Here is a 72,089-nt window from a genome sequence, read left to right on the forward strand (position 1 = left end):
CTAAAACAGCTCTAGTTTCTGATTGGTTGATGCGATTTTGAAATCGATTGTGGATTTGAAAAGCAGAGTAGTAGGGGAAGATTTCATTATATGATACAATTTTTCTCAAACTTGTTGCGTTAGTGGTCAAATCGGCAGTTGTTTGGAATGTAGTGAATCTGCTAATTTTTGACAAGATTTACAGCAGATAGTCACCCACCAACAGTGCCTTTCTAAAACAGATCTAGTTTCTGATTGGTTGATGCGATTTTGAAATCGATTGTGGATTTGAAAAGCAGAGTAGTAGGGGAAGATTTTATTATATCATACAATTTTTCTCAAATTGGTTGCGTTAGTGGTCAAATCGGCAGTTGTTTGGGATGTAGTGAATCTGCTATTTTCTGACAAGATTTACAGCAGATAGTAACCCACCAACAGTGCCTTTCTAAAACAGATCTAGTTTCTGATTGGTTGATGCGATTTTGAAATCGATTGTGGATTTGAAAAGCAGAGTAGTAGGGGAAGATTTTATTATATCATACAATTTTTCTCAAATTGGTTGCGTTAGTGGTCAAATCGGCAGTTGTTTGGGATGTAGTGAATCTGCTATTTTCTGACAAGATTTACAGCAGATAGTAACCCACCAACAGTGCCTTTCTAAAACAGCTCTAGTTTCTGATTGGTTGATGCGATTTTGAAATCGATTGTGGATTTGAAAAGCAGAGTAGTAGGGGAAGATTTCATTATATGATACCATTTTTCTCAAACTTGTTGCGTTAGTGGTCAAATCGGCAGTTGTTTGGAATGTAGTGAATCTGCTAATTTTTGACAAGATTTACAGCAGATAGTAACCCACCAACAGTGCCTTTCTAAAACAGCTCTAGTTTCTGATTGGTAGATGCGATTTTGAAATCGAATGTGGATTTGAAAAGCAGAGTAGTAGGGGAAGATTTCATTATATGATACCATTTTTCTCAAACTTGTTGCGTTAGTGGTCAAATCGGCAGTTGTTTGGAATGTAGTGAATCTGCTATTTTCTGACAAGATTTACAGCAGATAGTAACCCACCAACAGTGCCTTTCTAAAACAGATCTAGTTTCTGATTGGTTGATGCGATTTTGAAAACAAATGTGGATTTGAAAAGCAGAGTAGTAGGGGAAGATTTCATTATATGATACCGTTTTTCTCAAACTTGTTGCGTTAGTGGTCAAATCGGCAGTTGTTTGGAATGTAGTGAATCTGCTATTTTTTGACAAGATTTACAGCAGATAGTAACCCACCAACAGTGCCTTTCTAAAACAGCTCTAGTTTCTGATTGGTTGATGCGATTTTGAAATCGATTGTGGATTTGAAAAGCAGAGTAGTAGGGGAAGATTTTATTATATCATACCATTTTTCTCAAATTGGTTGCGTTAGTGGTCAAATCGGCAGTTGTTTGGGATGTAGTGAATCTGCTATTTTCTGACAAGATTTACAGCAGATAGTAACCCACCAACAGTGCCTTTCTAAAACAGCTCTAGTTTCTGATTGGTTGATGCGATTTTGAAATCGATTGTGGATTTGAAAAGCAGAGTAGTAGGGGAAGATTTCATTATATGATACCATTTTTCTCAAACTTGTTGCGTTAGTGGTCAAATCGGCAGTTGTTTGGAATGTAGTGAATCTGCTATTTTCTGACAAGATTTACAGCAGATAGTAACCCACCAATAGTGCCTTTCTAAAACAGCTCTAGTTTCTGATTGGTTGATGCGATTTTGAAATCGATTGTGGATTTGAAAAGCAGAGTAGTAGGGGAAGATTTCATTATATGATACCATTTTTCTCAAAGTTGTTGCGTTAGTGGTCAAATCGGCAGTTGTTTGGAATGTAGTGAATCTGCTATTTTCTGACAAGATTTACAGCAGATAGTAACCCACCAACAGTGCCTTTCTAAAACAGCTCTAGTTTCTGATTGGATGATGCGATTTTGAAATCGATTGTGGATTTGAAAAGCAGAGTAGTAGGGGAAGATTTCATTAAATGATACCATTTTTCTCAAACTTGTTGCGTTAGTGGTCAAATCGGCAGTTGTTTGGAATGTAGTGAATCTGCTAATTTTTGACAAGATTTACAGCAGATAGTAACCCACCAACAGTGCCTTTCTAAAACAGCTCTAATTTCTGATTGGTTGATGCGATTTTGAAATCGATTGTGGATTTGAAAAGCAGAGTAGTAGGGGAAGATTTCATTATATGATACAATTTTTCTCAAACTTGTTGCGTTAGTGGTCAAATCGGCAGTTGTTTGGAATGTAGTGAATCTGCTATTTTCTGACAAGATTTACAGCAGATAGTAACCCACCAACAGTGCCTTTCTAAAACAGCTCTAGTTTCTGATTGGATGATGCGATTTTGAAATCGATTGTGGATTTGAAAAGCAGAGTAGTAGGGGAAGATTTCATTAAATGATACCATTTTTCTCAAACTTGTTGCGTTAGTGGTCAAATCGGCAGTTGTTTGGAATGTAGTGAATCTGCTAATTTTTGACAAGATTTACAGCAGATAGTAACCCACCAACAGTGCCTTTCTAAAACAGCTCTAGTTTCTGATTGGTAGATGCGATTTTGAAATCGATTGTGGATTTGAAAAGCAGAGTAGTAGGGGAAGATTTCATTATATGATACCATTTTTCTCAAACTTGTTGCGTTAGTGGTCAAATCGGCAGTTGTTTGGAATGTAGTGAATCTGCTAATTTTTGACAAGATTTACAGCAGATAGTAACCCACCAACAGTGCCTTTCTAAAACAGATCTAGTTTCTGATTGGTTGATGCGATTTTGAAAACGAATGTGGATTTGAAAAGCAGAGTAGTAGGGGAAGATTTCATTATATGATACCGTTTTTCTCAAACTTGTTGCGTTAGTGGTCAAATCGGCAGTTGTTTGGAATGTAGTGAATCTGCTATTTTTTGACAAGATTTACAGCAGATAGTAACCCACCAACAGTGCCTTTCTAAAACAGCTCTAGTTTCTGATTGGTTAATGCGATTTTGAAATCGATTGTGGATTTGAAAAGCAGAGTAGTAGGGGAAGATTTCATTATATGATACCATTTTTCTCAAACTTGTTGCGTTAGTGGTCAAATCGGCAGTTGTTTGGAATGTAGTGAATCTGCTAATTTTTGACAAGATTTACAGCAGATAGTAACCCACCAACAGTGCCTTTCTAAAACAGCTTTAGTTTCTGATTGGTTGATGTGATTTTGAAATCGAATGTGGATTTGAAAAGCAGAGTAGTAGGGGAAGATTTCATTATATGATACCATTTTTCTCAAACTTGTTGCGTTAGTGGTCAAATCGGCAGTTGTTTGGAATGTAGTGAATCTGCTAATTTTTGACAAGATTTACAGCAGATAGTAACCCACCAACAGTGCCTTTCTAAAATAGCTCTAGTTTCTGATTGGTTAATGCGATTTTGAAATCGATTGTGGATTTGAAAAGCAGAGTAGTAGGGGAAGATTTTATTATATCATACCATTTTTCTCAAATTGGTTGCGTTAGTGGTCAAATCGGCAGTTGTTTGGGATGTAGTGAATCTGCTATTTTCTGACAAGATTTACAGCAGATAGTAACCCACCAACAGTGCCTTTCTAAAACAGCTCTAGTTTCTGATTGGTTGATGCGATTTTGAAATCGATTGTGGATTTGAAAAGCAGAGTAGTAGGGGAAGATTTCATTATATGATACCATTTTTCTCAAACTTGTTGCGTTAGTGGTCAAATCGGCAGTTGTTTGGAATGTAGTGAATCTGCTATTTTCTGACAAGATTTACAGCAGATAGTAACCCACCAACAGTGCCTTTCTAAAACAGCTCTAGTTTCTGATTGGATGATGCGATTTTGAAATCGATTGTGGATTTGAAAAGCAGAGTAGTAGGGGAAGATTTCATTAAATGATACCATTTTTCTCAAACTTGTTGCGTTAGTGGTCAAATCGGCAGTTGTTTGGAATGTAGTGAATCTGCTATTTTCTGACAAGATTTACAGCAGATAGTAACCCACCAACAGTGCCTTTCTAAAACAGCTCTAGTTTCTGATTGGTTGATGCGATTTTGAAATCGATTGTGGATTTGAAAAGCAGAGTAGTAGGGGAAGATTTTATTATATCATACCATTTTTCTCAAATTGGTTGCGTTAGTGGTCAAATCGGCAGTTGTTTGGGATGTAGTGAATCTGCTATTTTCTGACAAGATTTACAGCAGATAGTAACCCACCAACAGTGCCTTTCTAAAACAGCTCTAGTTTCTGATTGGTTGATGCGATTTTGAAATCGATTGTGGATTTGAAAAGCAGAGTAGTAGGGGAAGATTTCATTATATGATACCATTTTTCTCAAACTTGTTGCGTTAGTGGTCAAATCGGCAGTTGTTTGGAATGTAGTGAATCTGCTATTTTCTGACAAGATTTACAGCAGATAGTAACCCACCAACAGTGCCTTTCTAAAACAGCTCTAGTTTCTGATTGGATGATGCGATTTTGAAATCGATTGTGGATTTGAAAAGCAGAGTAGTAGGGGAAGATTTCATTAAATGATACCATTTTTCTCAAACTTGTTGCGTTAGTGGTCAAATCGGCAGTTGTTTGGAATGTAGTGAATCTGCTATTTTCTGACAAGATTTACAGCAGATAGTAACCCACCAACAGTGCCTTTCTAAAACAGCTCTAGTTTCTGATTGGATGATGCGATTTTGAAATCGATTGTGGATTTGAAAAGCAGAGTAGTAGGGGAAGATTTCATTATATGATACCATTTTTCTCAAACTTGTTGCGTTAGTGGTCAAATCGGCAGTTGTTTGGAATGTAGTGAATCTGCTATTTTCTGACAAGATTTACAGCAGATAGTAACCCACCAACAGTGCCTTTCTAAAACAGCTCTAGTTTCTGATTGGATGATGCGATTTTGAAATCGATTGTGGATTTGAAAAGCAGAGTAGTAGGGGAAGATTTCATTAAATGATACCATTTTTCTCAAACTTGTTGCGTTAGTGGTCAAATCGGCAGTTGTTTGGAATGTAGTGAATCTGCTAATTTTTGACAAGATTTACAGCAGATAGTAACCCACCAACAGTGCCTTTCTAAAACAGCTCTATTTTCTGATTGGTAGATGCGATTTTGAAATCGATTGTGGATTTGAAAAGCAGAGTAGTAGGGGAAGATTTCATTATATGATACCATTTTTCTCAAACTTGTTGCGTTAGTGGTCAAATCGGCAGTTGTTTGGAATGTAGTGAATCTCCTAATTTTTGACAAGATTTACAGCAGATAGTAACCCACCAACAGTGCCTTTCTAAAACAGATCTAGTTTCTAATTGGTTGATGCGATTTTGAAAACGAATGTGGATTTGAAAAGCAGAGTAGTAGGGGAAGATTTCATTATATGATACCGTTTTTCTCAAACTTGTTGCGTTAGTGGTCAAATCGGCAGTTGTTTGGAATGTAGTGAATCTGCTATTTTTTGACAAGATTTACAGCAGATAGTAACCCACCAACAGTGCCTTTCTAAAACAGCTCTAGTTTCTGATTGGTTGATGCGATTTTGAAATCGATTGTGGATTTGAAAAGCAGAGTAGTAGGGGAAGATTTCATTATATGATACAATTTTTCTCAAACTTGTTGCGTTAGTGGTCAAATCGGCAGTTGTTTGGAATGTAGTGAATCTGCTAATTTTTGACAAGATTTACAGCAGATAGTAACCCACCAACAGTGCCTTTCTAAAACAGATCTAGTTTCTGATTGGTTGATGCGATTTTGAAATTGATTGTGGATTTGAAAAGCAGAGTAGTAGGGGAAGATTTTATTATATCATACAATTTTTCTCAAATTGGTTGCGTTAGTGGTCAAATCGGCAGTTGTTTGGGATGTAGTGAATCTGCTATTTTCTGACAAGATTTACAGCAGATAGTAACCCACCAACAGTGCCTTTCTAAAACAGCTCTAGTTTCTGATTGGTTGATGCGATTTTGAAATCGATTGTGGATTTGAAAAGCAGAGTAGTAGGGGAAGATTTCATTATATGATACCATTTTTCTCAAACTTGTTGCGTTAGTGGTCAAATCGGCAGTTGTTTGGAATGTAGTGAATCTGCTATTTTCTGACAAGATTTACAGCAGATAGTAACCCACCAACAGTGCCTTTCTAAAACAGCTCTAGTTTCTGATTGGATGATGCGATTTTGAAATCGATTGTGAATTTGAAAAGCAGAGTAGTAGGGGAAGATTTCATTAAATGATACCATTTTTCTCAAACTTGTTGCGTTAGTGGTCAAATCGGCAGTTGTTTGGAATGTAGTGAATCTGCTAATTTTTGACAAGATTTACAGCAGATAGTAACCCACCAACAGTGCCTTTCTAAAACAGCTCTAGTTTCTGATTGGTAGATGCGATTTTGAAATCGAATGTGGATTTGAAAAGCAGAGTAGTAGGGGAAGATTTCATTATATGATACCATTTTTCTCAAACTTGTTGCGTTAGTGGTCAAATCGGCAGTTGTTTGGAATGTAGTGAATCTGCTATTTTCTGACAAGATTTACAGCAGATAGTAACCCACCAACAGTGCCTTTCTAAAACAGATCTAGTTTCTGATTGGTTGATGCGATTTTGAAAACGAATGTGGATTTGAAAAGCAGAGTAGTAGGGGAAGATTTCATTATATGATACCGTTTTTCTCAAACTTGTTGCGTTAGTGGTCAAATCGGCAGTTGTTTGGAATGTAGTGAATCTGCTATTTTTTGACAAGATTTACAGCAGATAGTAACCCACCAACAGTGCCTTTCTAAAACAGCTCTAGTTTCTGATTGGTTGATGCGATTTTGAAATCGATTGTGGATTTGAAAAGCAGAGTAGTAGGGGAAGATTTCATTATATGATACAATTTTTCTCAAACTTGTTGCGTTAGTGGTCAAATCGGCAGTTGTTTGGAATGTAGTGAATCTGCTAATTTTTGACAAGATTTACAGCAGATAGTAACCCACCAACAGTGCCTTTCTAAAACAGATCTAGTTTCTGATTGGTTGATGCGATTTTGAAATCGATTGTGGATTTGAAAAGCAGAGTAGTAGGGGAAGATTTTATTATATCATACCATTTTTCTCAAATTGGTTGCGTTAGTGGTCAAATCGGCAGTTGTTTGGGATGTAGTGAATCTGCTATTTTCTGACAAGATTTACAGCAGATAGTAACCCACCAACAGTGCCTTTCTAAAACAGCTCTAGTTTCTGATTGGTTGATGCGATTTTGAAATCGATTGTGGATTTGAAAAGCAGAGTAGTAGGGGAAGATTTCATTATATGATACCATTTTTCTCAAACTTGTTGCGTTAGTGGTCAAATCGGCAGTTGTTTGGAATGTAGTGAATCTGCTATTTTCTGACAAGATTTACAGCAGATAGTAACCCACCAATAGTGCCTTTCTAAAACAGCTCTAGTTTCTGATTGGTTGATGCGATTTTGAAATCGATTGTGGATTTGAAAAGCAGAGTAGTAGGGGAAGATTTTATTATATCATACCATTTTTCTCAAATTGGTTGCGTTAGTGGTCAAATCGGCAGTTGTTTGGGATGTAGTGAATCTGCTATTTTCTGACAAGATTTACAGCAGATAGTAACCCACCAACAGTGCCTTTCTAAAACAGCTCTAGTTTCTGATTGGTTGATGCGATTTTGAAATCGATTGTGGATTTGAAAAGCAGAGTAGTAGGGGAAGATTTCATTATATGATACCATTTTTCTCAAAGTTGTTGCGTTAGTGGTCAAATCGGCAGTTGTTTGGAATGTAGTGAATCTGCTATTTTCTGACAAGATTTACAGCAGATAGTAACCCACCAACAGTGCCTTTCTAAAACAGCTCTAGTTTCTGATTGGATGATGCGATTTTGAAATCGATTGTGGATTTGAAAAGCAGAGTAGTAGGGGAAGATTTCATTAAATGATACCATTTTTCTCAAACTTGTTGCGTTAGTGGTCAAATCGGCAGTTGTTTGGAATGTAGTGAATCTGCTAATTTTTGACAAGATTTACAGCAGATAGTAACCCACCAACAGTGCCTTTCTAAAACAGCTCTAATTTCTGATTGGTTGATGCGATTTTGAAATCGATTGTGGATTTGAAAAGAAGAGTAGTAGGGGAAGATTTCATTATATGATACCATTTTTCTCAAAGTTGTTGCGTTAGTGGTCAAATCGGCAGTTGTTTGGAATGTAGTGAATCTGCTATTTTCTGACAAGATTTACAGCAGATAGTAACCCACCAACAGTGCCTTTCTAAAACAGCTCTAGTTTCTGATTGGATGATGCGATTTTGAAATCGATTGTGGATTTGAAAAGCAGAGTAGTAGGGGAAGATTTCATTAAATGATACCATTTTTCTCAAACTTGTTGCGTTAGTGGTCAAATCGGCAGTTGTTTGGAATGTAGTGAATCTGCTAATTTTTGACAAGATTTACAGCAGATAGTAACCCACCAACAGTGCCTTTCTAAAACAGCTCTAATTTCTGATTGGTTGATGCGATTTTGAAATCGATTGTGGATTTGAAAAGCAGAGTAGTAGGGGAAGATTTCATTATATGATACCATTTTTCTCAAACTTGTTGCGTTAGTGGTCAAATCGGCAGTTGTTTGGAATGTAGTGAATCTGCTATTTTCTGACAAGATTTACAGCAGATAGTAACCCACCAACAGTGCCTTTCTAAAACAGCTCTAGTTTCTGATTGGATGATGCGATTTTGAAATCGATTGTGGATTTGAAAAGCAGAGTAGTAGGGGAAGATTTCATTAAATGATACCATTTTTCTCAAACTTGTTGCGTTAGTGGTCAAATCGGCAGTTGTTTGGAATGTAGTGAATCTGCTAATTTTTGACAAGATTTACAGCAGATAGTAACCCACCAACAGTGCCTTTCTAAAACAGCTCTAGTTTCTGATTGGTAGATGCGATTTTGAAATCGATTGTGGATTTGAAAAGCAGAGTAGTAGGGGAAGATTTCATTATATGATACCATTTTTCTCAAACTTGTTGCGTTAGTGGTCAAATCGGCAGTTGTTTGGAATGTAGTGAATCTGCTAATTTTTGACAAGATTTACAGCAGATAGTAACCCACCAACAGTGCCTTTCTAAAACAGCTTTAGTTTCTGATTGGTTGATGTGATTTTGAAATCGAATGTGGATTTGAAAAGCAGAGTAGTAGGGGAAGATTTCATTATATGATACCATTTTTCTCAAACTTGTTGCGTTAGTGGTCAAATCGGCAGTTGTTTGGAATGTAGTGAATCTGCTAATTTTTGACAAGATTTACAGCAGATAGTAACCCACCAACAGTGCCTTTCTAAAACAGCTCTAGTTTCTGATTGGTTAATGCGATTTTGAAATCGATTGTGGATTTGAAAAGCAGAGTAGTAGGGGAAGATTTTATTATATCATACCATTTTTCTCAAACTTGTTGCGTTAGTGGTCAAATCGGCAGTTGTTTGGAATGTAGTGAATCTGCTATTTTCTGACAAGATTTACAGCAGATAGTAACCCACCAACAGTGCCTTTCTAAAACAGCTCTAGTTTCTGATTGGTTGATGCGATTTTGAAATCGATTGTGGATTTGAAAAGCAGAGTAGTAGGGGAAGATTTTATTATATAATACCATTTTTCTCAAATTGGTTGCGTTAGTGGTCAAATCGGCAGTTGTTTGGGATGTAGTGAATCTGCTATTTTCTGACAAGATTTACAGCAGATAGTAACCCACCAACAGTGCCTTTCTAAAACAGCTCTAGTTTCTGATTGGATGATGCGATTTTGAAATCGATTGTGGATTTGAAAAGCAGAGTAGTAGGGGAAGATTTCATTAAATGATACCATTTTTCTCAAACTTGTTGCGTTAGTGGTCAAATCGGCAGTTGTTTGGAATGTAGTGAATCTGCTAATTTTTGACAAGATTTACAGCAGATAGTAACCCACCAACAGTGCCTTTCTAAAACAGCTCTAGTTTCTGATTGGTTGATGCGATTTTGAAATCGATTGTGGATTTGAAAAGCAGAGTAGTAGGGGAAGATTTCATTATATGATACCATTTTTCTCAAACTTGTTGCGTTAGTGGTCAAATCGGCAGTTGTTTGGAATGTAGTGAATCTGCTATTTTCTGACAAGATTTACAGCAGATAGTAACCCACCAACAGTGCCTTTCTAAAACAGCTCTAGTTTCTGATTGGATGATGCGATTTTGAAATCGATTGTGGATTTGAAAAGCAGAGTAGTAGGGGAAGATTTCATTAAATGATACCATTTTTCTCAAACTTGTTGCGTTAGTGGTCAAATCGGCAGTTGTTTGGAATGTAGTGAATCTGCTAATTTTTGACAAGATTTACAGCAGATAGTAACCCACCAACAGTGCCTTTCTAAAACAGATCTAGTTTCTGATTGGTTGATGCGATTTTGAAAACGAATGTGGATTTGAAAAGCAGAGTAGTAGGGGAAGATTTCATTATATGATACCGTTTTTCTCAAACTTGTTGCGTTAGTGGTCAAATCGGCAGTTGTTTGGAATGTAGTGAATCTGCTATTTTTTGACAAGATTTACAGCAGATAGTAACCCACCAACAGTGCCTTTCTAAAACAGCTCTAGTTTCTGATTGGTTAATGCGATTTTGAAATCGATTGTGGATTTGAAAAGCAGAGTAGTAGGGGAAGATTTCATTATATGATACCATTTTTCTCAAACTTGTTGCGTTAGTGGTCAAATCGGCAGTTGTTTGGAATGTAGTGAATCTGCAAATTTTTGACAAGATTTACAGCAGATAGTAACCCACCAACAGTGCCTTTCTAAAACAGCTTTAGTTTCTGATTGGTTGATGTGATTTTGAAATCGAATGTGGATTTGAAAAGCAGAGTAGTAGGGGAAGATTTCATTATATGATACCATTTTTCTCAAACTTGTTGCGTTAGTGGTCAAATCGGCAGTTGTTTGGAATGTAGTGAATCTGCTAATTTTTGACAAGATTTACAGCAGATAGTAACCCACCAACAGTGCCTTTCTAAAACAGCTCTAGTTTCTGATTGGTTAATGCGATTTTGAAATCGATTGTGTATTTGAAAAGCAGAGTAGTAGGGGAAGATTTCATTATATGATACCGTTTTTCTCAAACTTGTTGCGTTAGTGGTCAAATCGGCAGTTGTTTGGAATGTAGTGAATCTGCTATTTTTTGACAAGATTTACAGCAGATAGTAACCCACCAACAGTGCCTTTCTAAAACAGCTCTAATTTCTGATTGGTTGATGCGATTTTGAAATCGATTGTGGATTTGAAAAGCAGAGTAGTAGGGGAAGATTTCATTAAATGATACCATTTTTCTCAAACTTGTTGCGTTAGTGGTCAAATCGGCAGTTGTTTGGAATGTAGTGAATCTGCTAATTTTTGACAAGATTTACAGCAGATAGTAACCCACCAACAGTGCCTTTCTAAAACAGCTCTAATTTCTGATTGGTTGATGCGATTTTGAAATCGATTGTGGATTTGAAAAGCAGAGTAGTAGGGGAAGATTTCATTATATGATACCATTTTTCTCAAACTTGTTGCGTTAGTGGTCAAATCGGCAGTTGTTTGGAATGTAGTGAATCTGCTATTTTCTGACAAGATTTACAGCAGATAGTAACCCACCAACAGTGCCTTTCTAAAACAGCTCTAGTTTCTGATTGGATGATGCGATTTTGAAATCGATTGTGGATTTGAAAAGCAGAGTAGTAGGGGAAGATTTCATTAAATGATACCATTTTTCTCAAACTTGTTGCGTTAGTGGTCAAATCGGCAGTTGTTTGGAATGTAGTGAATCTGCTAATTTTTGACAAGATTTACAGCAGATAGTAACCCACCAACAGTGCCTTTCTAAAACAGCTCTAGTTTCTGATTGGTAGATGCGATTTTGAAATCGATTGTGGATTTGAAAAGCAGAGTAGTAGGGGAAGATTTCATTATATGATACCATTTTTCTCAAACTTGTTGCGTTAGTGGTCAAATCGGCAGTTGTTTGGAATGTAGTGAATCTGCTAATTTTTGACAAGATTTACAGCAGATAGTAACCCACCAACAGTGCCTTTCTAAAACAGCTTTAGTTTCTGATTGGTTGATGTGATTTTGAAATCGAATGTGGATTTGAAAAGCAGAGTAGTAGGGGAAGATTTCATTATATGATACCATTTTTCTCAAACTTGTTGCGTTAGTGGTCAAATCGGCAGTTGTTTGGAATGTAGTGAATCTGCTAATTTTTGACAAGATTTACAGCAGATAGTAACCCACCAACAGTGCCTTTCTAAAACAGCTCTAGTTTCTGATTGGTTAATGCGATTTTGAAATCGATTGTGGATTTGAAAAGCAGAGTAGTAGGGGAAGATTTTATTATATCATACCATTTTTCTCAAACTTGTTGCGTTAGTGGTCAAATCGGCAGTTGTTTGGAATGTAGTGAATCTGCTATTTTCTGACAAGATTTACAGCAGATAGTAACCCACCAACAGTGCCTTTCTAAAACAGCTCTAGTTTCTGATTGGTTGATGCGATTTTGAAATCGATTGTGGATTTGAAAAGCAGAGTAGTAGGGGAAGATTTTATTATATCATACCATTTTTCTCAAATTGGTTGCGTTAGTGGTCAAATCGGCAGTTGTTTGGGATGTAGTGAATCTGCTATTTTCTGACAAGATTTACAGCAGATAGTAACCCACCAACAGTGCCTTTCTAAAACAGCTCTAGTTTCTGATTGGTTGATGCGATTTTGAAATCGATTGTGGATTTGAAAAGCAGAGTAGTAGGGGAAGATTTCATTATATGATACCATTTTTCTCAAACTTGTTGCGTTAGTGGTCAAATCGGCAGTTGTTTGGAATGTAGTGAATCTGCTATTTTCTGACAAGATTTACAGCAGATAGTAACCCACCAACAGTGCCTTTCTAAAACAGCTCTAGTTTCTGATTGGATGATGCGATTTTGAAATCGATTGTGGATTTGAAAAGCAGAGTAGTAGGGGAAGATTTCATTAAATGATACCATTTTTCTCAAACTTGTTGCGTTAGTGGTCAAATCGGCAGTTGTTTGGAATGTAGTGAATCTGCTAATTTTTGACAAGATTTACAGCAGATAGTAACCCACCAACAGTGCCTTTCTAAAACAGCTCTAGTTTCTGATTGGTAGATGCGATTTTGAAATCGATTGTGGATTTGAAAAGCAGAGTAGTAGGGGAAGATTTCATTATATGATACCATTTTTCTCAAACTTGTTGCGTTAGTGGTCAAATCGGCAGTTGTTTGGAATGTAGTGAATCTGCTAATTTTTGACAAGATTTACAGCAGATAGTAACCCACCAACAGTGCCTTTCTAAAACAGCTTTAGTTTCTGATTGGTTGATGTGATTTTGAAATCGAATGTGGATTTGAAAAGCAGAGTAGTAGGGGAAGATTTCATTATATGATACCATTTTTCTCAAACTTGTTGCGTTAGTGGTCAAATCGGCAGTTGTTTGGAATGTAGTGAATCTGCTAATTTTTGACAAGATTTACAGCAGATAGTAACCCACCAACAGTGCCTTTCTAAAACAGCTCTAGTTTCTGATTGGTTAATGCGATTTTGAAATCGATTGTGGATTTGAAAAGCAGAGTAGTAGGGGAAGATTTTATTATATCATACCATTTTTCTCAAACTTGTTGCGTTAGTGGTCAAATCGGCAGTTGTTTGGAATGTAGTGAATCTGCTATTTTCTGACAAGATTTACAGCAGATAGTAACCCACCAACAGTGCCTTTCTAAAACAGCTCTAGTTTCTGATTGGTTGATGCGATTTTGAAATCGATTGTGGATTTGAAAAGCAGAGTAGTAGGGGAAGATTTTATTATATCATACCATTTTTCTCAAATTGGTTGCGTTAGTGGTCAAATCGGCAGTTGTTTGGGATGTAGTGAATCTGCTATTTTCTGACAAGATTTACAGCAGATAGTAACCCACCAACAGTGCCTTTCTAAAACAGCTCTAGTTTCTGATTGGTTGATGCGATTTTGAAATCGATTGTGGATTTGAAAAGCAGAGTAGTAGGGGAAGATTTCATTATATGATACCATTTTTCTCAAACTTGTTGCGTTAGTGGTCAAATCGGCAGTTGTTTGGAATGTAGTGAATCTGCTATTTTCTGACAAGATTTACAGCAGATAGTAACCCACCAACAGTGCCTTTCTAAAACAGCTCTAGTTTCTGATTGGATGATGCGATTTTGAAATCGATTGTGGATTTGAAAAGCAGAGTAGTAGGGGAAGATTTCATTAAATGATACCATTTTTCTCAAACTTGTTGCGTTAGTGGTCAAATCGGCAGTTGTTTGGAATGTAGTGAATCTGCTAATTTTTGACAAGATTTACAGCAGATAGTAACCCACCAACAGTGCCTTTCTAAAACAGCTCTAGTTTCTGATTGGTTGATGCGATTTTGAAATCGATTGTGGATTTGAAAAGCAGAGTAGTAGGGGAAGATTTCATTATATGATACCATTTTTCTCAAACTTGTTGCGTTAGTGGTCAAATCGGCAGTTGTTTGGAATGTAGTGAATCTGCTATTTTCTGACAAGATTTACAGCAGATAGTAACCCACCAACAGTGCCTTTCTAAAACAGCTCTAGTTTCTGATTGGATGATGCGATTTTGAAATCGATTGTGGATTTGAAAAGCAGAGTAGTAGGGGAAGATTTCATTAAATGATACCATTTTTCTCAAACTTGTTGCGTTAGTGGTCAAATCGGCAGTTGTTTGGAATGTAGTGAATCTGCTAATTTTTGACAAGATTTACAGCAGATAGTAACCCACCAACAGTGCCTTTCTAAAACAGATCTAGTTTCTGATTGGTTGATGCGATTTTGAAAACGAATGTGGATTTGAAAAGCAGAGTAGTAGGGGAAGATTTCATTATATGATACCGTTTTTCTCAAACTTGTTGCGTTAGTGGTCAAATCGGCAGTTGTTTGGAATGTAGTGAATCTGCTATTTTTTGACAAGATTTACAGCAGATAGTAACCCACCAACAGTGCCTTTCTAAAACAGCTCTAGTTTCTGATTGGTTAATGCGATTTTGAAATCGATTGTGGATTTGAAAAGCAGAGTAGTAGGGGAAGATTTCATTATATGATACCATTTTTCTCAAACTTGTTGCGTTAGTGGTCAAATCGGCAGTTGTTTGGAATGTAGTGAATCTGCTAATTTTTGACAAGATTTACAGCAGATAGTAACCCACCAACAGTGCCTTTCTAAAACAGCTCTAGTTTCTGATTGGTTAATGCGATTTTGAAATCGATTGTGTATTTGAAAAGCAGAGTAGTAGGGGAAGATTTCATTATATGATACCGTTTTTCTCAAACTTGTTGCGTTAGTGGTCAAATCGGCAGTTGTTTGGAATGTAGTGAATCTGCTATTTTTTGACAAGATTTACAGCAGATAGTAACCCACCAACAGTGCCTTTCTAAAACAGCTCTAGTTTCTGATTGGTTGATGCGATTTTGAAATCGATTGTGGATTTGAAAAGCAGAGTAGTAGGGGAAGATTTCATTATATGATACAATTTTTCTCAAACTTGTTGCGTTAGTGGTCAAATCGGCAGTTGTTTGGAATGTAGTGAATCTGCTAATTTTTGACAAGATTTACAGCAGATAGTAACCCACCAACAGTGCCTTTCTAAAACAGATCTAGTTTCTGATTGGTTGATGCGATTTTGAAATCGATTGTGGATTTGAAAAGCAGAGTAGTAGGGGAAGATTTTATTATATCATACAATTTTTCTCAAATTGGTTGCGTTAGTGGTCAAATCGGCAGTTGTTTGGGATGTAGTGAATCTGCTATTTTCTGACAAGATTTACAGCAGATAGTAACCCACCAACAGTGCCTTTCTAAAACAGCTCTAGTTTCTGATTGGTTGATGCGATTTTGAAATCGATTGTGGATTTGAAAAGCAGAGTAGTAGGGGAAGATTTCATTATATGATACCATTTTTCTCAAACTTGTTGCGTTAGTGGTCAAATCGGCAGTTGTTTGGAATGTAGTGAATCTGCTATTTTCTGACAAGATTTACAGCAGATAGTAACCCACCAACAGTGCCTTTCTAAAACAGCTCTAGTTTCTGATTGGATGATGCGATTTTGAAATCGATTGTGGATTTGAAAAGCAGAGTAGTAGGGGAAGATTTCATTAAATGATACCATTTTTCTCAAACTTGTTGCGTTAGTGGTAAAATCGGCAGTTGTTTGGAATGTAGTGAATCTGCTCATTTTTGACAAGATTTACAGCAGATAGTAACCCACCAACAGTGCCTTTCTAAAACAGCTCTAGTTTCTGATTGGTTGATGCGATTTTGAAATCGATTGTGGATTTGAAAAGCAGAGTAGTAGGGGAAGATTTCATTATATGATACCATTTTTCTCAAACTTGTTGCGTTAGTGGTCAAATCGGCAGTTGTTTGGAATGTAGTGAATCTGCTATTTTTTGACAAGATTTACAGCAGATAGTAACCCACCAACAGTGCCTTTCTAAAACAGCTCTAGTTTCTGATTGGTTGATGCGATTTTGAAATCGATTGTGGATTTGAAAAGCAGAGTAGTAGGTGAAGATTTCATTATATGATACAATTTTTCTCAAACTTGTTGCGTTAGTGGTCAAATCGGCAGTTGTTTGGAATGTAGTGAATCTGCTAATTTTTGACAAGATTTACAGCAGATAGTCACCCACCAACAGTGCCTTTCTAAAACAGATCTAGTTTCTGATTGGTTGATGCGATTTTGAAATCGATTGTGGATTTGAAAAGCAGAGTAGTAGGGGAAGATTTTATTATATCATACCATTTTTCTCAAATTGGTTGCGTTAGTGGTCAAATCGGCAGTTGTTTGGGATGTAGTGAATCTGCTATTTTCTGACAAGATTTACAGCAGATAGTAACCCACCAACAGTGCCTTTCTAAAACAGCTCTAGTTTCTGATTGGTTGATGCGATTTTGAAATCGATTGTGGATTTGAAAAGCAGAGTAGTAGGGGAAGATTTCATTATATGATACCATTTTTCTCAAACTTGTTGCGTTAGTGGTCAAATCGGCAGTTGTTTGGAATGTAGTGAATCTGCTATTTTCTGACAAGATTTACAGCAGATAGTAACCCACCAATAGTGCCTTTCTAAAACAGCTCTAGTTTCTGATTGGTTGATGCGATTTTGAAATCGATTGTGGATTTGAAAAGCAGAGTAGTAGGGGAAGATTTTATTATATCATACCATTTTTCTCAAATTGGTTGCGTTAGTGGTCAAATCGGCAGTTGTTTGGGATGTAGTGAATCTGCTATTTTCTGACAAGATTTACAGCAGATAGTAACCCACCAACAGTGCCTTTCTAAAACAGCTCTAGTTTCTGATTGGTTGATGCGGTTTTGAAATCGATTGTGGATTTGAAAAGCAGAGTAGTAGGGGAAGATTTCATTATATGATACCATTTTTCTCAAACTTGTTGCGTTAGTGGTCAAATCGGCAGTTGTTTGGAATGTAGTGAATCTGCTATTTTCGGACAAGATTTACAGCAGATAGTAACCCACCAACAGTGCCTTTCTAAAACAGCTCTAGTTTCTGATTGGATGATGCGATTTTGAAATCGATTGTGGATTTGAAAAGCAGAGTAGTAGGGGAAGATTTCATTAAATGATACCATTTTTCTCAAACTTGTTGCGTTAGTGGTCAAATCGGCAGTTGTTTGGAATGTAGTGAATCTGCTAATTTTTGACAAGATTTACAGCAGATAGTAACCCACCAACAGTGCCTTTCTAAAACAGCTCTAGTTTCTGATTGGTTGATGCGATTTTGAAATCGATTGTGGATTTGAAAAGCAGAGTAGTAGGGGAAGATTTCATTATATGATACCATTTTTCTCAAACTTGTTGTGTTAGTGGTCAAATCGGCAGTTGTTTGGAATGTAGTGAATCTGCTATTTTCTGACAAGATTTACAGCAGATAGTAACCCACCAACAGTGCCTTTCTAAAACAGCTCTAGTTTCTGATTGGATGATGCGATTTTGAAATCGATTGTGGATTTGAAAAGCAGAGTAGTAGGGGAAGATTTCATTAAATGATACAATTTTTCTCAAACTTGTTGCGTTAGTGGTCAAATCGGCAGTTGTTTGGAATGTAGTGAATCTGCTAATTTTTTACAAGATTTACAGCAGATAGTAACCCACCAACAGTGCCTTTCTAAAACAGCTCTAGTTTCTGATTGGTAGATGCGATTTTGAAATCGATTGTGGATTTGAAAAGCAGAGTAGTAGGGGAAGATTTCATTATATGATACCATTTTTCTCAAACTTGTTGCGTTAGTGGTCGAATCGGCAGTTGTTTGGAATGTAGTGAATCTGCTAATTTTTGACAAGATTTACAGCAGATAGTAACTCACCAACAGTGCCTTTCTAAAACAGATCTAGTTTCTGATTGGTTGATGCGATTTTGAAAACGAATGTGGATTTGAAAAGCAGAGTAGTAGGGGAAGATTTCATTATATGATACCGTTTTTCTCAAACTTGTTGCGTTAGTGGTCAAATCGGCAGTTGTTTGGAATGTAGTGAATCTGCTATTTTTTGACAAGATTTACAGCAGATAGTAACCCACCAACAGTGCCTTTCTAAAACAGCTCTAGTTTCTGATTGGTTAATGCGATTTTGAAATCGATTGTGGATTTGAAAAGCAGAGTAGTAGGGGAAGATTTCATTATATGATACCATTTTTCTCAAACTTGTTGCGTTAGTGGTCAAATCGGCAGTTGTTTGGAATGTAGTGAATCTGCTAATTTTTGACAAGATTTACAGCAGATAGTAACCCACCAACAGTGTTTTTCTAAAACAGCTTTAGTTTCTGATTGGTTGATGTGATTTTGAAATCGAATGTGGATTTGAAAAGCAGAGTAGTAGGGGAAGATTTCATTATATGATACCATTTTTCTCAAACTTGTTGCGTTAGTGGTCAAATCGGCAGTTGTTTGGAATGTAGTGAATCTGCTAATTTTTGACAAGATTTACAGCAGATAGTAACCCACCAACAGTGCCTTTCTAAAACAGCTCTAGTTTCTGATTGGTTAATGCGATTTTGAAATCGATTGTGGATTTGAAAAGCAGAGTAGTAGGGGAAGATTTTATTATATCATACCATTTTTCTCAAACTTGTTGCGTTAGTGGTCAAATCGGCAGTTGTTTGGAATGTAGTGAATCTGCTATTTTCTGACAAGATTTACAGCAGATAGTAACCCACCAACAGTGCCTTTCTAAAACAGCTCTAGTTTCTGATTGGTTGATGCGATTTTGAAATCGATTGTGGATTTGAAAAGCAGAGTAGTAGGGGAAGATTTTATTATATCATACCATTTTTCTCAAATTGGTTGCGTTAGTGGTCAAATCGGCAGTTGTTTGGGATGTAGTGAATCTGCTATTTTCTGACAAGATTTACAGCAGATAGTAACCCACCAACAGTGCCTTTCTAAAACAGCTCTAGTTTCTGATTGGTTGATGCGATTTTGAAATCGATTGTGGATTTGAAAAGCAGAGTAGTAGGGGAAGATTTCATTATATGATACCATTTTTCTCAAACTTGTTGCGTTAGTGGTCAAATCGGCAGTTGTTTGGAATGTAGTGAATCTGCTATTTTCTGACAAGATTTACAGCAGATAGTAACCCACCAACAGTGCCTTTCTAAAACAGCTCTAGTTTCTGATTGGATGATGCGATTTTGAAATCGATTGTGGATTTGAAAAGCAGAGTAGTAGGGGAAGATTTCATTAAATGATACCATTTTTCTCAAACTTGTTGCGTTAGTGGTCAAATCGGCAGTTGTTTGGAATGTAGTGAATCTGCTAATTTTTGACAAGATTTACAGCAGATAGTAACCCACCAACAGTGCCTTTCTAAAACAGTGCCTTTCTAAAACAGCTCTAGTTTCTGATTGGTTGATGCGATTTTGAAATCGATTGTGGATTTGAAAAGCAGAGTAGTAGGGGAAGATTTCATTATATGATACCATTTTTCTCAAACTTGTTGCGTTAGTGGTCAAATCGGCAGTTGTTTGGAATGTAGTGAATCTGCTAATTTTTGACAAGATTTACAGCAGATAGTAACCCACCAACAGTGCCTTTCTAAAACAGCTCTAGTTTCTGATTGGATGATGCGATTTTGAAATCGATTGTGGATTTGAAAAGCAGAGTAGTATGGGAAGATTTCATTAAATGATACCATTTTTCTCAAACTTGTTGCGTTAGTGGTCAAATCGGCAGTTGTTTGGAATGTAGTGAATCTGCTAATTTTTGACAAGATTTACAGCAGATAGTAACCCACCAACAGTGCCTTTCTAAAACAGCTCTAGTTTCTGATTGGTAGATGCGATTTTGAAATCGATTGTGGATTTGAAAAGCAGAGTAGTAGGGGAAGATTTCATTATATGATACCATTTTTCTCAAACTTGTTGCGTTAGTGGTCAAATCGGTAGTTGTTTGGAATGTAGTGAATCTGCTAATTTTTGACAAGATTTACAGCAGATAGTAACCCACCAACAGTGCCTTTCTAAAACAGCTTTAGTTTCTGATTGGTTGATGTGATTTTGAAATCGAATGTGGATTTGAAAAGCAGAGTAGTAGGGGAAGATTTCATTATATGATACCATTTTTCTCAAACTTGTTGCGTTAGTGGTCAAATCGGCAGTTGTTTGGAATGTAGTGAATCTGCAAATTTTTGACAAGATTTACAGCAGATAGTAACCCACCAACAGTGCCTTTCTAAAACAGCTCTAGTTTCTGATTGGTAGATGCGATTTTGAAATCGATTGTGGATTTGAAAAGCAGAGTAGTAGGGGAAGATTTCATTATATGATACCATTTTTCTCAAACTTGTTGCGTTAGTGGTCAAATCGGTAGTTGTTTGGAATGTAGTGAATCTGCTAATTTTTGACAAGATTTACAGCAGATAGTAACCCACCAACAGTGCCTTTCTAAAACAGCTTTAGTTTCTGATTGGTTGATGTGATTTTGAAATCGAATGTGGATTTGAAAAGCAGAGTAGTAGGGGAAGATTTCATTATATGATACCATTTTTCTCAAACTTGTTGCGTTAGTGGTCAAATCGGCAGTTGTTTGGAATGTAGTGAATCTGCTAATTTTTGACAAGATTTACAGCAGATAGTAACCCACCAACAGTGCCTTTCTAAAACAGCTCTAGTTTCTGATTGGTTAATGCGATTTTGAAATCGATTGTGGATTTGAAAAGCAGAGTAGTAGGGGAAGATTTCATTATATGATACCGTTTTTCTCAAACTTGTTGCGTTAGTGGTCAAATCGGCAGTTGTTTGGAATGTAGTGAATCTGCTATTTTTTGACAAGATTTACAGCAGATAGTAACCCACCAACAGTGCCTTTCTAAAACAGCTCTAGTTTCTGATTGGTTGATGCGATTTTGAAATCGATTGTGGATTTGAAAAGCAGAGTAGTAGGGGAAGATTTCATTATATGATACAATTTTTCTCAAACTTGTTGCGTTAGTGGTCAAATCGGCAGTTGTTTGGAATGTAGTGAATCTGCTAATTTTTGACAAGATTTACAGCAGATAGTAACCCACCAACAGTGCCTTTCTAAAACAGATCTAGTTTCTGATTGGTTGATGCGATTTTGAAATCGATTGTGGATTTGAAAAGCAGAGTAGTAGGGGAAGATTTTATTATATCATACAATTTTTCTCAAATTGGTTGCGTTAGTGGTCAAATCGGCAGTTGTTTGGGATGTAGTGAATCTGCTATTTTCTGACAAGATTTACAGCAGATAGTAACCCACCAACAGTGCCTTTCTAAAACAGCTCTAGTTTCTGATTGGTTGATGCGATTTTGAAATCGATTGTGGATTTGAAAAGCAGAGTAGTAGGGGAAGATTTCATTATATGATACCATTTTTCTCAAACTTGTTGCGTTAGTGGTCAAATCGGCAGTTGTTTGGAATGTAGTGAATCTGCTATTTTCTGACAAGATTTACAGCAGATAGTAACCCACCAACAGTGCCTTTCTAAAACAGCTCTAGTTTCTGATTGGATGATGCGATTTTGAAATCGATTGTGGATTTGAAAAGCAGAGTAGTAGGGGAAGATTTCATTAAATGATACCATTTTTCTCAAACTTGTTGCGTTAGTGGTCAAATCGGCAGTTGTTTGGAATGTAGTGAATCTGCTAATTTTTGACAAGATTTACAGCAGATAGTAACCCACCAACAGTGCCTTTCTAAAACAGCTCTAGTTTCTGATTGGTTGATGCGATTTTGAAATCGATTGTGGATTTGAAAAGCAGAATAGTAGGGGAAGATTTCATTATATGATACCATTTTTCTCAAACTTGTTGCGTTAGTGGTCAAATCGGCAGTTGTTTGGAATGTAGTGAATCTGCTATTTTCTGACAAGATTTACAGCAGATAGTAACCCACCAACAGTGCCTTTCTAAAACAGATCTAGTTTCTGATTGGTTGATGCGATTTTGAAAACGAATGTGGATTTGAAAAGCAGAGTAGTAGGGGAAGATTTCATTATATGATACCGTTTTTCTCAAACTTGTTGCGTTAGTGGTCAAATCGGCAGTTGTTTGGAATGTAGTGAATCTGCTATTTTTTGACAAGATTTACAGCAGATAGTAACCCACCAACAGTGCCTTTCTAAAACAGCTCTAGTTTCTGATTGGTTGATGCGATTTTGAAATCGATTGTGGATTTGAAAAGCAGAGTAGTAGGGGAAGATTTCATTATATGATACAATTTTTCTCAAACTTGTTGCGTTAGTGGTCAAATCGGCAGTTGTTTGGAATGTAGTGAATCTGCTAATTTTTGACAAGATTTACAGCAGATAGTAACCCACCAACAGTGCCTTTCTAAAACAGATCTAGTTTCTGATTGGTTGATGCGATTTTGAAATCGATTGTGGATTTGAAAAGCAGAGTAGTAGGCGAAGATTTTATTATATCATACCATTTTTCTCAAATTGGTTGCGTTAGTGGTCAAATCGGCAGTTGTTTGGGATGTAGTGAATCTGCTATTTTCTGACAAGATTTACAGCAGATAGTAACCCACCAACAGTGCCTTTCTAAAACAGCTCTAGTTTCTGATTGGTTGATGCGATTTTGAAATCGATTGTGGATTTGAAAAGCAGAGTAGTAGGGGAATATTTCATTATATGATACCATTTTTCTCAAACTTGTTGCGTTAGTGGTCAAATCGGCAGTTGTTTGGAATGTAGTGAATCTGCTATTTTCTGACAAGATTTACAGCAGATAGTAACCCACCAATAGTGCCTTTCTAAAACAGCTCTAGTTTCTGATTGGTTGATGCGATTTTGAAATCGATTGTGGATTTGAAAAGCAGAGTAGTAGGGGAAGATTTTATTATATCATACCATTTTTCTCAAATTGGTTGCGTTAGTGGTCAAATCGGCAGTTGTTTGGGGTGTAGTGAATCTGCTATTTTCTGACAAGATTTACAGCAGATAGTAACCCACCAACAGTGCCTTTCTAAAACAGCTCTAGTTTCTGATTGGTTGATGCGATTTTGAAATCGATTGTGGATTTGAAAAGCAGAGTAGTAGGGGAAGATTTCATTATATGATACCATTTTTCTCAAACTTGTTGCGTTAGTGGTCAAATCGGCAGTTGTTTGGAATGTAGTGAATCTGCTATTTTCTGACAAGATTTACAGCAGATAGTAACCCACCAACAGTGCCTTTCTAAAACAGCTCTAGTTTCTGATTGGATGATGCGATTTTGAAATCGATTGTGGATTTGAAAAGCAGAGTAGTAGGGGAAGATTTCATTAAATGATACCATTTTTCTCAAACTTGTTGCGTTAGTGGTCAAATCGGCAGTTGTTTGGAATGTAGTGAATCTGCTAATTTTTGACAAGATTTACAGCAGATAGTAACCCACCAACAGTGCCTTTCTAAAACAGCTCTAGTTTCTGATTGGTTGATGCGATTTTGAAATCGATTGTGGATTTGAAAAGCAGAGTAGTAGGGGAAGATTTCATTATATGATACCATTTTTCTCAAACTTGTTGCGTAAGTGGTCAAATCGGCAGTTGTTTGGAATGTAGTGAATCTGCTATTTTCTGACAAGATTTACAGCAGATAGTAACCCACCAACAGTGCCTTTCTAAAACAGATCTAGTTTCTGATTGGTTGATGCGATTTTGAAAACGAATGTGGATTTGAAAAGCAGAGTAGTAGGGGAAGATTTCATTATATGATACCGTTTTTCTCAAACTTGTTGCGTTAGTGGTCAAATCGGCAGTTGTTTGGAATGTAGTGAATCTGCTATTTTCTGACAAGATTTACAGCAGATAGTAACCCACCAACAGTGCCTTTCTAAAACAGCTCTAGTTTCTGATTGGATGATGCGATTTTGAAATCGATTGTGGATTTGAAAAGCAGAGTAGTAGGGGAAGATTTCATTAAATGATACCATTTTTCTCAAACTTGTTGCGTTAGTGGTCAAATCGGCAGTTGTTTGGAATGTAGTGAATCTGCTAATTTTTGACAAGATTTACAGCAGATAGTAACCCACCAACAGTGCCTTTCTAAAACAGCTCTAGTTTCTGATTGGTTGATGCGATTTTGAAATTGATTGTGGATTTGAAAAGCAGAGTAGTAGGGGAAGATTTCATTATATGATACCATTTTTCTCAAACTTGTTGCGTTAGTGGTCAAATCGGCAGTTGTTTGGAATGTAGTGAATCTGCTATTTTCTGACAAGATTTACAGCAGATAGTAACCCACCAACAGTGCCTTTCTAAAACAGATCTAGTTTCTGATTGGTTGATGCGATTTTGAAAACGAATGTGGATTTGAAAAGCAGAGTAGTAGGGGAAGATTTCATTATATGATACCATTTTTCTCAAACTTGTTGCGTTAGTGGTCAAATCGGCAGTTGTTTGGAATGTAGTGAATCTGCTATTTTTTGACAAGATTTACAGCAGATAGTAACCCACCAACAGTGCCTTTCTAAAACAGCTCTAGTTTCTGATTGGTTGATGCGATTTTGAAATCGATTGTGGATTTGAAAAGCAGAGTAGTAGGGGAAGATTTCATTATATGATACAATTTTTCTCAAACTTGTTGCGTTAGTGGTCAAATCGGCAGTTGTTTGGAATGTAGTGAATCTGCTAATTTTTGACAAGATTTACAGCAGATAGTAACCCACCAACAGTGCCTTTCTAAAACAGATCTAGTTTCTGATTGGTTGATGCGATTTTGAAATCGATTGTGGATTTGAAAAGCAGAGTAGTAGGCGAAGATTTTATTATATCATACCATTTTTCTCAAATTGGTTGCGTTAGTGGTCAAATCGGCAGTTGTTTGGGATGTAGTGAATCTGCTATTTTCTGACAAGATTTACAGCAGATAGTAACCCACCAACAGTGCCTTTCTAAAACAGCTCTAGTTTCTGATTGGTTGATGCGATTTTGAAATCGATTGTGGATTTGAAAAGCAGAGTAGTAGGGGAATATTTCATTATATGATACCATTTTTCTCAAACTTGTTGCGTTAGTGGTCAAATCGGCAGTTGTTTGGAATGTAGTGAATCTGCTATTTTCTGACAAGATTTACAGCAGATAGTAACCCACCAATAGTGCCTTTCTAAAACAGCTCTAGTTTCTGATTGGTTGATGCGATTTTGAAATCGATTGTGGATTTGAAAAGCAGAGTAGTAGGGGAAGATTTTATTATATCATACCATTTTTCTCAAATTGGTTGCGTTAGTGGTCAAATCGGCAGTTGTTTGGGGTGTAGTGAATCTGCTATTTTCTGACAAGATTTACAGCAGATAGTAACCCACCAACAGTGCCTTTCTAAAACAGCTCTAGTTTCTGATTGGTTGATGCGATTTTGAAATCGATTGTGGATTTGAAAAGCAGAGTAGTAGGGGAAGATTTCATTATATGATACAATTTTTCTCAAACTTGTTGCGTTAGTGGTCAAATCGGCAGTTGTTTGGAATGTAGTGAATCTGCTAATTTTTGACAAGATTTACAGCAGATAGTAACCCACCAACAGTGCCTTTCTAAAACAGATCTAGTTTCTGATTGGTTGATGCGATTTTGAAATCGATTGTGGATTTGAAAAGCAGAGTAGTAGGCGAAGATTTTATTATATCATACCATTTTTCTCAAATTGGTTGCGTTAGTGGTCAAATCGGCAGTTGTTTGGGATGTAGTGAATCTGCTATTTTCTGACAAGATTTACAGCAGATAGTAACCCACCAACAGTGCCTTTCTAAAACAGCTCTAGTTTCTGATTGGTTGATGCGATTTTGAAATCGATTGTGGATTTGAAAAGCAGAGTAGTAGGGGAATATTTCATTATATGATACCATTTTTCTCAAACTTGTTGCGTTAGTGGTCAAATCGGCAGTTGTTTGGAATGTAGTGAATCTGCTATTTTCTGACAAGATTTACAGCAGATAGTAACCCACCAATAGTGCCTTTCTAAAACAGCTCTAGTTTCTGATTGGTTGATGCGATTTTGAAATCGATTGTGGATTTGAAAAGCAGAGTAGTAGGGGAAGATTTTATTATATCATACCATTTTTCTCAAATTGGTTGCGTTAGTGGTCAAATCGGCAGTTGTTTGGGGTGTAGTGAATCTGCTATTTTCTGACAAGATTTACAGCAGATAGTAACCCACCAACAGTGCCTTTCTAAAACAGCTCTAGTTTCTGATTGGTTGATGCGATTTTGAAATCGATTATGGATTTGAAAAGCAGAGTAGTAGGGGAAGATTTCATTATATGATACCATTTTTCTCAAACTTGTTGCGTTAGTGGTCAAATCGGCAGTTGTTTGGAATGTAGTGAATCTGCTATTTTCTGACAAGATTTACAGCAGATAGTAACCCACCAACAGTGCCTTTCTAAAACAGCTCTAGTTTCTGATTGGATGATGCGATTTTGAAATCGATTGTGGATTTGAAAAGCAGAGTAGTAGGGGAAGATTTCATTAAATGATACCATTTTTCTCAAACTTGTTGCGTTAGTGGTCAAATCGGCAGTTGTTTGGAATGTAGTGAATCTGCTAAATTTTGACAAGATTTACAGCAGATAGTAACCCACCAACAGTGCCTTTCTAAAACAGCTCTAGTTTCTGATTGGTTGATGCGATTTTGAAATCGATTGTGGATTTGAAAAGCAGAGTAGTAGGGGAAGATTTCATTATATGATACCATTTTTCTCAAACTTGTTGCGTTAGTGGTCAAATCGGCAGTTGTTTGGAATGTAGTGAATCTGCTATTTTCTGACAAGATTTACAGCAGATAGTAACCCACCAACAGTGCCTTTCTAAAACAGATCTAGTTTCTGATTGGTTGATGCGATTTTGAAAACGAATGTGGATTTGAAAAGCAGAGTAGTAGGGGAAGATTTCATTATATGATACCGTTTTTCTCAAACTTGTTGCGTTAGTGGTCAAATCGGCAGTTGTTTGGAATGTAGTGAATCTGCTATTTTCTGACAAGATTTACAGCAGATAGTAACCCACCAACAGTGCCTTTCTAAAACAGCTCTAGTTTCTGATTGGATGATGCGATTTTGAAATCGATTGTGGATTTGAAAAGCAGAGTAGTAGGGGAAGATTTCATTAAATGATACCATTTTTCTCAAACTTGTTGCGTTAGTGGTCAAATCGGCAGTTGTTTGGAATGTAGTGAATCTGCTAATTTTTGACAAGATTTACAGCAGATAGTAACCCACCAACAGTGCCTTTCTAAAACAGCTCTAGTTTCTGATTGGTTGATGCGATTTTGAAATCGATTGTGGATTTGAAAAGCAGAGTAGTAGGGGAAGATTTCATTATATGATACCATTTTTCTCAAACTTGTTGCGTTAGTGGTCAAATCGGCAGTTGTTTGGAATGTAGTGAATCTGCTATTTTCTGACAAGATTTACAGCAGATAGTAACCCACCAACAGTGCCTTTCTAAAACAGATCTAGTTTCTGATTGGTTGATGCGATTTTGAAAACGAATGTGGATTTGAAAAGCAGAGTAGTAGGGGAAGATTTCATTATATGATACCGTTTTTCTCAAACTTGTTGCGTTAGTGGTCAAATCGGCAGTTGTTTGGAATGTAGTGAATCTGCTATTTTTTGACAAGATTTACAGCAGATAGTAACCCACCAACAGTGCCTTTCTAAAACAGCTCTAGTTTCTGATTGGTTGATGCGATTTTGAAATCGATTGTGGATTTGAAAAGCAGAGTAGTAGGGGAAGATTTCATTATATGATACAATTTTTCTCAAACTTGTTGCGTTAGTGGTCAAATCGGCAGTTGTTTGGAATGTAGTGAATCTGCTAATTTTTGACAAGATTTACAGCAGATAGTAACCCACCAACAGTGCCTTTCTAAAACAGATCTAGTTTCTGATTGGTTGATGCGATTTTGAAATCGATTGTGGATTTGAAAAGCAGAGTAGTAGGCGAAGATTTTATTATATCATACCATTTTTCTCAAATTGGTTGTGTTAGTGGTCAAATCGGCAGTTGTTTGGGATGTAGTGAATCTGCTATTTTCTGACAAGATTTACAGCAGATAGTAACCCACCAACAGTGCCTTTCTAAAACAGCTCTAGTTTCTGATTGGTTGATGCGATTTTGAAATCGATTGTGGATTTGAAAAGCAGAGTAGTAGGGGAATATTTCATTATATGATACCATTTTTCTCAAACTTGTTGCGTTAGTGGTCAAATCGGCAGTTGTTTGGAATGTAGTGAATCTGCTATTTTCTGACAAGATTTACAGCAGATAGTAACCCACCAATAGTGCCTTTCTAAAACAGCTCTAGTTTCTGATTGGTTGATGCGATTTTGAAATCGATTGTGGATTTGAAAAGCAGAGTAGTAGGGGAAGATTTTATTATATCATACCATTTTTCTCAAATTGGTTGCGTTAGTGGTCAAATCGGCAGTTATTTGGGGTGTAGTGAATCTGCTATTTTCTGACAAGATTTACAGCAGATAGTAACCCACCAACAGTGCCTTTCTAAAACAGCTCTAGTTTCTGATTGGTTGATGCGATTTTGAAATCGATTGTGGATTTGAAAAGCAGAGTAGTAGGGGAAGATTTCATTATATGATACCATTTTTCTCAAACTTGTTGCGTTAGTGGTCAAATCGGCAGTTGTTTGGAATGTAGTGAATCTGCTATTTTCTGACAAGATTTACAGCAGATAGTAACCCACCAACAGTGCCTTTCTAAAACAGCTCTAGTTTCTGATTGGATGATGCGATTTTGAAATCGATTGTGGATTTGAAAAGCAGAGTAGTAGGGGAAGATTTCATTAAATGATACCATTTTTCTCAAACTTGTTGCGTTAGTGGTCAAATCGGCAGTTGTTTGGAATGTAGTGAATCTGCTAATTTTTGACAAGATTTACAGCAGATAGTAACCCACCAACAGTGCCTTTCTAAAACAGCTCTAGTTTCTGATTGGTTGATGCGATTTTGAAATCGATTGTGGATTTGAAAAGCAGAGTAGTAGGGGAAGATTTCATTATATGATACCATTTTTCTCAAACTTGTTGCGTTAGTGGTCAAATCGGCAGTTGTTTGGAATGTAGTGAATCTGCTATTTTCTGACAAGATTTACAGCAGATAGTAACCCACCAACAGTGCCTTTCTAAAACAGATCTAGTTTCTGATTGGTTGATGCGATTTTGAAAACGAATGTGGATTTGAAAAGCAGAGTAGTAGGGGAAGATTTCATTATATGATACCGTTTTTCTCAAACTTGTTGCGTTAGTGGTCAAATCGGCAGTTGTTTGGAATGTAGTGAATCTGCTATTTTTTGACAAGATTTACAGCAGATAGTAACCCACCAACAGTGCCTTTCTAAAACAGCTCTAGTTTCTGATTGGTTGATGCGATTTTGAAATCGATTGTGGATTTGAAAAGCAGAGTAGTAGGGGAAGATTAAATTATATGATACAATTTTTCTCAAACTTGTTGCGTTAGTGGTCAAATCGGCAGTTGTTTGGAATGTAGTGAATCTGCTAATTTTTGACAAGATTTACAGCAGATAGTAACCCACCAACAGTGCCTTTCTAAAACAGATCTAGTTTCTGATTGGTTGATGCGATTTTGAAATCGATTGTGGATTTGAAAAGCAGAGTAGTAGGCGAAGATTTTATTATATCATACCATTTTTCTCAAATTGGTTGCGTTAGTGGTCAAATCGGCAGTTGTTTGGGATGTAGTGAATCTGCTATTTTCTGACAAGATTTACAGCAGATAGTAACCCACCAACAGTGCCTTTCTAAAACAGCTCTAGTTTCTGATTGGTTGATGCGATTTTGAAATCGATTGTGGATTTGAAAAGCAGAGTAGTAGGGGAATATTTCATTATATGATACCATTTTTCTCAAACTTGTTGCGTTAGTGGTCAAATCGGCAGTTGTTTGGAATGTAGTGAATCTGCTATTTTCTGACAAGATTTACAGCAGATAGTAACCCACCAATAGTGCCTTTCTAAAACAGCTCTAGTTTCTGATTGGTTGATGCGATTTTGAAATCGATTGTGGATTTGAAAAGCAGAGTAGTAGGGGAAGATTTTATTATATCATACCATTTTTCTCAAATTGGTTGCGTTAGTGGTCAAATCGGCAGTTGTTTGGGGTGTAGTGAATCTGCTATTTTCTGACAAGATTTACAGCAGATAGTAACCCACCAACAGTGCCTTTCTAAAACAGCTCTAGTTTCTGATTGGTTGATGCGATTTTGAAATCGATTGTGGATTTGAAAAGCAGAGTAGTAGGGGAAGATTTCATTATATGATACCATTTTTCTCAAACTTGTTGCGTTAGTGGTCAAATCGGCAGTTGTTTGGAATGTAGTGAATCTGCTATTTTCTGACAAGATTTACAGCAGATAGTAACCCACCAACAGTGCCTTTCTAAAACAGCTCTAGTTTCTGATTGGATGATGCGATTTTGAAATCGATTGTGGATTTGAAAAGCAGAGTAGTAGGGGAAGATTTCATTAAATGATACCATTTTTCTCAAACTTGTTGCGTTAGTGGTCAAATCGGCAGTTGTTTGGAATGTAGTGAATCTGCTAATTTTTGACAAGATTTACAGCAGATAGTAACCCACCAACAGTGCCTTTCTAAAACAGCTCTAGTTTCTGATTGGTTGATGCGATTTTGAAATCGATTGTGGATTTGAAAAGCAGAGTAGTAGGGGAAGATTTCATTATATGATACCATTTTTCTCAAACTTGTTGCGTTAGTGGTCAAATCGGCAGTTGTTTGGAATGTAGTGAATCTGCTATTTTCTGACAAGATTTACAGCAGATAGTAACCCACCAACAGTGCCTTTCTAAAACAGATCTAGTTTCTGATTGGTTGATGCGATTTTGAAAACGAATGTGGATTTGAAAAGCAGAGTAGTAGGGGAAGATTTCATTATATGATACCGTTTTTCTCAAACTTGTTGCGTTAGTGGTCAAATCGGCAGTTGTTTGGAATGTAGTGAATCTGCTATTTTTTGACAAGATTTACAGCAGATAGTAACCCACCAACAGTGCCTTTCTAAAACAGCTCTAGTTTCTGATTGGTTGATGCGATTTTGAAATCGATTGTGGATTTGAAAAGCAGAGTAGTAGGGGAAGATTTCATTATATGATACAATTTTTCTCAAACTTGTTGCGTTAGTGGTCAAATCGGCAGTTGTTTGGAATGTAGTGAATCTGCTAATTTTTGACAAGATTTACAGCAGATAGTAACCCACCAACAGTGCCTTTCTAAAACAGATCTAGTTTCTGATTGGTTGATGCGATTTTGAAATCGATTGTGGATTTGAAAAGCAGAGTAGTAGGCGAAGATTTTATTATATCATACCATTTTTCTCAAATTGGTTGCGTTAGTGGTCAAATCGGCAGTTGTTTGGGATGTAGTGAATCTGCTATTTTCTGACAAGATTTACAGCAGATAGTAACCCACCAACAGTGCCTTTCTAAAACAGCTCTAGTTTCTGATTGGTTGATGCGATTTTGAAATCGATTGTGGATTTGAAAAGCAGAGTAGTAGGGGAAGATTTCATTATATGATACCATTTTTCTCAAACTTGTTGCGTTAGTGGTCAAATCGGCAGTTGTTTGGAATGTAGTGAATCTGCTATTTTCTGACAAGATTTACAGCAGATAGTAACCCACCAATAGTGCCTTTCTAAAACAGCTCTAGTTTCTGATTGGTTGATGCGATTTTGAAATCGATTGTGGATTTGAAAAGCAGAGTAGTAGGGGAAGATTTTATTATATCATACCATTTTTCTCAAATTGGTTGCGTTAGTGGTCAAATCGGCAGTTGTTTGGGATGTAGTGAATCTGCTATTTTCTGACAAGATTTACAGCAGATAGTAACCCACCAACAGTGCCTTTCTAAAACAGCTCTAGTTTCTGATTGGTTGATGCGATTTTGAAATCGATTGTGGATTTGAAAAGCAGAGTAGTAGGGGAAGATTTCATTAAATGATACCATTTTTCTCAAACTTGTTGCGTTAGTGGTCAAATCGGCAGTTGTTTGGAATGTAGTGAATCTGCTAATTTTTGACAAGATTTACAGCAGATAGTAACCCACCAACAGTGCCTTTCTAAAACAGCTCTAGTTTCTGATTGGTTGATGCGATTTTGAAATCGATTGTGGATTTGAAAAGCAGAGTAGTATGGGAATATTTCATTATATGATACCATTTTTCTCAAACTTGTTGCGTTAGTGGTCAAATCGGCAGTTGTTTGGAATGTAGTTAATCTGCTATTTTCTGACAAGATTTACAGCAAATAGTAACCCACCAACAGTGCCTTTCTAAAACAGCTCTAGTTTCTGATTGGATGATGCGATTTTGAAATCGATTGTGGATTTGAAAAGCAGAGTAGTAGGGGAAGATTTCATTAAATTATACCATTTTTCTCAAACTTGTTGCGTTAGTGGTCAAATCGGCAGTTGTTTGGAATGTAGTGAATCTGCTAATTTTTGACAAGATTTACAGCAGATAGTAACCCACCAACAGTGCCTTTCTAAAACAGCTCTAGTTTCTGATTGGTAGATGCGATTTTGAAATCGATTGTGGATTTGAAAAGCAGAGTAGTAGGGGAAGATTTCATTATATGATACCATTTTTCTCAAACTTGTTGCGTTAGTGGTCAAATCGGCAGTTGTTTGGAATGTATTGAATCTGCTAATTTTTGACAAGATTTACAGCAGATAGTAACCCACCAACAGTGCCTTTCTAAAACAGATCTAGTTTCTGATTGGTTGATGCGATTTTGAAAACGAATGTGGATTTGAAAAGCAGAGTAGTAGGGGAAGATTTCATTATATGATACCGTTTTTCTCAAACTTGTTGCGTTAGTGGTCAAATCGGCAGTTGTTTGGAATGTAGTGAATCTGCTATTTTTTGACAAGATTTACAGCAGATAGTAACCCACAAACAGTGCCTTTCTAAAACAGCTCTAGTTTCTGATTGGTTAATGCGATTTTGAAATCGATTGTGGATTTGAAAAGCAGAGTAGTAGGGGAAGATTTCATTATATGATACCATTTTTCTCAAACTTGTTGCGTTAGTGGTCAAATCGGCAGTTGTTTGGAATGTAGTGAATCTGCTAATTTTTGACAAGATTTACAGCAGATAGTAACCCACCAACAGTGCCTTTCTAAAACAGCTTTAGTTTCTGATTGGTTGATGTGATTTTGAAATCGAATGTGGATTTGAAAAGCAGAGTAGTAGGGGAAGATTTCATTATATGATACCATTTTTCTCAAACTTGTTGCGTTAGTGGTCAAATCGGCAGTTGTTTGGAATGTAGTGAATCTGCTAATTTTTTACAAGATTTACAGCAGATAGTAACCCACCAACAGTGCCTTTCTAAAACAGCTCTAGTTTCTGATTGGTTAATGCGATTTTGAAATCGATTGTGGATTTGAAAAGCAGAGTAGTAGGGGAAGATTTCATTATATGATACCGTTTTTCTCAAACTTGTTGCGTTAGTGGTCAAATCGGCAGTTGTTTGGAATGTAGTGAATCTGCTAATTTTTGACAAGATTTACAGCAGATAGTAAACCACCAACAGTGCCTTTCTAAAACAGATCTAGTTTCTGATTGGTTGATGCGATTTTGAAATCGATTGTGGATTTGAAAAGCAGAGTAGTAGGGGAAGATTATATTATATCATACAATTTTTCTCAAATTGGTTGCGTTAGTGGTCAAATCGGCAGTTGTTTGGGATGTAGTGAATCTGCTATTTTCTGACAAGATTTACAGCAGATAGTAACCCACCAACAGTGCCTTTCTAAAACAGCTCTAGTTTCTGATTGGTTGATGCGATTTTGAAATCGATTGTGGATTTGAAAAGCAGAGTAGTAGGGGAAGATTTCATTATATGATACCATTTTTCTCAAACTTGTTGCGTTAGTGGTCAAATCGGCAGTTGTTTGGAATGTAGTGAATCTGCTATTTTCTGACAAGATTTACAGCAGATAGTAACCCACCAACAGTGCCTTTCTAAAACAGCTCTAGTTTCTGATTGGATGATGCGATTTTGAAATCGATTGTGGATTTGAAAAGCAGAGTAGTAGGGGAAGATTTCATTAAATGATACCATTTTTCTCAAACTTGTTGCGTTAGTGGTCAAATCGGCAGTTGTTTGGAATGTAGTGAATCTGCTAATTTTTGACAAGATTTACAGCAGATAGTAACCCACCAACAGTGCCTTTCTAAAACAGCTCTAGTTTCTGATTGGTTGATGCGATTTTGAAATCGATTGTGGATTTGAAAAGCAGAGTAGTAGGGGAAGATTTCATTATATGATACCATTTTTCTCAAACTTGTTGCGTTAGTGGTCAAATCGGCAGTTGTTTGGAATGTAGTGAATCTGCTATTTTCTGACAAGATTTACAGCAGATAGTAACCCACCAACAGTGCCTTTCTAAAACAGATCTAGTTTCTGATTGGTTGATGCGATTTTGAAAACGAATGTGGATTTGAAAAGCAGAGTAGTAGGGGAAGATTTCATTATATGATACCGTTTTTCTCAAACTTGTTGCGTTAGTGGTCAAATCGGCAGTTGTTTGGAATGTAGTGAATCTGCTATTTTTTGACAAGATTTACAGCAGATAGTAACCCACCAACAGTGCCTTTCTAAAACAGCTCTAGTTTCTGATTGGTTGATGCGATTTTGAAATCGATTGTGGATTTGAAAAGCAGAGTAGTAGGGGAAGATTTCATTATATGATAAAATTTTTCTCAAACTTGTTGCGTTAGTGGTCAAATCGGCAGTTGTTTGGAATGTAGTGAATCTGCTAATTTTTGACAAGATTTACAGCAGATAGTAACCCACCAACAGTGCCTTTCTAAAACAGATCTAGTTTCTGATTGGTTGATGCGATTTTGAAATCGATTGTGGATTTGAAAAGCAGAGTAGTAGGCGAAGATTTTATTATATCATACCATTTTTCTCAAATTGGTTGCGTTAGTGGTCAAATCGGCAGTTGTTTGGGATGTAGTGAATCTGCTATTTTCTGACAAGATTTACAGCAGATAGTAACCCACCAACAGTGCCTTTCTAAAACAGCTCTAGTTTCTGATTGGTTGATGCGATTTTGAAATCGATTGTGGATTTGAAAAGCAGAGTAGTAGGGGAAGATTTCATTATATGATACCATTTTTCTCAAACTTGTTGCGTTAGTGGTCAAATCGGCAGTTGTTTGGAATGTAGTGAATCTGCTATTTTCTGACAAGATTTACAGCAGATAGTAACCCACCAATAGTGCCTTTCTAAAACAGCTCTAGTTTCTGATTGGTTGATGCGATTTTGAAATCGATTGTGGATTTGAAAAGCAGAGTAGTAGGGGAAGATTTTATTATATCATACCATTTTTCTCAAATTGGTTGCGTTAGTGGTCAAATCGGCAGTTGTTTGGGATGTAGTGAATCTGCTATTTTCTGACAAGATTTACAGCAGATAGTAACCCACCAACAGTGCCTTTCTAAAACAGCTCTAGTTTCTGATTGGTTGATGCGATTTTGAAATCGATTGTGGATTTGAAAAGCAGAGTAGTAGGGGAAGATTTCATTATATGATACCATTTTTCTCAAACTTGTTGCGTTAGTGGTCAAATCGGCAGTTGTTTGGAATGTAGTGAATCTGCTATTTTCTGACAAGATTTACAGCAGATAGTAACCCACCAACAGTGCCTTTCTAAAACAGCTCTAGTTTCTGATTGGATGATGCGATTTTGAAATCGATTGTGGATTTGAAAAGCAGAGTAGTAGGGGAAGATTTCATTAAATGATACCATTTTTCTCAAACTTGTTGCGTTAGTGGTCAAATCGGCAGTTGTTTGGAATGTAGTGAATCTGCTAATTTTTGACAAGATTTACAGCAGATAGTAACCCACCAACAGTGCCTTTCTAAAACAGCTCTAGTTTCTGATTGGTTGATGCGATTTTGAAATCGATTGTGGATTTGAAAAGCAGAGTAGTATGGGAATATTTCATTATATGATACCATTTTTCTCAAACTTGTTGCGTTAGTGGTCAAATCGGCAGTTGTTTGGAATGTAGTTAATCTGCTATTTTCTGACAAGATTTACAGCAAATAGTAACCCACCAACAGTGCCTTTCTAAAACAGCTCTAGTTTCTGATTGGATGATGCGATTTTGAAATCGATTGTGGATTTGAAAAGCAGAGTAGTAGGGGAAGATTTCATTAAATTATACCATTTTTCTCAAACTTGTTGCGTTAGTGGTCAAATCGGCAGTTGTTTGGAATGTAGTGAATCTGCTAATTTTTGACAAGATTTACAGCAGATAGTAACCCACCAACAGTGCCTTTCTAAAACAGCTCTAGTTTCTGATTGGTAGATGCGATTTTGAAATCGATTGTGGATTTGAAAAGCAGAGTAGTAGGGGAAGATTTCATTATATGATACCATTTTTCTCAAACTTGTTGCGTTAGTGGTCAAATCGGCAGTTGTTTGGAATGTAGTGAATCTGCTAATTTTTGACAAGATTTACAGCAGATAGTAACCCACCAACAGTGCCTTTCTAAAACAGATCTAGTTTCTGATTGGTTGATGCGATTTTGAAAACGAATGTGGATTTGAAAAGCAGAGTAGTAGGGGAAGATTTCATTATATGATACCGTTTTTCTCAAACTTGTTGCGTTAGTGGTCAAATCGGCAGTTGTTTGGAATGTAGTGAATCTGCTATTTTTTGACAAGATTTACAGCAGATAGTAACCCACCAACAGTGCCTTTCTAAAACAGCTCTAGTTTCTGATTGGTTAATGCGATTTTGAAATCGATTGTGGATTTGAAAAGCAGAGTAGTAGGGGAAGATTTCATTATATGATACCATTTTTCTCAAACTTGTTGCGTTAGTGGTCAAATCGGCAGTTGTTTGGAATGTAGTGAATCTGCTAATTTTTGACAAGATTTACAGCAGATAGTAACCCACCAACAGTGCCTTTCTAAAACAGCTTTAGTTTCTGATTGGTTGATGTGATTTTGAAATCGAATGTGGATTTGAAAAGCAGAGTAGTAGGGGAAGATTTCATTATATGATACCATTTTTCTCAAACTTGTTGCGTTAGTGGTCAAATCGGCAGTTGTTTGGAATGTAGTGAATCTGCTAATTTTTTACAAGATTTACAGCAGATAGTAACCCACCAACAGTGCCTTTCTAAAACAGCTCTAGTTTCTGATTGGTTAATGCGATTTTGAAATCGATTGTGGATTTGAAAAGCAGAGTAGTAGGGGAAGATTTCATTATATGATACCGTTTTTCTCAAACTTGTTGCGTTAGTGGTCAAATCGGCAGTTGTTTGGAATGTAGTGAATCTGCTAATTTTTGACAAGATTTACAGCAGATAGTAAACCACCAACAGTGCCTTTCTAAAACAGATCTTGTTTCTGATTGGTTGATGCGATTTTGAAATCGATTGTGGATTTGAAAAGCAGAGTAGTAGGGGAAGATTTTATTATATCATACAATTTTTCTCAAATTGGTTGCGTTAGTGGTCAAATCGGCAGTTGTTTGGGATGTAGTGAATCTGCTATTTTCTGACAAGATTTACAGCAGATAGTAACCCACCAACAGTGCCTTTCTAAAACAGCTCTAGTTTCTGATTGGATGATGCGATTTTGAAATCGATTGTGGATTTGAAAAGCAGAGTAGTAGGGGAAGATTTCATTAAATGATACCATTTTTCTCAAACTTGTTGCGTTAGTGGTCAAATCGGCAGTTGTTTGGAATGTAGTGAATCTGCTAATTTTTGACAAGATTTACAGCAGATAGTAACCCACCAACAGTGCCTTTCTAAAACAGCTCTAGTTTCTGATTGGTTGATGCGATTTTGAAATCGATTGTGGATTTGAAAAGCAGAGTAGTAGGGGAAGATTTCATTATATGATACCATTTTTCTCAAACTTGTTGCGTTAGTGGTCAAATCGGCAGTTGTTTGGAATGTAGTGAATCTGCTATTTTCTGACAAGATTTACAGCAGATAGTAACCCACCAACAGTGCCTTTCTAAAACAGATCTAGTTTCTAATTGGTTGATGCGATTTTAAAAACGAATGTGGATTTGAAAAGCAGAGTAGTAGGGGAAGATTTCATTATATGATACCGTTTTTCTCAAACTTGTTGCGTTAGTGGTCAAATCGGCAGTTGTTTGGAATGTAGTGAATCTGCTATTTTTTGACAAGATTTACAGCAGATACTAACCCACCAACAGTGCCTTTCTAAAACAGCTCTAGTTTCTGATTGGTTGATGCGATTTTGAAATCGATTGTGGATTTGAAAAGCAGAGTAGTAGGGGAAGATTTCATTATATGATACAATTTTTCTCAAACTTGTTGCGTTAGTGGTCAAATCGGCAGTTGTTTGGAATGTAGTGAATCTGCTAATTTTTGACAAGATTTACAGCAGATAGTAACCCACCAACAGTGCCTTTCTAAAACAGATCTAGTTTCTGATTGGTTGATGCGATTTTGAAATCGATTGTGGATTTGAAAAGCAGAGTAGTAGGGGAAGATTTTATTATATCATACCATTTTTCTCAAATTGGTTGCGTTAGTGGTCAAATCGGCAGTTGTTTGGGATGTAGTGAATCTGCTATTTTCTGACAAGATTTACAGCAGATAGTAACCCACCAACAGTGCCTTTCTAAAACAGCTCTAGTTTCTGATTGGTTGATGCGATTTTGAAATCGATTGTGGATTTGAAAAGCAGAGTAGTAGGGGAAGATTTCATTATATGATACCATTTTTCTCAAACTTGTTGCGTTAGTGGTCAAATCGGCAGTTGTTTGGAATGTAGTGAATCTGCTATTTTCTGACAAGATTTACAGCAGATAGTAACCCACCAACAGTGCCTTTCTAAAACAGCTCTAGTTTCTGATTGGTTGATGCGATTTTGAAATCGATTGTGGATTTGAAAAGCAGAGTAGTAGGGGAAGATTTCATTATATGATACCATTTTTCTCAAACTTGTTGCGTTAGTGGTCAAATCGGCAGTTGTTTGGAATGTAGTGAATCTGCTATTTTCTGACAAGATTTACAGCAAATAGTAACCCACCAACAGTGCCTTTCTAAAACAGCTCTAGTTTCTGATTGGATGATGCGATTTTGAAATCGATTGTGGATTTGAAAAGCAGAGTAGTAGGGGAAGATTTCATTAAATGATACCATTTTTCTCAAACTTGTTGCGTTAGTGGTCAAATCGGCAGTTGTTTGGAATGTAGTGAATCTGCTAATTTTTGACAAGATTTACAGCAGATAGTAACCCACCAACAGTGCCTTTCTAAAACAGCTCTAGTTTCTGATTGGTAGATGCGATTTTGAAATCGATTGTGGATTTGAAAAGCAGAGTAGTAGGGGAAGATTTCATTATATGATACCATTTTTCTCAAACTTGTTGCGTTAGTGGTCAAATCGGCAGTTGTTTGGAATGTAGTGAATCTGCTAATTTTTGACAAGATTTACAGCAGATAGTAACCCACCAACAGTGCCTTTCTAAAACAGATCTAGTTTCTGATTGGTTGATGCGATTTTGAAAACGAATGTGGATTTGAAAAGCAGAGTAGTAGGGGAAGATTTCATTATATGATACCGTTTTTCTCAAACTTGTTGCGTTAGTGGTCAAATCGGCAGTTGTTTGGAATGTAGTGAATCTGCTATTTTTTGACAAGATTTACAGCAGATAGTAACCCACCAACAGTGCCTTTCTAAAACAGCTCTAGTTTCTGATTGGTTATTGCGATTTTGAAATCGATTGTGGATTTGAAAAGCAGAGTAGTAGGGGAAGATTTCATTATATGATACCATTTTTCTCAAACTTGTTGCGTTAGTGGTCAAATCGGCAGTTGTTTGGAATGTAGTGAATCTGCTAATTTTTGACAAGATTTACAGCAGATAGTAACCCACCAACAGTGCCTTTCTAAAACAGCTTTAGTTTCTGATTGGTTGATGTGATTTTGAAATCGAATGTGGATTTGAAAAGCAGAGTAGTAGGGGAAGATTTCATTATATGATACCATTTTTCTCAAACTTGTTGCGTTAGTGGTCAAATCGGCAGTTGTTTGGAATGTAGTGAATCTGCTATTTTCTGACAAGATTTACAGCAGATAGTAACCCACCAACAGTGCCTTTCTAAAACAGCTCTAGTTTCTGATTGGTTGATGCGATTTTGAAATCGATTGTGGATTTGAAAAGCAGAGTAGTAGGGGAAGATTTCATTATATGATACCATTTTTCTCAAACTTGTTGCGTTAGTGGTCAAATCGGCAGTTGTTTGGAATGTAGTGAATCTGCTATTTTCTGACAAGATTTACAGCAAATAGTAACCCACCAACAGTGCCTTTCTAAAACAGCTCTAGTTTCTGATTGGATGATGCGATTTTGAAATCGATTGTGGATTTGAAAAGCAGAGTAGTAGGGGAAGATTTCATTAAATGATACCATTTTTCTCAAACTTGTTGCGTTAGTGGTCAAATCGGCAGTTGTTTGGAATGTAGTGAATCTGCTAATTTTTGACAAGATTTACAGCAGATAGTAACCCACCAACAGTGCCTTTCTAAAACAGCTCTAGTTTCTGATTGGTAGATGCGATTTTGAAATCGATTGTGGATTTGAAAAGCAGAGTAGTAGGGGAAGATTTCATTATATGATACCATTTTTCTCAAACTTGTTGCGTTAGTGGTCAAATCGGCAGTTGTTTGGAATGTAGTGAATCTGCTAATTTTTGACAAGATTTACAGCAGATAGTAACCCACCAACAGTGCCTTTCTAAAACAGATCTAGTTTCTGATTGGTTGATGCGATTTTGAAAACGAATGTGGATTTGAAAAGCAGAGTAGTAGGGGAAGATTTCATTATATGATACCGTTTTTCTCAAACTTGTTGCGTTAGTGGTCAAATCGGCAGTTGTTTGGAATGTAGTGAATCTGCTATTTTTTGACAAGATTTACAGCAGATAGTAACCCACCAACAGTGCCTTTCTAAAACAGCTCTAGTTTCTGATTGGTTATTGCGATTTTGAAATCGATTGTGGATTTGAAAAGCAGAGTAGTAGGGGAAGATTTCATTATATGATACCATTTTTCTCAAACTTGTTGCGTTAGTGGTCAAATCGGCAGTTGTTTGGAATGTAGTGAATCTGCTAATTTTTGACAAGATTTACAGCAGATAGTAACCCACCAACAGTGCCTTTCTAAAACAGCTTTAGTTTCTGATTGGTTGATGTGATTTTGAAATCGAATGTGGATTTGAAAAGCAGAGTAGTAGGGGAAGATTTCATTATATGATACCATTTTTCTCAAACTTGTTGCGTTAGTGGTCAAATCGGCAGTTGTTTGGAATGTAGTGAATCTGCTAATTTTTTACAAGATTTACAGCAGATAGTAACCCACCAACAGTGCCTTTCTAAAACAGCTCTAGTTTCTGATTGGTTAATGCGATTTTGAAATCGATTGTGGATTTGAAAAGCAGAGTAGTAGGGGAAGATTTCATTATATGATACCGTTTTTCTCAAACTTGTTGCGTTAGTGGTCAAATCGGCAGTTGTTTGGAATGTAGTGAATCTGCTAATTTTTGACAAGATTTACAGCAGATAGTAACCCACCAACAGTGCCTTTCTAAAACAGATCTAGTTTCTGATTGGTTGATGCGATTTTGAAATCGATTGTGGATTTGAAAAGCAGAGTAGTAGGGGAAGATTTTATTATATCATACCATTTTTCTCAAATTGGTTGCGTTAGTGGTCAAATCGGCAGTTGTTTGGAATGTAGTGAATCTGCTATTTTCTGACAAGATTTACAGCAGATAGTAACCCACCAACAGTGCCTTTCTAAAACAGCTCTAGTTTCTGATTGGTTGATGCGATTTTGAAATCGATTGTGGATTTGAAAAGCAGAGTAGTAGGGGAAGATTTCATTATATGATACCATTTTTCTCAAACTTGTTGCGTTAGTGGTCAAATCGGCAGTTGTTTGGAATGTAGTGAATCTGCTATTTTCTGACAAGATTTACAGCAGATAGTAACCCACCAACAGTGCCTTTCTAAAACAGCTCTAGTTTCTGATTGGATGATGCGATTTTGAAATCGATTGTGGATTTGAAAAGCAGAGTAGTAGGGGAAGATTTCATTATATGATACCATTTTTCTCAAACTTGTTGCGTTAGTGGTTAAATCGGCCCTTGTTTGGAATGTAGTGAATCTGATATTTTCTGACAAGATTTACAGCAGATAGTAACCCACCAACAGTGCCTTTCTAAAACAGATCTAGTTTCTGATTGGTTGATGCGATTTTGAAATCGATTGTGGATTTGAAAAGCAGAGTAGTAGGGGAAGATTTCATTGTATGATACAATTTTTCTCAAACTTGTTGCGTTAGTGGTCAAATCGGCAGTTGTTTGGAATGTAGTGAATCTGCTAATTTTTGACAAGATTTACAGCAGATAGTAACCCACCAACAGTGCCTTTCTAAAACAGATCTAGTTTCTGATTGGTTGATGCGATTTTGAAATCGATTGTGGATTTGAAAAGCAGAGTAGTAGGGGAAGATTTTATTATATCATACCATTTTTCTCAAATTGGTTGCGTTAGTGGTCAAATCGGCAGTTGTTTGGGATGTAGTGAATCTGCTATTTTCTGACAAGATTTACAGCAGATAGTAACCCACCAACAGTGCCTTTCTAAAACAGCTCTAGTTTCTGATTGGTTGATGCGATTTTGAAATCGATTGTGGATTTGAAAAGCAGAGTAGTAGGGGAAGATTTCATTATATGATACCATTTTTCTCAAACTTGTTGCGTTAGTGGTCAAATCGGCAGTTGTTTGGAATGTAGTGAATCTGCTATTTTCTGACAAGATTTACAGCAGATAGTAACCCACCAATAGTGCCTTTCTAAAACAGCTCTAGTTTCTGATTGGTTGATGCGATTTTGAAATCGATTGTGGATTTGAAAAGCAGAGTAGTAGGGGAAGATTTTATTATATCATACCATTTTTCTCAAATTGGTTGCGTTAGTGGTCAAATCGGCAGTTGTTTGGGATGTAGTGAATCTGCTATTTTCTGACAAGATTTACAGCAGATAGTAACCCACCAACAGTGCCTTTCTAAAACAGCTCTAGTTTCTGATTGGTTGATGCGATTTTGAAATCGATTGTGGATTTGAAAAGCAGAGTAGTAGGGGAAGATTTCATTATATGATACCATTTTTCTCAAACTTGTTGCGTTAGTGGTCAAATCGGCAGTTGTTTGGAATGTAGTGAATCTGCTATTTTCTGACAAGATTTACAGCAGATAGTAACCCACCAACAGTGCCTTTCTAAAACAGCTCTAGTTTCTGATTGGATGATGCGATTTTGAAATCGATTGTGGATTTGAAAAGCAGAGTAGTAGGGGAAGATTTCATTAAATGATACCATTTTTCTCAAACTTGTTGCGTTAGTGGTCAAATCGGCAGTTGTTTGGAATGTAGTGAATCTGCTAATTTTTGACAAGATTTACAGCAGATAGTAACCCACCAACAGTGCCTTTCTAAAACAGCTCTAGTTTCTGATTGGTTGATGCGATTTTGAAATCGATTGTGGATTTGAAAAGCAGAGTAGTAGGGGAAGATTTCATTATATGATACCATTTTTCTCAAACTTGTTGCGTTAGTGGTCAAATCGGCAGTTGTTTGGAATGTAGTGAATCTGCTATTTTCTGACAAGATTTACAGCAGATAGTAACCCACCCACAGTGCCTTTCTAAAACAGCTCTAGTTTCTGATTGGATGATGCGATTTTGAAATCGATTGTGGATTTGAAAAGCAGAGTAGTAGGGGAAGATTTCATTAAATGATACCATTTTTCTCAAACTTGTTGCGTTAGTGGTCAAATCGGCAGTTGTTTGGAATGTAGTGAATCTGCTAATTTTTGACAAGATTTACAGCAGATAGTAACCCACCAACAGTGCCTTTCTAAAACAGCTCTAGTTTCTGATTGGTAGATGCGATTTTGAAATCGATTGTGGATTTGAAAAGCAGAGTAGTAGGGGAAGATTTCATTATATGATACCATTTTTCTCAAACTTGTTGCGTTAGTGGTCAAATCGGCAGTTGTTTGGAATGTAGTGAATCTGCTAATTTTTGACAAGATTTACAGCAGATAGTAACCCACCAACAGTGCCTTTCTAAAACAGATCTAGTTTCTGATTGGTTGATGCGATTTTGAAAACGAATGTGGATTTGAAAAGCAGAGTAGTAGGGGAAGATTTCATTATATGATACCGTTTTTCTCAAACTTGTTGCGTTAGTGGTCAAATCGGCAGTTGTTTGGAATGTAGTGAATCTGCTATTTTTTGACAAGATTTACAGCAGATAGTAACCCACCAACAGTGCCTTTCTAAAACAGCTCTAGTTTCTGATTGGTTAATGCGATTTTGAAATCGATTGTGGATTTGAAAAGCAGAGTAGTAGGGGAAGATTTCATTATATGATACCATTTTTCTCAAACTTGTTGCGTTAGTGGTCAAATCGGCAGTTGTTTGGAATGTAGTGAATCTGCTAATTTTTGACAAGATTTACAGCAGATAGTAACCCACCAACAGTGCCTTTCTAAAACAGCTTTAGTTTCTGATTGGTTGATGTGATTTTGAAATCGAATGTGGATTTGAAAAGCAGAGTAGTAGGGGAAGATTTCATTATATGATACCATTTTTCTCAAACTTGTTGCGTTAGTGGTCAAATCGGCAGTTGTTTGGAATGTAGTGAATCTGCTAATTTTTGACAAGATTTACAGCAGATAGTAACCCACCAACAGTGCCTTTCTAAAACAGCTCTAGTTTCTGATTGGTTGATGCGATTTTGAAATCGATTGTGGATTTGAAAAGCAGAGTAGTAGGGGAAGATTTTATTATATCATACCATTTTTCTCAAATTGGTTGCGTTAGTGGTCAAATCGGCAGTTGTTTGGGATGTAGTGAATCTGCTATTTTCTGACAAGATTTACAGCAGATAGTAACCCACCAACAGTGCCTTTCTAAAACAGCTCTAGTTTCTGATTGGTTGATGCGATTTTGAAATCGATTGTGGATTTGAAAAGCAGAGTAGTAGGGGAAGATTTCATTATATGATACCATTTTTCTCAAACTTGTTGCGTTAGTGGTCAAATCGGCAGTTGTTTGGAATGTAGTGAATCTGCTATTTTCTGACAAGATTTACAGCAGATAGTAACCCACCAACAGTGCCTTTCTAAAACAGCTCTAGTTTCTGATTGGATGATGCGATTTTGAAATCGATTGTGGATTTGAAAAGCAGAGTAGTAGGGGAAGATTTCATTAAATGATACCATTTTTCTCAAACTTGTTGCGTTAGTGGTCAAATCGGCAGTTGTTTGGAATGTAGTGAATCTGCTATTTTTTGACAAGATTTACAGCAGATAGTAACCCACCAACAGTGCCTTTCTAAAACAGCTCTAGTTTCTGATTGGTTAATGCGATTTTGAAATCGATTGTGGATTTGAAAAGCAGAGTAGTAGGGGAAGATTTCATTATATGATACCATTTTTCTCAAACTTGTTGCGTTAGTGGTCAAATCGGCAGTTGTTTGGAATGTAGTGAATCTGCTAATTTTTGACAAGATTTACAGCAGATAGTAACCCACCAACAGTGCCTTTCTAAAACAGCTTTAGTTTCTGATTGGTTGATGTGATTTTGAAATCGAATGTGGATTTGAAAAGCAGAGTAGTAGGGGAAGATTTCATTATATGATACCATTTTTCTCAAACTTGTTGCGTTAGTGGTCAAATCGGCAGTTGTTTGGAATGTAGTGAATCTGCTAATTTTTGACAAGATTTACAGCAGATAGTAACCCACCAACAGTGCCTTTCTAAAACAGCTCTAGTTTCTGATTGGTTGATGCGATTTTGAAATCGATTGTGGATTTGAAAAGCAGAGTAGTAGGGGAAGATTTTATTATATCATACCATTTTTCTCAAATTGGTTGCGTTAGTGGTCAAATCGGCAGTTGTTTGGGATGTAGTGAATCTGCTATTTTCTGACAAGATTTACAGCAGATAGTAACCCACCAACAGTGCCTTTCTAAAACAGCTCTAGTTTCTGATTGGTTGATGCGATTTTGAAATCGATTGTGGATTTGAAAAGCAGAGTAGTAGGGGAAGATTTCATTATATGATACCATTTTTCTCAAACTTGTTGCGTTAGTGGTCAAATCGGCAGTTGTTTGGAATGTAGTGAATCTGCTATTTTCTGACAAGATTTACAGCAGATAGTAACCCACCAACAGTGCCTTTCTAAAACAGCTCTAGTTTCTGATTGGATGATGCGATTTTGAAATCGATTGTGGATTTGAAAAGCAGAGTAGTAGGGGAAGATTTCATTAAATGATACCATTTTTCTCAAACTTGTTGCGTTAGTGGTCAAATCGGCAGTTGTTTGGAATGTAGTGAATCTGCTAATTTTTGACAAGATTTACAGCAGATAGTAACCCACCAACAGTGCCTTTCTAAAACAGCTCTAGTTTCTGATTGGTTGATGCGATTTTGAAATCGATTGTGGATTTGAAAAGCAGAGTAGTAGGGGAAGATTTCATTATATGATACCATTTTTCTCAAACTTGTTGCGTTAGTGGTCAAATCGGCGGTTGTTTGGAATGTAGTGAATCTGCTATTTTCTGACAAGATTTACAGCAAATAGTAACCCACCAACAGTGCCTTTCTAAAACAGCTCTAGTTTCTGATTGGTTAATGCGATTTTGAAATCGATTGTGGATTTGAAAAGCAGAGTAGTAGGGGAAGATTTCATTATATGATACCATTTTTCTCAAACTTGTTGCGTTAGTGGTCAAATCGGCAGTTGTTTGGAATGTAGTGAATCTGCTAATTTTTTACAAGATTTACAGCAGATAGTAACCCACCAACAGTGCCTTTCTAAAACAGCTTTAGTTTCTGATTGGTTGATGTGATTTTGAAATCGAATGTGGATTTGAAAAGCAGAGTAGTAGGGGAAGATTTCATTATATGATACCATTTTTCTCAAACTTGTTGCGTTAGTGGTCAAATCGGCAGTTGTTTGGAATGTAGTGAATCTGCTAATTTTTGACAAGATTTACAGCAGATAGTAACCCACCAACAGTGCCTTTCTAAAACAGCTCTAGTTTCTGATTGGTTGATGCGATTTTGAAATCGATTGTGGATTTGAAAAGCAGAGTAGTAGGGGAAGATTTTATTATATCATACCATTTTTCTCAAATTGGTTGCGTTAGTGGTCAAATCGGCAGTTGTTTGGGATGTAGTGAATCTGCTATTTTCTGACAAGATTTACAGCAGATAGTAACCCACCAACAGTGCCTTTCTAAAACAGCTCTAGTTTCTGATTGGTTGATGCGATTTTGAAATCGATTGTGGATTTGAAAAGCAGAGTAGTAGGGGAAGATTTCATTATATGATACCATTTTTCTCAAACTTGTTGCGTTAGTGGTCAAATCGGCAGTTGTTTGGAATGTAGTGAATCTGCTATTTTCTGACAAGATTTACAGCAGATAGTAACCCACCAACAGTGCCTTTCTAAAACAGCTCTAGTTTCTGATTGGATGATGCGATTTTGAAATCGATTGTGGATTTGAAAAGCAGAGTAGTAGGGGAAGATTTCATTAAATGATACCATTTTTCTCAAACTTGTTGCGTTAGTGGTCAAATCGGCAGTTGTTTGGAATGTAGTGAATCTGCTATTTTTTGACAAGATTTACAGCAGATAGTAACCCACCAACAGTGCCTTTCTAAAACAGCTCTAGTTTCTGATTGGTTAATGCGATTTTGAAATCGATTGTGGATTTGAAAAGCAGAGTAGTAGGGGAAGATTTCATTATATGATACCATTTTTCTCAAACTTGTTGCGTTAGTGGTCAAATCGGCAGTTGTTTGGAATGTAGTGAATCTGCTAATTTTTGACAAGATTTACAGCAGATAGTAACCCACCAACAGTGCCTTTCTAAAACAGCTTTAGTTTCTGATTGGTTGATGTGATTTTGAAATCGAATGTGGATTTGAAAAGCAGAGTAGTAGGGGAAGATTTCATTATATGATACCATTTTTCTCAAACTTGTTGCGTTAGTGGTCAAATCGGCAGTTGTTTGGAATGTAGTGAATCTGCTAATTTTTGACAAGATTTACAGCAGATAGTAACCCACCAACAGTGCCTTTCTAAAACAGCTCTAGTTTCTGATTGGTTGATGCGATTTTGAAATCGATTGTGGATTTGAAAAGCAGAGTAGTAGGGGAAGATTTCATTATATGATACCATTTTTCTCAAATTGGTTGCGTTAGTGGTCAAATCGGCAGTTGTTTGGGATGTAGTGAATCTGCTATTTTCTGACAAGATTTACAGCAGATAGTAACCCACCAACAGTGCCTTTCTAAAACAGCTCTAGTTTCTGATTGGTTGATGCGATTTTGAAATCGATTGTGGATTTGAAAAGCAGAGTAGTAGGGGAAGATTTCATTATATGATACCATTTTTCTCAAACTTGTTGCGTTAGTGGTCAAATCGGCAGTTGTTTGGAATGTAGTGAATCTGCTATTTTCTGACAAGATTTACAGCAGATAGTAACCCACCAACAGTGCCTTTCTAAAACAGCTCTAGTTTCTGATTGGATGATGCGATTTTGAAATCGATTGTGGATTTGAAAAGCAGAGTAGTAGGGGAAGATTTCATTAAATGATACCATTTTTCTCAAACTTGTTGCGTTAGTGGTCAAATCGGCAGTTGTTTGGAATGTAGTGAATCTGCTAATTTTTGACAAGATTTACAGCAGATAGTAACCCACCAACAGTGCCTTTCTAAAACAGCTCTAGTTTCTGATTGGTTGATGCGATTTTGAAATCGATTGTGGATTTGAAAAGCAGAGTAGTAGGGGAAGATTTCATTATATGATACCATTTTTCTCAAACTTGTTGCGTTAGTGGTCAAATCGGCGGTTGTTTGGAATGTAGTGAATCTGCTATTTTCTGACAAGATTTACAGCAAATAGTAACCCACCAACAGTGCCTTTCTAAAACAGCTCTAGTTTCTGATTGGTTAATGCGATTTTGAAATCGATTGTGGATTTGAAAAGCAGAGTAGTAGGGGAAGATTTCATTATATGATACCATTTTTCTCAAACTTGTTGCGTTAGTGGTCAAATCGGCAGTTGTTTGGAATGTAGTGAATCTGCTAATTTTTTACAAGATTTACAGCAGATAGTAACCCACCAACAGTGCCTTTCTAAAACAGCTCTAGTTTCTGATTGGTTAATGCGATTTTGAAATCGATTGTGGATTTGAAAAGCAGAGTAGTAGGGGAAGATTTCATTATATGATACCGTTTTTCTCAAACTTGTTGCGTTAGTGGTCAAATCGGCAGTTGTTTGGAATGTAGTGAATCTGCTAATTTTTGACAAGATTTACAGCAGATAGTAACCCACCAACAGTGCCTTTCTAAAACAGATCTAGTTTCTGATTGGTTGATGCGATTTTGAAATCGATTGTGGATTTGAAAAGCAGAGTAGTAGGGGAAGATTTTATTATATCATACAATTTTTCTCAAATTGGTTGCGTTAGTGGTCAAATCGGCAGTTGTTTGGGATGTAGTGAATCTGCTATTTTCTGACAAGATTTACAGCAGATAGTAACCCACCAACAGTGCCTTTCTAAAACAGCTCTAGTTTCTGATTGGTTGATGCGATTTTGAAATCGATTGTGGATTTGAAAAGCAGAGTAGTAGGGGAAGATTTCATTATATGATACCATTTTTCTCAAACTTGTTGCGTTAGTGGTCAAATCGGCAGTTGTTTGGAATGTAGTGAATCTGCTATTTTCTGACAAGATTTACAGCAGATAGTAACCCACCAACAGTGCCTTTCTAAAACAGCTCTAGTTTCTGATTGGATGATGCGATTTTGAAATCGATTGTGGATTTGAAAAGCAGAGTAGTAGGGGAAGATTTCATTATATGATACCATTTTTCTCAAACTTGTTGCGTTAGTGGTTAAATCGGCCCTTGTTTGGAATGTAGTGAATCTGCTAATTTTTGACAAGATTTACAGCAGATAGTAACCCACCAACAGTGCCTTTCTAAAACAGATCTAGTTTCTGATTGGTTAATGCGATTTTGAAATCGATTGTGGATTTGAAAAGCAGAGTAGTAGGGGAAGATTTCATTATATGATACCGTTTTTCTCAAACTTGTTGCGTTAGTGGTCAAATCGGCAGTTGTTTGGAATGTAGTGAATCTGCTAATTTTTGACAAGATTTACAGCAGATAGTAACCCACCAACAGTGCCTTTCTAAAACAGATCTAGTTTCTGATTGGTTGATGCGATTTTGAAATCGATTGTGGATTTGAAAAGCAGAGTAGTAGGGGAAGATTTTATTATATCATACAATTTTTCTCAAATTGGTTGCGTTAGTGGTCAAATCGGCAGTTGTTTGGGATGTAGTGAATCTGCTATTTTCTGACAAGATTTACAGCAGATAGTAACCCACCAACAGTGCCTTTCTAAAACAGCTCTAGTTTCTGATTGGATGATGCGATTTTGAAATCGATTGTGGATTTGAAAAGCAGAGTAGTAGGGGAAGATTTCATTATATGATACCATTTTTCTCAAACTTGTTGCGTTAGTGGTTAAATCGGCCCTTGTTTGGAATGTAGTGAATCTGCTATTTTCTGACAAGATTTACAGCAGATAGTAACCCACCAACAGTGCCTTTCTAAAACAGATCTAGTTTCTGATTGGTTGATGCGATTTTGAAAACGAATGTGGATTTGAAAAGCAGAGTAGTAGGGGAAGATTTCATTATATGATACCGTTTTTCTCAAACTTGTTGCGTTAGTGGTCAAATCGGCAGTTGTTTGGAATGTAGTGAATCTGCTATTTTCTGACAAGATTTACAGCAGATAGTAACCCACCAACAGTGCCTTTCTAAAACAGCTCTAGTTTCTGATTGGTTGATGCGATTTTGAAATCGATTGTGGATTTGAAAAGCAGAGTAGTAGGGGAAGATTTCATTATATGATACCATTTTTCTCAAACTTGTTGCGTTAGTGGTCAAATCGGCAGTTGTTTGGAATGTAGTGAATCTGCTATTTTCTGACAAGATTTACAGCAGATAGTAACCCACCAACAGTGCCTTTCTAAAACAGCTCTAGTTTCTGATTGGATGATGCGATTTTGAAATCGATTGTGGATTTGAAAAGCAGAGTAGTAGGGGAAGATTTCATTAAATGATACCATTTTTCTCAAACTTGTTGCGTTAGTGGTCAAATCGGCAGTTGTTTGGAATGTAGTGAATCTGCTAATTTTTGACAAGATTTACAGCAGATAGTAACCCACCAACAGTGCCTTTCTAAAACAGCTCTAGTTTCTGATTGGTTGATGCGATTTTGAAATCGATTGTGGATTTGAAAAGCAGAGTAGTAGGGGAAGATTTCATTATATGATACCATTTTTCTCAAACTTGTTGCGTTAGTGGTCAAATCGGCAGTTGTTTGGAATGTAGTGAATCTGCTATTTTCTGACAAGATTTACAGCAGATAGTAACCCACCCACAGTGCCTTTCTAAAACAGCTCTAGTTTCTGATTGGATGATGCGATTTTGAAATCGATTGTGGATTTGAAAAGCAGAGTAGTAGGGGAAGATTTCATTAAATGATACCATTTTTCTCAAACTTGTTGCGTTAGTGGTCAAATCGGCAGTTGTTTGGAATGTAGTGAATCTGCTAATTTTTGACAAGATTTACAGCAGATAGTAACCCACCAACAGTGCCTTTCTAAAACAGCTCTAGTTTCTGATTGGTAGATGCGATTTTGAAATCGATTGTGGATTTGAAAAGCAGAGTAGTAGGGGAAGATTTCATTATATGATACCATTTTTCTCAAACTTGTTGCGTTAGTGGTCAAATCGGCAGTTGTTTGGAATGTAGTGAATCTGCTAATTTTTGACAAGATTTACAGCAGATAGTAACCCACCAACAGTGCCTTTCTAAAACAGATCTAGTTTCTGATTGGTTGATGCGATTTTGAAAACGAATGTGGATTTGAAAAGCAGAGTAGTAGGGGAAGATTTCATTATATGATACCGTTTTTCTCAAACTTGTTGCGTTAGTGGTCAAATCGGCAGTTGTTTGGAATGTAGTGAATCTGCTATTTTTTGACAAGATTTACAGCAGATAGTAACCCACCAACAGTGCCTTTCTAAAACAGCTCTAGTTTCTGATTGGTTAATGCGATTTTGAAATCGATTGTGGATTTGAAAAGCAGAGTAGTAGGGGAAGATTTCATTATATGATACCATTTTTCTCAAACTTGTTGCGTTAGTGGTCAAATCGGCAGTTGTTTGGAATGTAGTGAATCTGCTAATTTTTGACAAGATTTACAGCAGATAGTAACCCACCAACAGTGCCTTTCTAAAACAGCTTTAGTTTCTGATTGGTTGATGTGATTTTGAAATCGAATGTGGATTTGAAAAGCAGAGTAGTAGGGGAAGATTTCATTATATGATACCATTTTTCTCAAACTTGTTGCGTTAGTGGTCAAATCGGCAGTTGTTTGGAATGTAGTGAATCTGCTAATTTTTGACAAGATTTACAGCAGATAGTAACCCACCAACAGTGCCTTTCTAAAACAGCTCTAGTTTCTGATTGGTTAATGCGATTTTGAAATCGATTGTGGATTTGAAAAGCAGAGTAGTAGGGGAAGATTTCATTATATAATACCGTTTTTCTCAAACTTGTTGCGTTAGTGGTCAAATCGGCAGTTGTTTGGAATGTAGTGAATCTGCTAATTTTTGACAAGATTTACAGCAGATAGTAACCCACCAACAGTGCCTTTCTAAAACAGCTTTAGTTTCTGATTGGTTGATGCGATTTTGAAATCGATTGTGGATTTGAAATGCAGAGTAGTAGGGGAAGATTTCATTATATGATACCATTTTTCTCAAACTTGTTGCGTTAGTGGTCAAATCGGCAGTTGTTTGGAATGTAGTGAATCTGCTAATTTTTGACAAGATTTACAGCAGATAGTAACCCACCAACAGTGCCTTTCTAAAACAGCTCTAGTTTCTGATTGGTTGATGCGATTTTGAAATCGATTGTGGATTTGAAAAGCAGAGTAGTAGGGGAAGATTTTATTATATCATACCATTTTTCTCAAATTGGTTGCGTTAGTGGTCAAATCGGCAGTTGTTTGGGATGTAGTGAATCTGCTATTTTCTGACAAGATTTACAGCAGATATTAACCCACCAACAGTGCCTTTCTAAAACAGCTCTAGTTTCTGATTGGTTGATGCGATTTTGAAATCGATTGTGGATTTGAAAAGCAGAGTAGTAGGGGAAGATTTCATTATATGATACCATTTTTCTCAAACTTGTTGCGTTAGTGGTCAAATCGGCAGTTGTTTGGAATGTAATGAATCTGCTATTTTCTGACAAGATTTACAGCAGATAGTAACCCACCAACAGTGCCTTTCTAAAACAGCTCTAGTTTCTGATTGGATGATGCAATTTTGAAATCGATTGTGGATTTGAAAAGCAGAGTAGTAGGGGAAGATTTCATTAAATGATACCATTTTTCTCAAACTTGTTGCGTTAGTGGTCAAATCGGCAGTTGTTTGGAATGTAGTGAATCTGCTAATTTTTGACAAGATTTACAGCAGATAGTAACCCACCAACAGTGCCTTTCTAAAACAGCTCTAGTTTCTGATTGGTAGATGCGATTTTGAAATCGATTGTGGACTTGAAAAGCAGAGTAGTAGGGGAAGATTTCATTATATGATACCATTTTTCTCAAACTTGTTGCGTTAGTGGTCAAATCGGCAGTTGTTTGGAATGTAGTGAATCTGCTATTTTCTGACAAGATTTACAGCAGATAGTAACCCACCAACAGTGCCTTTCTAAAACAGCTCTAGTTTCTGATTGGTTGATGCGATTTTGAAATCGATTGTGGATTTGAAAAGCAGAGTAGTAGGGGAAGATTTCATTATATGATACAATTTTTCTCAAACTTGTTGCGTTAGTGGTCAAATCGGCAGTTGTTTGGAATGTAGTGAATCTGCTAATTTTTGACAAGATTTACAGCAGATAGTAACCCACCAACAGTGCCTTTCTAAAACAGATCTAGTTTCTGATTGGTTGATGCGATTTTGAAATCGATTATGGATTTGAAAAGCAGAGTAGTAGGGGAAGATTTTATTATATCATACCATTTTTCTCAAATTGGTTGCGTTAGTGGTCAAATCGGCAGTTGTTTGGGATGTAGTGAATCTGCTATTTTCGGACAAGATTTACAGCAGATAGTAACCCACCAACAGTGCCTTTCTAAAACAGCTCTAGTTTCTGATTGGTTGATGCGATTTTGAAATCGATTGTGGATTTGAAAAGCAGAGTAGTAGGGGAAGATTTCATTATATGATACAATTTTTCTCAAACTTGTTGCGTTAGTGGTCAAATCGGCAGTTGTTTGGAATGTAGTGAATCTGCTAATTTTTGACAAGATTTACAGCAGATAGTAACCCACCAACAGTGCCTTTCTAAAACAGATCTAGTTTCTGATTGGTTGATGCGATTTTGAAATCGATTGTGGATTTGAAAAGCAGAGTAGTAGGGGAAGATTTTATTATATCATACCATTTTTCTCAAATTGGTTGCGTTAGTGGTCAAATCGGCAGTTGTTTGGGATGTAGTGAATCTGCTATTTTCTGACAAGATTTACAGCACATAGTAACCCACCAACAGTGCCTTTCTAAAACAGCTCTAATTTTTGATTGGTTGATGCGATTTTGAAATCGATTGTGGATTTGAAAAGCAGGGTAGTAGGGGAAGATTTCATTATATGATACCATTTTTCTCAAACTTGTTGCGTTAGTGGTCAAATCGGCAGTTGTTTGGAATGTAGTGAATCTGCTATTTTCTGACAAGATTTACAGCAGATAGTAACCCACCAATAGTGCCTTTCTAAAACAGCTCTAGTTTCTGATTGGTTGATGCGATTTTGAAATCGATTGTGGATTTGAAAAGCAGAGTAGTAGGGGAAGATTTTATTATATCATACAATTTTTCTCAAATTGGTTGCGTTAGTGGTCAAATCGGCAGTTGTTTGGGATGTAGTGAATCTGCTATTTTCTGACAAGATTTACAGCAGATAGTAACCCACCAACAGTGCCTTTCTAAAACAGCTCTAGTTTCTGATTGGTTGATGCGATTTTGAAATCGATTGTGGATTTGAAAAGCAGAGTAGTAGGGGAAGATTTCATTATATGATACCATTTTTCTCAAACTTGTTGCGTTAGTGGTCAAATCGGCAGTTGTTTGGAATGTAGTGAATCTGCTATTTTCTGACAAGATTTACAGCAGATAGTAACCCACCAACAGTGCCTTTCTAAAACAGCTCTAGTTTCTGATTGGATGATGCGATTTTGAAATCGATTGTGGATTTGAAAAGCAGAGTAGTAGGGGAAGATTTCATTAAATGATACCATTTTTCTCAAACTCGTTGCGTTAGTGGTCAAATCGGCAGTTGTTTGGAATGTAGTGAATCTGCTAATTTTTGACAAGATTTACAGCAGATAGTAACCCACCAACAGTGCCTTTCTAAAACAGCTCTAGTTTCTGATTGGTTGATGCGATTTTGAAATCGATTGTGGATTTGAAAAGCAGAGTAGTAGGGGAAGATTTCATTATATGATACCATTTTTCTCAAACTTGTTGCGTTAGTGGTCAAATCGGCAGATGTTTGGAATGTAGTGAATCTGCTATTTTCTGACAAGATTTACAGCAGATAGTAACCCACCAACAGTGCCTTTCTAAAACAGCTCTAGTTTCTGATTGGATGATGCGATTTTGAAATCGATTGTGGATTTGAAAAGCAGAGTAGTAGGGGAAGATTTCATTAAATGATACCATTTTTCTCAAACTTGTTGCGTTAGTGGTCAAATCGGCAGTTGTTTGGAATGTAGTGAATCTGCTAATTTTTGACAAGATTTACAGCAGATAGTAACCCACCAACAGTGCCTTTCTAAAACAGCTCTAGTTTCTGATTGGTAGATGCGATTTTGAAATCGATTGTGGATTTGAAAAGCAGAGTAGTAGGGGAAGATTTCATTATATGATACCATTTTTCTCAAACTTGTTGCGTTAGTGGTCAAATCGGCAGTTGTTTGGAATGTAGAGAATCTGCTAATTTTTGACAAGATTTACAGCAGATAGTAACCCACCAACAGTGCCTTTCTAAAACAGATCTAGTTTCTGATTGGTTGATGCGATTTTGAAAACGAATGTGGATTTGAAAAGCAGAGTAGTAGGGGAAGATTTCATTATATGATACCGTTTTTCTCAAACTTGTTGCGTTAGTGGTCAAATCGGCAGTTGTTTGGAATGTAGTGAATCTGCTATTTTTTGACAAGATTTACAGCAGATAGTAACCCACCAACAGTGCCTTTCTAAAACAGCTCTAGTTTCTGATTGGTTAATGCGATTTTGAAATCGATTGTGGATTTGAAAAGCAGAGTAGTAGGGGAAGATTTCATTATATGATACCATTTTTCTCAAACTTGTTGCGTTAGTGGTCAAATCGGCAGTTGTTTGGAATGTAGTGAATCTGCTAATTTTTGACAAGATTTACAGCAGATAGTAACCCACCAACAGTGCCTTTCTAAAACAGCTTTAGTTTCTGATTGGTTGATGTGATTTTGAAATCGAATGTGGATTTGAAAAGCAGAGTAGTAGGGGAAGATTTCATTATATGATACCATTTTTCTCAAACTTGTTGCGTTAGTGGTCAAATCGGCAGTTGTTTGGAATGTAGTGAATCTGCTAATTTTTGACAAGATTTACAGCAGATAGTAACCCACCAACAGTGCCTTTCTAAAACAGATCTAGTTTCTGATTGGTTGATGCGATTTTGAAATCGATTATGGATTTGAAAAGCAGAGTAGTAGGGGAAGATTTTATTATATCATACCATTTTTCTCAAATTGGTTGCGTTAGTGGTCAAATCGGCAGTTGTTTGGGATGTAGTGAATCTGCTATTTTCGGACAAGATTTACAGCAGATAGTAACCCACCAACAGTGCCTTTCTAAAACAGCTCTAGTTTCTGATTGGTTGATGCGATTTTGAAATCGATTGTGGATTTGAAAAGCAGAGTAGTAGGGGAAGATTTCATTATATGATACAATTTTTCTCAAACTTGTTGCGTTAGTGGTCAAATCGGCAGTTGTTTGGAATGTAGTGAATCTGCTAATTTTTGACAAGATTTACAGCAGATAGTAACCCACCAACAGTGCCTTTCTAAAACAGATCTAGTTTCTGATTGGTTGATGCGATTTTGAAATCGATTGTGGATTTGAAAAGCAGAGTAGTAGGGGAAGATTTTATTATATCATACCATTTTTCTCAAATTGGTTGCGTTAGTGGTCAAATCGGCAGTTGTTTGGGATGTAGTGAATCTGCTATTTTCTGACAAGATTTACAGCAGATAGTAACCCACCAACAGTGCCTTTCTAAAACAGCTCTAATTTTTGATTGGTTGATGCGATTTTGAAATCGATTGTGGATTTGAAAAGCAGGGTAGTAGGGGAAGATTTCATTATATGATACCATTTTTCTCAAACTTGTTGCGTTAGTGGTCAAATCGGCAGTTGTTTGGAATGTAGTGAATCTGCTATTTTCTGACAAGATTTACAGCAGATAGTAACCCACCAATAGTGCCTTTCTAAAACAGCTCTAGTTTCTGATTGGTTGATGCGATTTTGAAATCGATTGTGGATTTGAAAAGCAGAGTAGTAGGGGAAGATTTTATTATATCATACAATTTTTCTCAAATTGGTTGCGTTAGTGGTCAAATCGGCAGTTGTTTGGGATGTAGTGAATCTGCTATTTTCTGACAAGATTTACAGCAGATAGTAACCCACCAACAGTGCCTTTCTAAAACAGCTCTAGTTTCTGATTGGTTGATGCGATTTTGAAATCGATTGTGGATTTGAAAAGCAGAGTAGTAGGGGAAGATTTCATTATATGATACCATTTTTCTCAAACTTGTTGCGTTAGTGGTCAAATCGGCAGTTGTTTGGAATGTAGTGAATCTGCTATTTTCTGACAAGATTTACAGCAGATAGTAACCCACCAACAGTGCCTTTCTAAAACAGCTCTAGTTTCTGATTGGATGATGCGATTTTGAAATCGATTGTGGATTTGAAAAGCAGAGTAGTAGGGGAAGATTTCATTAAATGATACCATTTTTCTCAAACTCGTTGCGTTAGTGGTCAAATCGGCAGTTGTTTGGAATGTAGTGAATCTGCTAATTTTTGACAAGATTTACAGCAGATAGTAACCCACCAACAGTGCCTTTCTAAAACAGCTCTAGTTTCTGATTGGTTGATGCGATTTTGAAATCGATTGTGGATTTGAAAAGCAGAGTAGTAGGGGAAGATTTCATTATATGATACCATTTTTCTCAAACTTGTTGCGTTAGTGGTCAAATCGGCAGTTGTTTGGAATGTAGTGAATCTGCTATTTTCTGACAAGATTTACAGCAGATAGTAACCCACCAACAGTGCCTTTCTAAAACAGCTCTAGTTTCTGATTGGATGATGCGATTTTGAAATCGATTGTGGATTTGAAAAGCAGAGTAGTAGGGGAAGATTTCATTAAATGATACCATTTTTCTCAAACTTGTTGCGTTAGTGGTCAAATCGGCAGTTGTTTGGAATGTAGTGAATCTGCTAATTTTTGACAAGATTTACAGCAGATAGTAACCCACCAACAGTGCCTTTCTAAAACAGCTCTAGTTTCTGATTGGTAGATGCGATTTTGAAATCGATTGTGGATTTGAAAAGCAGAGTAGTAGGGGAAGATTTCATTATATGATACCATTTTTCTCAAACTTGTTGCGTTAGTGGTCAAATCGGCAGTTGTTTGGAATGTAGAGAATCTGCTAATTTTTGACAAGATTTACAGCAGATAGTAACCCACCAACAGTGCCTTTCTAAAACAGATCTAGTTTCTGATTGGTTGATGCGATTTTGAAAACGAATGTGGATTTGAAAAGCAGAGTAGTAGGGGAAGATTTCATTATATGATACCGTTTTTCTCAAACTTGTTGCGTTAGTGGTCAAATCGGCAGTTGTTTGGAATGTAGTGAATCTGCTATTTTTTGACAAGATTTACAGCAGATAGTAACCCACCAACAGTGCCTTTCTAAAACAGCTCTAGTTTCTGATTGGTTAATGCGATTTTGAAATCGATTGTGGATTTGAAAAGCAGAGTAGTAGGGGAAGATTTCATTATATGATACCATTTTTCTCAAACTTGTTGCGTTAGTGGTCAAATCGGCAGTTGTTTGGAATGTAGTGAATCTGCTAATTTTTGACAAGATTTACAGCAGATAGTAACCCACCAACAGTGCCTTTCTAAAACAGCTTTAGTTTCTGATTGGTTGATGTGATTTTGAAATCGAATGTGGATTTGAAAAGCAGAGTAGTAGGGGAAGATTTCATTATATGATACCATTTTTCTCAAACTTGTTGCGTTAGTGGTCAAATCGGCAGTTGTTTGGAATGTAGTGAATCTGCTAATTTTTGACAAGATTTACAGCAGATAGTAACCCACCAACAGTGCCTTTCTAAAACAGCTCTAGTTTCTGATTGGTTAATGCGATTTTGAAATCGATTGTGGATTTGAAAAGCAGAGTAGTAGGGGAAGATTTCATTATATGATACCGTTTTTCTCAAACTTGTTGCGTTAGTGGTCAAATCGGCAGTTGTTTGGAATGTAGTGAATCTGCTAATTTTTGACAAGATTTACAGCAGATAGTAACCCACCAACAGTGCCTTTCTAAAACAGCTCTAGTTTCTGATTGGTTGATGCGATTTTGAAATCGATTGTGGATTTGAAAAGCAGAGTAGTAGGGGAAGATTTCATTATATGATACCATTTTTCTCAAACTTGTTGCGTTAGTGGTCAAATCGGCAGTTGTTTGGAATGTAGTGAATCTGCTATTTTCTGACAAGATTTACAGCAGATAGTAACCCACCAACAGTGCCTTTCTAAAACAGCTCTAGTTTCTGATTGGATGATGCGATTTTGAAATCGATTGTGGATTTGAAAAGCAGAGTAGTAGGGGAAGATTTCATTAAATGATACCATTTTTCTCAAACTTGTTGCGTTAGTGGTCAAATCGGCAGTTGTTTGGAATGTAGTGAATCTGCTAATTTTTGACAAGATTTACAGCAGATAGTAACCCACCAACAGTGCCTTTCTAAAACAGCTCTAGTTTCTGATTGGTAGATGCGATTTTGAAATCGATTGTGGATTTGAAAAGCAGAGTAGTAGGGGAAGATTTCATTATATGATACCATTTTTCTCAAACTTGTTGCGTTAGTGGTCAAATCGGCAGTTGTTTGGAATGCAGAGAATCTGCTAATTTTTGACAAGATTTACAGCAGATAGTAACCCACCAACAGTGCCTTTCTAAAACAGATCTAGTTTCTGATTGGTTGATGCGATTTTGAAAACGAATGTGGATTTGAAAAGCAGAGTAGTAGGGGAAGATTTCATTATATGATACCGTTTTTCTCAAACTTGTTGCGTTAGTGGTCAAATCGGCAGTTGTTTGGAATGTAGTGAATCTGCTATTTTTTGACAAGATTTACAGCAGATAGTAACCCACCAACAGTGCCTTTCTAAAACAGCTCTAGTTTCTGATTGGTTAATGCGATTTTGAAATCGATTGTGGATTTGAAAAGCAGAGTAGTAGGGGAAGATTTCATTATATGATACCATTTTTCTCAAACTTGTTGCGTTAGTGGTCAAATCGGCAGTTGTTTGGAATGTAGTGAATCTGCTAATTTTTGACAAGATTTACAGCAGATAGTAACCCACCAACAGTGCCTTTCTAAAACAGCTTTAGTTTCTGATTGGTTGATGTGATTTTGAAATCGAATGTGGATTTGAAAAGCAGAGTAGTAGGGGAAGATTTCATTATATGATACCATTTTTCTCAAACTTGTTGCGTTAGTGGTCAAATCGGCAGTTGTTTGGAATGTAGTGAATCTGCTAATTTTTGACAAGATTTACAGCAGATAGTAACCCACCAACAGTGCCTTTCTAAAACAGCTCTAGTTTCTGATTGGTTAATGCGATTTTGAAATCGATTGTGGATTTGAAAAGCAGAGTAGTAGGGGAAGATTTCATTATATGATACCGTTTTTCTCAAACTTGTTGCGTTAGTGGTCAAATCGGCAGTTGTTTGGAATGTAGTGAATCTGCTAATTTTTGACAAGATTTACAGCAGATAGTAACCCACCAACAGTGCCTTTCTAAAACAGCTCTAGTTTCTGATTGGTTGATGCGATTTTGAAATCGATTGTGGATTTGAAAAGCAGAGTAGTAGGGGAAGATTTTATTATATCATACCATTTTTCTCAAATTGGTTGCGTTAGTGGTCAAATCGGCAGTTGTTTGGGATGTAGTGAATCTGCTATTTTCTGACAAGATTTACAGCAGATAGTAACCCACCAACAGTGCCTTTCTAAAACAGCTCTAGTTTCTGATTGGTTGATGCGATTTTGAAATCGATTGTGGATTTGAAAAGCAGAGTAGTAGGGGAAGATTTCATTATATGATACCGTTTTTCTCATACTTGTTGCGTTAGTGGTCAAATCGGCAGTTGTTTGGAATGTAATGAATCTGCTATTTTCTGACAAGATTTACAGCAGATAGTAACCCACCAACAGTGCCTTTCTAAAACAGCTCTAGTTTCTGATTGGATGATGCGATTTTGAAATCGATTGTGGATTTGAAAAGCAGAGTAGTAGGGGAAGATTTCATTAAATGATACCATTTTTCTCAAACTTGTTGCGTTAGTGGTCAAATCGGCAGTTGTTTGGAATGTAGTGAATCTGCTAATTTTTGACAAGATTTACAGCAGATAGTAACCCACCAACAGTGCCTTTCTAAAACAGCTCTAGTTTGTGATTGGTTGATGCGATTTTGAAATCGATTGTGGATTTGAAAAGCAGAGTAGTAGGGGAAGATTTCATTATATGATACCATTTTTCTCAAACTTGTTGCGTTAGTGGTCAAATCGGCAGTTGTTTGGAATGTAGTGAATCTGCTATTTTCTGACAAGATTTACAGCAGATAGTAACCCACCAACAGTGCCTTTCTAAAACAGCTCTAGTTTCTGATTGGTTGATGCGATTTTGAAATCGATTGTGGATTTGAAAAGCAGAGTAGTAGGGGAAGATTTCATTATATGATACAATTTTTCTCAAACTTGTTGCGTTAGTGGTCAAATCGGCAGTTGTTTGGAATGTAGTGAATCTGCTAATTTTTGACAAGATTTACAGCAGATAGTAACCCACCAACAGTGCCTTTCTAAAACAGATCTAGTTTCTGATTGGTTGATGCGATTTTGAAATCGATTATGGATTTGAAAAGCAGAGTAGTAGGGGAAGATTTTATTATATCATACCATTTTTCTCAAATTGGTTGCGTTAGTGGTCAAATCGGCAGTTGTTTGGGATGTAGTGAATCTGCTATTTTCTGACAAGATTTACAGCAGATAGTAACCCACCAACAGTGCCTTTCTAAAACAGCTCTAGTTTTTGATTGGTTGATGCGATTTTGAAATCGATTGTGGATTTGAAAAGCAGGGTAGTAGGGGAAGATTTCATTATATGATACCATTTTTCTCAAACTTGTTGCGTTAGTGGTCAAATCGGCAGTTGTTTGGAATGTAGTGAATCTGCTATTTTCTGACAAGATTTACAGCAGATAGTAACCCACCAATAGTGCCTTTCTAAAACAGCTCTAGTTTCTGATTGGTTGATGCGATTTTGAAATCGATTGTGGATTTGAAAAGCAGAGTAGTAGGGGAAGATTTTATTATATCATACCATTTTTCTCAAATTGGTTGCGTTAGTGGTCAAATCGGCAGTTGTTTGGGATGTAGTGAATCTGCTATTTTCTGACAAGATTTACAGCAGATAGTAACCCACCAACAGTGCCTTTCTAAAACAGCTCTAGTTTCTGATTGGTTGATGCGATTTTGAAATCGATTGTGGATTTGAAAAGCAGAGTAGTAGGGGAAGATTTCATTATATGATACCATTTTTCTCAAACTTGTTGCGTTAGTGGTCAAATCGGCAGTTGTTTGGAATGTAGTGAATCTGCTATTTTCTGACAAGATTTACAGCAGATAGTAACCCACCAACAGTGCCTTTCTAAAACAGCTCTAGTTTCTGATTGGATGATGCGATTTTGAAATCGATTGTGGATTTGAAAAGCAGAGTAGTAGGGGAAGATTTCATTAAATGATACCATTTTTCTCAAACTCGTTGCGTTAGTGGTCAAATCGGCAGTTGTTTGGAATGTAGTGAATCTGCTAATTTTTGACAAGATTTACAGCAGATAGTAACCCACCAACAGTGCCTTTCTAAAACAGCTCTAGTTTCTGATTGGTTGATGCGATTTTGAAATCGATTGTGGATTTGAAAAGCAGAGTAGTAGGGGAAGATTTCATTATATGATACCATTTTTCTCAAACTTGTTGCGTTAGTGGTCAAATCGGCAGTTGTTTGGAATGTAGTGAATCTGCTATTTTCTGACAAGATTTACAGCAGATAGTAACCCACCAACAGTGCCTTTCTAAAACAGCTCTAGTTTCTGATTGGATGATGCGATTTTGAAATCGATTGTGGATTTGAAAAGCAGAGTAGTAGGGGAAGATTTCATTAAATGATACCATTTTTCTCAAACTTGTTGCGTTAGTGGTCAAATCGGCAGTTGTTTGGAATGTAGTGAATCTGCTAATTTTTGACAAGATTTACAGCAGATAGTAACCCACCAACAGTGCCTTTCTAAAACAGCTCTAGTTTCTGATTGGTAGATGCGATTTTGAAATCGATTGTGGATTTGAAAAGCAGAGTAGTGGGGGAAGATTTCATTATATGATACCATTTTTCTCAAACTTGTTGCGTTAGTGGTCAAATCGGCAGTTGTTTGGAATGTAGAGAATCTGCTAATTTTTGACAAGATTTACAGCAGATAGTAACCCACCAACAGTGCCTTTCTAAAACAGATCTAGTTTCTGATTGGTTGATGCGATTTTGAAAACGAATGTGGATTTGAAAAGCAGAGTAGTAGGGGAAGATTTCATTATATGATACCGTTTTTCTCAAACTTGTTGCGTTAGTGGTCAAATCGGCAGTTGTTTGGAATGTAGTGAATCTGCTATTTTTTGACAAGATTTACAGCAGATAGTAACCCACCAACAGTGCCTTTCTAAAACAGCTCTAGTTTCTGATTGGTTAATGCGATTTTGAAATCGATTGTGGATTTGAAAAGCAGAGTAGTAGGGGAAGATTTCATTATATGATACCATTTTTCTCAAACTTGTTGCGTTAGTGGTCAAATCGGCAGTTGTTTGGAATGTAGTGAATCTGCTAATTTTGGACAAGATTTACAGCAGATAGTAACCCACCAACAGTGCCTTTCTAAAACAGCTTTAGTTTCTGATTGGTTGATGTGATTTTGAAATCGAATGTGGATTTGAAAAGCAGAGTAGTAGGGGAAGATTTCATTATATGATACCATTTTTCTCAAACTTGTTGCGTTAGTGGTCAAATCGGCAGTTGTTTGGAATGTAGTGAATCTGCTAATTTTTGACAAGATTTACAGCAGATAGTAACCCACCAACAGTGCCTTTCTAAAACAGCTCTAGTTTCTGATTGGTTAATGCGATTTTGAAATCGATTGTGGATTTGAAAAGCAGAGTAGTAGGGGAAGATTTCATTATATGATACCGTTTTTCTCAAACTTGTTGCGTTAGTGGTCAAATCGGCAGTTGTTTGGAATGTAGTGAATCTGCTAATTTTTGACAAGATTTACAGCAGATAGTAACCCACCAACAGTGCCTTTCTAAAACAGCTCTAGTTTCTGATTGGTTGATGCGATTTTGAAATCGATTGTGGATTTGAAAAGCAGAGTAGTAGGGGAAGATTTTATTATATCATACCATTTTTCTCAAATTGGTTGCGTTAGTGGTCAAATCGGCAGTTGTTTGGGATGTAGTGAATCTGCTATTTTCTGACAAGATTTACAGCAGATAGTAACCCACCAACAGTGCCTTTCTAAAACAGCTCTAGTTTCTGATTGGTTGATGCGATTTTGAAATCGATTGTGGATTTGAAAAGCAGAGTAGTAGGGGAAGATTTCATTATATGATACCGTTTTTCTCAAACTTGTTACGTTAGTGGTCAAATCGGCAGTTGTTTGGAATGTAATGAATCTGCTATTTTCTGACAAGATTTACAGCAGATAGTAACCCACCAACAGTGCCTTTCTAAAACAGCTCTAGTTTCTGATTGGATGATGCGATTTTGAAATCGATTGTGGATTTGAAAAGCAGAGTAGTAGGGGAAGATTTCATTAAATGATACCATTTTTCTCAAACTTGTTGCGTTAGTGGTCAAATCGGCAGTTGTTTGGAATGTAGTGAATCTGCTAATTTTTGACAAGATTTACAGCAGATAGTAACCCACCAACAGTGCCTTTCTAAAACAGCTCTAGTTTCTGATTGGTTGATGCGATTTTGAAATCGATTGTGGATTTGAAAAGCAGAGTAGTAGGGGAAGATTTCATTATATGATACCATTTTTCTCAAACTTGTTGCGTTAGTGGTCAAATCGGCAGTTGTTTGGAATGTAGTGAATCTGCTATTTTCTGACAAGATTTACAGCAGATAGTAACCCACCAACAGTGCCTTTCTAAAACAGCTCTAGTTTCTGATTGGATGATGCGATTTTGAAATCGATTGTGGATTTGAAAAGCAGAGTAGTAGGGGAAGATTTCATTAAATGATACCATTTTTCTCAAACTTGTTGCGTTAGTGGTCAAATCGGCAGTTGTTTGGAATGTAGTGAATCTGCTAATTTTTGACAAGATTTACAGCAGATAGTAACCCACCAACAGTGCCTTTCTAAAACAGCTCTAGTTTCTGATTGGTTGATGCGATTTTGAAATCGATTGTGGATTTGAAAAGCAGAGTAGTAGGGGAAGATTTCATTATATGATACCATTTTTCTCAAACTTGTTGCGTTAGTGGTCAAATCGGCAGTTGTTTGGAATGTAGTGAATCTGCTAATTTTTGACAAGATTTACAGCAGATAGTAACCCACCAACAGTGCCTTTCTAAAACAGCTCTAGTTTCTGATTGGTTGATGCAATTTTGAAATCGATTGTGGATTTGAAAAGCACAGTAGTAGGGGAAGATTTCATTATATGATACCATTTTTCTCAAACTTGTTGCGTTAGTGGTCAAATCGGCAGTTGTTTGGAATGTAGTGAATCTGCTAATTTTTGACAAGATTTACAGCAGATAGTAACCCACCAACAGTGCCTTTCTAAAACAGCTCTAGTTTCTGATTGGTTGATGCGATTTTGAAATCGATTGTGGATTTGAAAAGCAGAGTAGTAGGGGAAGATTTCATTATATGATACCATTTTTCTCAAACTTGTTGCGTTAGTGGTCAAATCGGCAGTTGTTTGGAATGTAGTGAATCTGCTATTTTCTGACAAGATTTACAGCAGATAGTAACCCACCAACAGTGCCTTTCTAAAACAGCTCTAGTTTCTGATTGGATGATGCGATTTTGAAATCGATTGTGGATTTGAAAAGCAGAGTAGTAGGGGAAGATTTCATTAAATGATACCATTTTTCTCAAACTCGTTGCGTTAGTGGTCAAATCGGCAGTTGTTTGGAATGTAGTGAATCTGCTAATTTTTGACAAGATTTACAGCAGATAGTAACCCACCAACAGTGCCTTTCTAAAACAGCTCTAGTTTCTGATTGGTTGATGCGATTTTGAAATCGATTGTGGATTTGAAAAGCAGAGTAGTAGGGGAAGATTTCATTATATGATACCATTTTTCTCAAACTTGTTGCGTTAGTGGTCAAATCGGCAGTTGTTTGGAATGTAGTGAATCTGCTATTTTCTGACAAGATTTACAGCAGATAGTAACCCACCAACAGTGCCTTTCTAAAACAGCTCTAGTTTCTGATTGGATGATGCGATTTTGAAATCGATTGTGGATTTGAAAAGCAGAGTAGTAGGGGAAGATTTCATTAAATGATACCATTTTTCTCAAACTTGTTGCGTTAGTGGTCAAATCGGCAGTTGTTTGGAATGTAGTGAATCTGCTCATTTTTGACAAGATTTACAGCAGATAGTAACCCACCAACAGTGCCTTTCTAAAACAGCTCTAGTTTCTGATTGGTAGATGCGATTTTGAAATCGATTGTGGATTTGAAAAGCAGAGTAGTAGGGGAAGATTTCATTATATGATACCATTTTTCTCAAACTTGTTGCGTTAGTGGTCAAATCGGCAGTTGTTTGGAATGTAGAGAATCTGCTAATTTTTGACAAGATTTACAGCAGATAGTAACCCACCAACAGTGCCTTTCTAAAACAGATCTAGTTTCTGATTGGTTGATGCGATTTTGAAAACGAATGTGGATTTGAAAAGCAGAGTAGTAGGGGAAGATTTCATTATATGATACCGTTTTTCTCAAACTTGTTGCGTTAGTGGTCAAATCGGCAGTTGTTTGGAATGTAGTGAATCTGCTATTTTTTGACAAGATTTACAGCAGATAGTAACCCACCAACAGTGCCTTTCTAAAACAGCTCTAGTTTCTGATTGGTTAATGCGATTTTGAAATCGATTGTGGATTTGAAAAGCAGAGTAGTAGGGGAAGATTTCATTATATGATACCATTTTTCTCAAACTTGTTGCGTTAGTGGTCAAATCGGCAGTTGTTTGGAATGTAGTGAATCTGCTAATTTTTGACAAGATTTACAGCAGATAGTAACCCACCAACAGTGCCTTTCTAAAACAGCTTTAGTTTCTGATTGGTTGATGTGATTTTGAAATCGAATGTGGATTTGAAAAGCAGAGTAGTAGGGGAAGATTTCATTATATGATACCATTTTTCTCAAACTTGTTGCGTTAGTGGTCAAATCGGCAGTTGTTTGGAATGTAGTGAATCTGCTAATTTTTGACAAGATTTACAGCAGATAGTAACCCACCAACAGTGCCTTTCTAAAACAGCTCTAGTTTCTGATTGGTTAATGCGATTTTGAAATCGATTGTGGATTTGAAAAGCAGAGTAGTAGGGGAAGATTTCATTATATGATACCATTTTTCTCAAACTTGTTGCGTTAGTGGTCAAATCGGCAGTTGTTTGGAATGTAGTGAATCTGCTAATTTTTGACAAGATTTACAGCAGATAGTAACCCACCAACAGTGCCTTTCTAAAACAGCTTTAGTTTCTGATTGGTTGATGTGATTTTGAAATCGAATGTGGATTTGAAAAGCAGAGTAGTAGGGGAAGATTTCATTATATGATACCATTTTTCTCAAACTTGTTGCGTTAGTGGTCAAATCGGCAGTTGTTTGGAATGTAGTGAATCTGCTAATTTTTGACAAGATTTACAGCAGATAGTAACCCACCAACAGTGCCTTTCTAAAACAGCTCTAGTTTCTGATTGGTTAATGCGATTTTGAAATCGATTGTGGATTTGAAAAGCAGAGTAGTAGGGGAAGATTTCATTATATGATACCGTTTTTCTCAAACTTGTTGCGTTAGTGGTCAAATCGGCAGTTGTTTGGAATGTAGTGAATCTGCTAATTTTTGACAAGATTTACAGCAGATAGTAACCCACCAACAGTGCCTTTCTAAAACAGCTCTAGTTTCTGATTGGTTGATGCGATTTTGAAATCGATTGTGGATTTGAAAAGCAGAGTAGTAGGGGAAGATTTTATTATATCATACCATTTTTCTCAAATTGGTTGCGTTAGTGGTCAAATCGGCAGTTGTTTGGGATGTAGTGAATCTGCTATTTTCTGACAAGATTTACAGCAGATAGTAACCCACCAACAGTGCCTTTCTAAAACAGCTCTAGTTTCTGATTGGTTGATGCGATTTTGAAATCGATTGTGGATTTGAAAAGCAGAGTAGTAGGGGAAGATTTCATTATATGATACCGTTTTTCTCAAACTTGTTGCGTTAGTGGTCAAATCGGCAGTTGTTTGGAATGTAATGAATCTGCTATTTTCTGACAAGATTTACAGCAGATAGTAACCCACCAACAGTGCCTTTCTAAAACAGCTCTAGTTTCTGATTGGATGATGCGATTTTGAAATCGATTGTGGATTTGAAAAGCAGAGTAGTAGGGGAAGATTTCATTAAATGATACCATTTTTCTCAAACTTGTTGCGTTAGTGGTCAAATCGGCAGTTGTTTGGAATGTAGTGAATCTGCTAATTTTTGACAAGATTTACAGCAGATAGTAACCCACCAACAGTGCCTTTCTAAAACAGCTCTAGTTTCTGATTGGTTGATGCGATTTTGAAATCGATTGTGGATTTGAAAAGCAGAGTAGTAGGGGAAGATTTCATTATATGATACCATTTTTCTCAAACTTGTTGCGTTAGTGGTCAAATCGGCAGTTGTTTGGAATGTAGTGAATCTGCTATTTTCTGACAAGATTTACAGCAGATAGTAACCCACCAACAGTGCCTTTCTAAAACAGCTCTAGTTTCTGATTGGATGATGCGATTTTGAAATCGATTGTGGATTTGAAAAGCAGAGTAGTAGGGGAAGATTTCATTAAATGATACCATTTTTCTCAAACTTGTTGCGTTAGTGGTCAAATCGGCAGTTGTTTGGAATGTAGTGAATCTGCTAATTTTTGACAAGATTTACAGCAGATAGTAACCCACCAACAGTGCCTTTCTAAAACAGCTCTAGTTTCTGATTGGTTGATGCGATTTTGAAATCGATTGTGGATTTGAAAAGCAGAGTAGTAGGGGAAGATTTCATTATATGATACCATTTTTCTCAAACTTGTTGCGTTAGTGGTCAAATCGGCAGTTGTTTGGAATGTAGTGAATATGCTAATTTTTGACAAGATTTACAGCAGATAGTAACCCACCAACAGTGCCTTTCTAAAACAGCTCTAGTTTCTGATTGGTTGATGCAATTTTGAAATCGATTGTGGATTTGAAAAGCACAGTAGTAGGGGAAGATTTCATTATATGATACCATTTTTCTCAAACTTGTTGCGTTAGTGGTCAAATCGGCAGTTGTTTGGAATGTAGTGAATCTGCTAATTTTTGACAAGATTTACAGCAGATAGTAACCCACCAACAGTGCCTTTCTAAAACAGCTCTAGTTTCTGATTGGTTGATGCGATTTTGAAATCGATTGTGGATTTGAAAAGCAGAGTAGTAGGGGAAGATTTTATTATATCATACCATTTTTCTCAAATTGGTTGCGTTAGTGGTCAAATCGGCAGTTGTTTGGGATGTAGTAAATCTGCTAATTTTTGACAAGATTTACAGCAGATAGTAACCCACCAACAGTGCCTTTCTAAAACAGCTCTAGTTTCTGATTGGTTGATGCGATTTTGAAATCGATTGTGGATTTGAAAAGCAGAGTAGTAGGGGAAGATTTCATTATATGATACCATTTTTCTCAAACTTGTTGCGTTAGTGGTCAAATCGGCAGTTGTTTGGAATGTAGTGAATCTGCTATTTTCTGACAAGATTTACAGCAGATAGTAACCCACCAACAGTGCCTTTCTAAAACAGCTCTAGTTTCTGATTGGATGATGCGATTTTGAAATCGATTGTGGATTTGAAAAGCAGAGTAGTAGGGGAAGATTTCATTAAATGATACCATTTTTCTCAAACTTGTTGCGTTAGTGGTCAAATCGGCAGTTGTTTGGAATGTAGTGAATCTGCTAATTTTTGACAAGATTTACAGCAGATAGTAACCCACCAACAGTGCCTTTCTAAAACAGCTCTAGTTTCTGATTGGTAGATGCGATTCTGAAATCGATTGTGGATTTGAAAAGCAGAGTAGTAGGGGAAGATTTCATTATATGATACCATTTTTCTCAAACTTGTTGCGTTAGTGGTCAAATCGGCAGTTGTTTGGAATGTAGTGAATCTGCTAATTTTTGACAAGATTTACAGCAGATAGTAACCCACCAACAGTGCCTTTCTAAAACAGATCTAGTTTCTGATTGGTTGATGCGATTTTGAAATCGAATGTGGATTTGAAAAGCAGTGTAGTAGGGGAAGATTTCATTATATGATACCATTTTTCTCAAACTTGTTGCGTTAGTGGTCAAATCGGCAGTTGTTTGGAATGTAGTAAATCTGCTATTTTCTGACAAGATTTACAGCAGATAGTAACCCACCAACAGTGCCTTTCTAAAACAGCTCTAGTTTCTGATTGGATGATGCGATTTTGAAATCGATTGTGGATTTGAAAAGCAGAGTAGTAGCGGAAGATTTCATTATATGATACCATTTCTCTCAAACTTGTTGCGTTAGTGGTCAAATCGGCAGTTGTTTGGAATGTAGTGAATCTGCTAATTTTTGACAAGATTTACAGCAGATAGTAACCCACCAACAG

The sequence above is a fragment of the Coregonus lavaretus genome (genome assembly GCF_964263955.1).
Source record: "Coregonus lavaretus genome assembly, chromosome: 22".
Lineage (NCBI taxonomy): Eukaryota > Metazoa > Chordata > Actinopteri > Salmoniformes > Salmonidae > Coregonus > Coregonus lavaretus.